This window comes from Meleagris gallopavo, chromosome 5 (genome assembly GCF_905368555.1).
Source record: "Meleagris gallopavo chromosome 5, MGAL_WU_HG_1.1, whole genome shotgun sequence".
NCBI classification, from domain to species: domain Eukaryota; kingdom Metazoa; phylum Chordata; class Aves; order Galliformes; family Phasianidae; genus Meleagris; species Meleagris gallopavo.
In genome coordinates this window covers 33,088,470-33,160,558 of record NC_139408.1, presented here as the reverse complement: position 1 = coordinate 33,160,558, position 72,089 = coordinate 33,088,470, and the positions used below count along the sequence as shown (strand labels likewise).

The following is a 72,089-nucleotide window of genomic DNA, read 5'->3' as shown; positions in this document are numbered from 1 at the left end:
TAAACTGCTTCACAAGAAGTAACTCCTTTCACAGGTAATTTTCTAATGCATCTTTACGATCCTAATGACAGAAAATGTCACTAGGTTAATGTTAAAATGTTAAAAAAACATTTTATTTGTAATTTTTATCTATGTTGCCATGTGAAATGCTGAAGCAAAAATATCTTAGGCTAATAATACTTTTGATATTAAACTTCCTGATATTATGTACTTAATGTCTATCATATTTGTATTTTCCTTGAATTTTCTTCATCCTTGTACTGTTTGAAACTTAACCATAGTCACAAATACACAACGAAGCTGTGATTTTCTTGAATTTTTACACAAGTTCCAAAAACTTTTTTAAATCTGTATTTGTATTTATATATTTTTTTGAAAATATTTCTCTGTAAATTTTATTGTGAATTTTTAAGCATCTTAACAGAGTGCTGAATGTGCAATTCCTCAGCTGACACCATAGTCTACAAGACATTACCATTACCACTCAGAAGAACTAGTCGTGGCTTGTTCTTTTTTTTTTTAGTAATTTAATACTATTCGATAATGAACTATGCATTTACCTGCTGCAAATCAAAACAAAAAATCTTCATTTCAGGTACAGAACCTCTCAGAAAAGTAGCAAATGTTTTAAAGATTGGCTGCATGCTAAAAATATCAGATAAATAAAGAATTTCATACATCACATAAATAAATCAGCAACAAGATATACTTTAGCACGCAAGTTAACTGGTTGGGATTTTGCCTTCTATTTTTATTGTGTTGTTACTAAGTAAACAGAAATTTCAGGCTTATGCCATAAGTATAGAAACTTGGTCATTTTGGATAACTACATGAAAGACAGTGTGCATGTACATGGAGATATATTTTTACACTAACTTTTTGTAATAAGGTCCAAGTTTTCTATCTTTTTTTTTTATATGAGAGTATGCGTGTATAATTCTGGATAAGTGGAGGATTGAGTGATGTAATTGTGGAAAGTTGGCAGCAGAGTTTTAGTTTTGCTGTGATGGTAGCTCTCCATGTGGACTCTACAAGAAGTGCTAGGAAGGTGGGTATAGCTGGTAACACCCTTACACCTGTGTACTGCAGATTTACACACACACACAGAAAAAAAAAAAAAAAAAAAAAAAAAAAAACCTTTTGTATTTTCTGCCCATACTATTGGAGGAAAGCAGCACACTGGCATGTGGCAAGGAATGTGACTGAAGAGCTTCAGGCTGTCAGCAAGGAAAATTGAAGAGCAACTCAGCAATGTTTCTTCACCAGAGTGAATATTTTCTGCAGAGAGTCAGGCTGTGTGAGAATGAGAAATAATCTCCTTTGTTGCTTGAATATCCTTTCTGAGGAAGGAATAAGATGGCTCTGTGGGCCATCTCCTCATACAAGTCTTGAAATTCACCAAGATGGGCATATGCTGATTTGCAACAGCTCAAGTCAGAGTTGTGAAGTTCCCTCTGGTTGCAATTAATTCTTCCTTGGCATCCCTATTTCTATCAGTAGCGACAAATTGGCACTAACACTGCAAGTTCGTTTTACACATTCTATTTTTATGAGGCTGCTGGTCAGTAAACATGCATTGCATAGATTCCCATTGCACTTTGAAGGCACCCGGTGGGTGGTATTGAGGAAACATGTCCTGTCCTTAAATGAGAAGTCTCCACCAATGTGAAATCCCTGCACTCACTCGGGATCTTTGCCACATCATGGTGATCATCTTTCCCTATTATTCCCAAGACTGTTCTCCTCCTTTTATCTATTAAATGAATACGTATTCATTGCTATTAAATATACTCCCTCAAAAAACAAAAAATTTTGAAAGTGCAGAGTCTCCAGCTGTCTATTTTTGTTCTACATTTTCTCTGTTACTTAAAGTGACTGGTGACAAATCATTATCAATTTCCTAGACAATATACAATTTAGACTAAATATTATCTTGTTATCAAGATACTCGGAAATATTCTTGTAACTTTTTGTCTTCTAAATAAAGCAAAAGAAAGATTAAAATAGAAATTATCACAGTTAAAATATGCTGACAGAAAAAAAAGTGTTTTAAAATAGCAGTAAATATAGAGCTTTTACAATAGCTGTGAATGATACTGCAAGTCAAATAGTTCTTTAAAATTCCCACTGCAGATTTCCACAAAAAATAGATGTTATTCTAAAATCTAAACCTTTTTTATATTTTCTTTGAAGTCAAATATCAAAATAAAACACAAACATCCGAGCTATTCATATAGAGTGGAAAAAAGCATTGCCCTGTAGTAGCTTATATTCTTTTTCTGTTACATTTTGTCTTATTGCAAAATTTTCTTCAACTGGCTGAAAGAACATTAACTGCTAGATAGGCGTCACACTGATGTCTCCATGCTGCAGCTTACAGCCGTGAATTTGCTACGATCTGTTTAATCATCAGTGTATTGATTTTCCTCAGCTTTCCTTCATTTTAGCCCCATAGCAGGCTTCTGTAATTTCCTTTGGACAAAGTGTAACCAAACTGTGCTAAGTGATGTTGATTTGCAGGCAAAAGTAAGGGGGTAAATATAAATTAACAAGCTATAAACATTTTACAAGTGGGGAGTCAATAAAAACAGTGTCTGAGGTTTTTTAAAAAAATGATTTGAAGCAGATTGTTAACAAAGGTGTCCAAAGAAACTGACACGAGTCTGAGAATAATTTTTGCGCTTTGTGATTAAGAATTGATCAGCCTAAAAGCCTCTGATGCAACTGAATCACCCATAAGCTGCTGGCCTGAAAAGGCTCAGCAGGGGCTGGTATTTGTTTGCTCAACTCCCATGATTCCAAGTAGATAATTGGGCTGTGAAGTTCGTGGCAGAATCTGAATTTTCTTTCTTGCTTCCCAGCTGGCTGAGCACTGGTTTATAGACTTCTGTGTACAAATTTAGCCAGCAGCAAACCTCACATCCTTAATGTAAAAGGTGTTTTGTTGTGTTTTCCAGGTGCTGAGTGGAAAGCCTACACTCCAGAAGCTCATTAAAAGGGCCAAGTTACAGTACAGGTTTATTTCTGTCACAGCGTTTCAGAAAACAGTGACAAGGATTAATATGTTTCTTTGGTACTAGAAAAAGCCTGATACGATCCCTTGTGAATTTGATCATCTGTTTCACTGCCTGTAAAGATTCAATCTCCTATTATATCCTGAAGTTACAGCTGTAAGCCAGGCCTGATAAGAATTCAGACAGCACTGTGAGAGCCTTCGCAAAACTAATTGTTTTATTAAGCAGCAGCTTGTTTATTTGCAATTTATTTCATACATCACTCAGAGAACCGATTTTTTTTTAAAATAATAGTGTGTGATAAATATGCTGTACATTATCCGTGACAGGCACTATATTGTATAAATATGTACTAGTAATGGAGTATAAAAATCTCTCAAACTGTTACTTCTACTCTGTTGCTGCTTAAGAATAGCTATTTTTGAACACTTATGGAATTCCTTCCAAGGCTTTTCATAATTCTGACAGTAAACTCAGATCTACAGATTGTCTAAAAAGTCATCTCCATCTGAAGATAGAGCCTGACGGCATAATTGCGTGCTCTGGCCTGAGCTGGGAAAACATCGTGATGTGAGTGCTCACAGCCCTGCACAGCCCCTCCTAGCAGGTAACCCTGCTCAGGGGCAGAGATGTGCCCTCTCCTGAAGTGTGGGCTGCAGAGTAAGCACCTGGCACCTACTGACATAGGGAGGTTCACACTCACATCAGAGCCCCCCAAACACACCAAGGCAGACCATGTGGGGGTTATGCAGCTCTGTTGTTATCCCTGGTATCGTTCTGACCAGACCTAGAGACACCAGTAAGAATTACAAGATACTGTTTTAAACTGCAAGCTAGAACAGATGGGCTTCACTGCATATTTATGAACTACCAGTATAATGGGATCATTCCTAGGAGTAGGCGGGAGAAGGCTGAAAGTCCACTTCCATTTTCTTAGGATTTATGTGACGAAAAAATAATTGAAGCTTGATTGGTGTTCAAGCTGAACCCGGGTCTTGCTTCTCTACTTGCTCACGTGTAGTAAAATACATTCATGTGACTTGTCCCATGGTTTCATGGGAAAACTCACATGAACAAATATTCAGTCGGTGGTACTTGGAGTGGAGCTTTCGATTTTTCTCTTTTTGTGATGTGTATGTGTGATTCTCATACCATGTTTCAATATACCATAATTCAAAGCCCACACCATTGTATAGGGAAGTATTTGAGGGCTGAGCTTAATCAAAGAAAGAGACATAAAATATATTCATTTTACTGCACATGTTAGAAATTAGACAATAAAATCACGTTATTCTTAACAGTAGTTCTTATTCCTAATTCCTTAAGTGCCACACCAGCATTTTAACCTGTAACTGATTGTGTATGATTGTCTGTACAATACATAGTTATACAGAACCTTGTTTGCAGCTGGCAATTTATTGCCCTCCTGCATTACAACAAAGAAACCCAAAATGGTAGCCAAAGAGAAAACTGCCAGTCAAAACACTCTTGCACTCTTATTCACACTGTTGCTTTCTACCTCCACACTCCATTTTTCTCTAACAACAAATTTAACTTATGAATGAGAAAGGTTAAAGAAAAAATATTTAGTTGCCAAAAACATGGCAAAAATATTATAAAAAGATCTGTTACTGTTAAACACTGTATGTCCTTAGAAAAATGCTAGGAACCACAAGAGCTACACTTTTATCTAAGAGGTAGCATATGTGCCATATAATACATATGTTGCAATCACAGCAACTTATTTTGCATGAACAGCAGCAAACTCTGAAAAAAAAAAAAAAATTGTCCAGTGCTCAAATGAAAGCTGTCATCATGCCTTCATTTTAAATATGCATTCAAAGGAAATCAGTTTTGTATACCTTCCCTGACAGATCTTTTTGGACAACAGTACCTGTTAGCATAAGAAGAAAAGAAGCACAATTATATTTTTCTATTATAAGATGCTTTGAACAGTTCTACAATGTCATCATTTTTATGTGGAATGAACTATGTTGAATTAAAATAATTATTCTTGCTCACGTGCTCTTATTCCATTCTTCCTACGATCACTGAAAATGAGGTTTCACATTTGCTCCATAACAGATACTAAACTGGTATACCCTTTAAATATTTGTTATCCAATCATTAACAATTTGTACAATCTCATCATCCACAGAAAATAAATATGAATATTTTCTAGAAGATTCTGGAAATATTAGGCTACATAGTTATGAACTGGGTATTAAGCATTCAGTGTTCCCTTTTCTGTATGATTGTAAGCATTGATCAACACAATAATGAATCTATTTTAACTTCATCCTCATAGAATTTGCCCCTGTTCTCACTGGGGCATTATTGTACTTGCACTTTATATTCATGTAACAAAAATCAGCATCTCTATCCTAGGCTGCTACTCATCTTGCTAACAGACCAAAGCCCCTGTGCCATGCCATTTTTCAAAACAAGGGGTAGCTTCATACCTGAAGAGCAATAGTTCACAGAGCCACACTTTCTGGGAAGATCATGAAGTCTCGAATCACTATTTTCATACACAACTACATGAAGTAATCTCAGAAACTTAACACGTATGAAAACCAGACAGACTTTTCTCCATATTCCTCCTATTAGAAGGCTGTATCCTAAGTCTTTATGCTGCCAGCAATGATGGCAGATAGCCCAGCTATCAGCCTTTGCAGGTTACATTCTCTTCAGACCTTAGACAAGAATGATTGATATCAGCTTTTTGGAGAGGTCTTCTTCAAATAGCACAGTGACAGTGATCAGAACATTTTAAGATTTCATTTATTAAACAACACACTGATGTGAGTTTGTGTACTATAAAAATGGGCTACAAATGAATCTAGAAAGGACAAACTGCATTTCAAAGCATCAATTCTATGCAACATACAAAATAACTTCAAATTAACCTGCACTACAAGATAAATGTCTTTTGCTAGCTAGATATGTTGGTACAGTTGTAATTATGCCAAAATTCATTATTGTTCTTATCATTTTAAATCCAATCTAAATCTTCAAAAGACATGGTGGCATTCAGTTCGAAAAAGGCTGACCTAAACTCTTACATTCTCAAATTAGCAGTGTCTTCAAATCTATCTAGAAGCTCATGAGTACTTTTGATTCAAAAGTCAATTGAACCGCCAAGTAGTCTCACATAGTTGAAAGCAACAATGAAATCCTCTGCTGACTAGCATCAGTGAGAAAAACTGATGCTATTCACAGCCATGTTCTCATATTTGAAGAAAATGTAAATCAAAAGAGGATTTCTGTAAATTTGTTCCTAGACTGCATTGCTAATCATGCTTTATTGATTTGGAGACTTTTCTGGCATTGATATGTTGAGTACTTATGTCTTTTCTTCTGAGTTGTTATACAGAGTAGATACTCCTGAAGCTTCTGACATGATGCACAGTGTAAATGCTCCTAAAATTCTAGGTTATCTTCTTTTTCTATTTTACTGGAAAGAACTGGGTAATCACAGCAAAGCAACAAGGACACCTTTTCCAAAAGGGTAGTTTATTGTCCAAACTGGGGGAAAGATAAAGATTTCCAAAGAAGTAAAACCCTCTAGGAATATGACATGGATAACCGCAACATAATTTCAAGGAAAGACAAGTATATGATTCCTCATAAGGGATTTTAAATAAACAAAACAATAATAATTAAAAATAAAGTAAAAGAACTTTCCCTCTTCAAATAAGAAATTGGCACGACTGTTAAAAGATTTTGCAGTTTAACACACTTTTACTTCTGACTGATCCCTTATCTTCATGCCATTTCCTCCCTGACTCTTTGCCAACATTGTTCAGTCCTCACAGAATCTCATCCAGAGGGACACACGAAATGTACAGTCAGGCTAGCCATGGGGGAAGTACTCGGTGACACAGAGCCCTACTCTGTGATCCTTTAAAGCTCTTGGGAATGCAAGTGTTACTTCTGGCAAACAGATGAAGAGTTCTCCACAGACGGGCTACGCAGCTGCTCTTTAGCCACATCTTTGTGTGTGAAATACAATCTCCAGAGCTTTCATAGAGCCTAGCTGCTGAGTTTACCTATTCAAGCTGGGCAGTGGAGTGAGACTAAGGTTTTATTCAGTGCTTAAATATGAAAATGACTGTAATATGTGTGATGGACGAGGACTTGTAGAACAGCAACTCCAATAGATCTGAGTATTTGCACACATACAGATTCTATTCAAAGCATCTGTAGGCTATAGAATGTTATCAGAAGACTAATATATCCCAATCAGACAGGATTTATTTATAGAGAACGCTCTTTTCGCAGTGTTAGATGCCTCATTAACTTGATTCAGCTTGCACACAGCAAAAAATATTCCCTCCCTCTTCAGATTTTTGATATGGAATTATAATTTCTTGTTTCATTTGTTAAAATCCTTTTGCTATAAGGACATTTCAGAAATGTTTTATTGCACATGACTTTTTAAAATGCCAGAGTATTCATTTTGACCAAAATGCTTTCCTTTTGCTGATTTCCTCTTAAGAGAAACATCAAGGAGGACTGTCCTATTTCTTCTTTTCATTTGCCTCTTCCAGAAACCATTAATAGCCAACATTTGATCCTCCTACAGAAAAGTTCATGGTAGCAAAATTGAAAGACTGGGTTATACATCATGCTATGAACAGATTATAACTTTGATATATCACTGCTATTGTCACTATAATATTGCAGGAAATTATAAGTAATAATTTTAAGTACTATCTACGTTTAAGTGCAAACTCATTCTTGGAAGGTTTATGGAATCCATGGTTTTACAGAATTTGGAGACTTTAAACTCAGTATTTCGAGTTAGTGTGTGGAAGTTTAGAAGTGTTATCAACAGAAACTGACATCAAGAGAAATAGGCAAAGGAGTATAACTTCATTTTTGTTAGTTTACTATTTTTTCTCTTAGTTTCATAGAGCAACAGACTCCCAAATCTCTTCCTCACTTGTTTCAACTCCACAGTTCACTGTCATTACTGATTACAGTTACAGATGGAGCAAATGGAAAACATCCAGAAAAATATATTTTGTGAATATATTGAATTCACTGAATTGCAGTCATACACTTGCCCAGAAGAGAGTATCCTTAATGACTGGAGTGCAATAGGGATTAGGATCAGTTTGCTTCTGTAGGTTTGTTAATCAAACTCTTCTATCTTAAAATCTTTAAGATCAATGCAGCCTTCTGTTTTAGCATCTCTTACACATATACACACTCAAAAACTACATGTGTTCAAACTATTGGCACTGCAAGTCCAATTCTCTTTTCTTAACCATTCTATTTTTTCAGTTTCTGAATATAGAGAACTGTCCTTTAGGGATAGATTTCTTTTTGAACACCATATGGAATATGTGAAAATAATTCTTTCCATCACAGGTATAATTGTTGCAATGCTGCTTAAAGGAAGATCCCATTCTCTAAGTATCTGTGCAAAACATTTTTATTTTAAAAATACAGTAAAATATTAAGTCACTTTAATGTCAAGAGTCATCTAAAGACTTGTTACCTAGATGAAATAGCAAAATGTTGTAATTTGGATGCAAACTATTATGACATTATGGTGGCTTCTTAAAAACAAAAATGAAAATCACATAAGTTTTGAATCTTATACTGTAATTTTTTTAAATAAACTTTATTTTAAAAACAGTAGATCTTGAAAATACAATCTGAATCAATGTAATCCAAAGGAAAAGTAAATATCTCTTGCACTATTCCTCCCTCTCCCTCCCTCTCTCCCTCTCATTGTCTCTCCAGTTCTCTATCTCTAAAAATGTGTCATATTTTTAGGCAATCTCATGATTTCTGCACCCACGACAAGGCTTTTGAACATTTCAAGTATGTGCATAATGTTCTGGAATCCAAAGAACTTAGAAACACGATGAAATTATTACAAAGTAATCAGTTATCGAGTGTGATCTGATCTGTGGTAAACACGCTTCTGAGAAGTCCCATAGCTCACATATAAGGACAATGAGATATATTGAATTAGAATTACAGCAAGAATATAGGATCAAACATTTAAACCAGAAGAGCTGATGCATTGCCACCCAATAAACATGTTAATTTTATTGCAAAGTGTTTCTGCTCAAGCTTTTTAAGTTACAGAGTGGAGAAATTTACATATCCATTGCAAGTAGTATTCAACACCAAATGGATTAGAAAGGAAATTGATCTGTTGACTTCTCTACAATATCATTCTTGGTTCTCCATAACCCAAGATGATAGGGATTTCATAGGCTGTAAATGCCCTAGTCCTACACAGAATGTGCGGACCATAGATCAATCTCTCTCTAGGAAATATGAAAATGTTTAAGATATTTTTTCAGCTACACAGATGTGTTATATTCTCTGTAAGAATGCTTCTTTCATATGTTAGCAATACATCCGTACTGCATTTCTATTTGTATTTCCTTCTTGGGTGACTTAATAATAATGATGAGCCTGTGCAACTTTCTCAGTGATGAACAAACCTGCCATTAAAAAGACTGTTTAACCTAAAAGATATAACAAGGATAAAAACAGCAGCAGTTTGTGAATGAGCCTGAGTTTCCATGGAGGTATTATAGATCTTGCTTGTGTCTTAATTAGCTTTTCTGGTGTTAAAAGTGCATTCTGGCTAATCTGACAGTCTACTGATGGTTCAGTCTTATAAAATAAGCATGGATTCCTCTTTCTTCCTGTATATATGCTGAAATGATCTGGATGATCATAAAGCTGGAACCTACAGTCAGCTGATGTAGCTACATACAGCACTCATCCAAACAAAATTTACTCAAATACAAGGTCTTGGAAAGTGAGACTAATAACAATAGCACTCCCATATAAGGGAAGAAACCACTAGGCTTTTGATATGTGTATTTGCAACATATACTTTTAAATACTAGCCAACCTCCTCGCAGTCAAGAACTCCAGTTATCCTCAGTTTGCAAACAGTACTTTCCCACTTCTCTCTTGGATTTGATTCACTTCTTTATTGTCATGTCTCAACTTCAGGTTCTGATGCTTGACCCCATCATATGTTGCCAGACTTCCTGATAGTTGCATCAGCAGCTTAGACTGCCCCAGGTTTGGATAGACCCTTCCCTAGTGCTTTCTCTTTGAACAGACTTAAGAATTTTTATCAGAAACTGTATGCCCTTGCCTTCTCATAGATGATATACATGTTCTGTATTAAACAACAGTAAGTCAGGCTTAGTTTCTTCCATGCAATAGAACACTACAAAAATAGCCAGAAAATGTTACAAGGTGTTCTCTGTGTAGCAAACTAGTGCTGTTGCTGGGGGAACTAACTTTCATTTATGGTATTTTACTTTTTCTCTGAATACTAATCCAACATCCTCATATGATATATTGTTGTCTTCACATTTTCTAGGGAGGTTCTCAGTTATCTGTGTTCTTATTGCCAGAACTTCAGGCCTTTGAATCATATGAAACTATAATTTCTTTTGATCCAATGTGTATTGAAATTATGGTAACTTTATTTATCTGCAAATACTAGAACAACTAACATGTCAAATAGCATCTGATAGGTAACTATAGATGGCCTGCTACCTCTGTTTTAACCAGATTTAGCAAATTTAATTTGCTAAATTCAGTGACAAAACTAATCATGTTAACTGAAGTTATTTTAAAAACAGGTTCAGATAATGCAGACTAAAACTGTGTTCCTTTATTAGATATGTTAGGCTACTGTGAAATTGTTTCTCCTGCCTCAAATAAGTGCCCAGTAATATTCCAAGAGTTTTGAACAACATGCACCAAAGATATTCAGATATTCGCGCAACAATGTGGGAGTCCAGATAGGTAGACAGATAGACGGACCTCAGAGAATTTTTTGTTGATGTGGTGGCATTCATGGACTATAAAAGCAACCCCCGCACAGACTGAAATGAGTCAGGCTGATTATAAAATGCATGGGATGCAGCCTCCTACATTTGACTCTAAATTCCCATTCATTTTACTAAAAAAAAAAAAATCTTCATTTGCTCAATCTGATTTGAAGATTGATAAGAACTTCTGTGGTCAGTGCGAGCAACAGCAAAGCATGCTAAAGCCTTTAGAACTTACAGATTATTGACTTAGATTGTAAAAGGTATTTTTTAACTACCACAGTGGGAATTAATTTTAAAAGAAAGACATGAGTTAATGTGTCTAAGCAGCAGAAAGAGATTAGAGTGACAGAATGGCTCTATGAGGAAAGACGTAAAGGATTGCTTTCACAGAAAATCTGAAAGGAAGAACACTTTGGGGGCAATGGAATGTGAAACGGTAAAAAGCTGATCAGAGCTGGAGGAAAAATTCATGAAGCTGGGGCTCTCTGGGTCATGAACTGCGTGGAAATGCAACCTGATTTGTATGCAAAGATTCCCTATATGATTTGTCAGGTTGCCATTAGAACTTCTCAGTAGCCATTCTTTATCCTGGGAAAAAAATGAATATATTTAAAACTGTACTAAATTCAGATAGAACTGCAGGATTAAATCAGGCTGCACTTCAAGACATGAAGTTTGAGAGAAAAGTACATCATTCCCTTCAACTCAGGCTGCTGAGAAAGTGAAGCAATATCAAAAGCATAATAAAGCATAATACCAGAATATTTTAGGTACTAGCAAGGCAAAAATTAAATCATCCTCTGCTTACCTCCCATATCCAGCATGATTCAATGAATTCTGAGTCGGACTCTTTAGCACTGAAGTCAAGGTGCCACTTCCAACTGCACAACTTCCACTGCTCCTCTCTCACAGTCAATCTCACATCTCACTTATAGTCACTCTCACCTACATGCATTCCAGGACTCTGGTATAGTACAAAAGGCAGTGTAGCATTAAAGGCTGTGCAGTATTAAAGGCAGTAATAGTTGAAAAAGCAACTAGCAAAAATGATAACTGCTTTGAGAGATGTACTTCTGTAGTCCTTAGTCAAATCTTATTTCAGATTCTGTTTTGTCTCATTTCCATTTAATTATGATTTGGATTTTATCCCTCTAAATCTGTACTTCATTATTACCACAGCATATCTGGGCTTTTTTGAATGGCACTAATTGGCATTCTTGTTGGCAGTCTCAACAAAGAGGCCAAAGACTGAAAGCACATGGAGAATGAATTGTCACCTTCATAGAAACAGACCTCAAACAGAGCACAGACATGGTGGAGACACAGCATTTGTGGTCACTGCTCATGCTGAACCTGCTCACTGGAGGCCAGGTGGAGATGCCAGCACCCTGTCAGCCCAACTCCTCTTCAAGGATCCTCACAAACAGCTGCCTGCAGGACCAGAGGGTGGATGTACAGCAGACTTCACCCTCAGTTGATGATCTTGTCATCTTTAAAAGTAGAAAAATTCAAATATATAATTAAAATATAAATGTCCAAATACCTGCTATTTTCAGATTCTGATGAGTATAAATTGAACGTATTCCCATTGATATTGAAATGTAAATGTAAAACATAAATCCAAAAGGTAAAAAAAAAATTGGCCAGCCTCAAAAAAGATAACGTTTTCATCTATGCAGAAGATAATGATACAATATTCAAGTTTTCCACTCTAAAGGTAATATTTTTTGTCTAAGTCAACATACTTTACCATTTTTTAACTTTTCTCATCACATTTTTGACAGCAGGTTTTCCAATTTTGACAGCTTTTAAAAAGTAATTTTAACAGACGAGTGATTTCTCCTCTCAGCAAAGTCAGATTATGTGAAATGTCAATGTAAAAACTATATACTGTGACACATAATCATTTTTCATTGAATTTACTTATTAATTTTACTTGCTATTACTAATAAAATCTAAGTGCTTAGCTAATTGTATTGCTTATTTAATTTTTAAAAGGAATGTATTTTAAAATTGCATTTTTTTTCTGACTACAAAATTTCACAGAGGCAGCTATAATTTGTCACCCTTCCAATTTAATTGGAATAGAAAAATTACTATCACAATTGATATTCCCAGCTGAGAGGCCAAAGACTGAATCAGCAGGAAGAGGTTAAACCAGTCTTTCACCCATAAGGGTGAGCTGCTTTCATTCAAAGGTTGGGACCTATCTGCAGGATTCTACAGATTTTTAGACATGATGAGTGTACTCCACAGAAAGCTGGAGACTCTTGTTACCTGCGCTGTTACCTGGTCACCCTCAGTAAAAGTAAGCTCAGCAAAGAGTAGCAAGAATCAGAAAAGGAATGAACAGCTCAGAGTTTCCACTTCTAAGCCAAGCTCAGTTCAAGTGCCTCATCAATGACTTTGGACCTGAAGGTACCTCAAAAGCACTCCAGTGGTTGTAAATAAAAATTTTATACTGCTGTTGCTCAGTGAGTTTTATTAATAATTATCTGCATCTGAAATTCAAATTCAAAGGGATTTCTTATTCTGTAAGTCTAAAGGAAGGAAGAGGAAGAGGAAGAGGAAGAGGAAGAGGAAGAGGAAGAGGAAGAGGAAGAGGAAGAGGAAGAGGAAGAGGAAGAGGAAGAGGAAGAGGAAGAGGAAGAGGAAGAGGAAGAGGAAGAGGAAGAGCAAAAAAATGACCACTCTCAAGACTGGTACTGTAAGTAGATCCCGTTTTCAAAGATTTTTGTTGCAAGTCCAAAACCATTCACTACAGTACACCTGCAACAAAGATTGGAATGCATCCTCAGCATACTTCTTTCCTTGTTCGTCTCACTTGATTTAGGAAAACTTTTTAGCACCCAAGAGAAAATACTGAGATGACAGAAAATGAAGATTTTCCCCCTTTATTAGTCCTTACACAGACAAATAAGCTTACCAAGTGAAGAGTATATCTGCTAGGAGGAAAAAGATTCAGAGCAGGCCTTGTGTTGATTATCAGTTCAGCTTAACTGTCATTACAATCTATCTGGCATTCCATTTTGTTCCACCCCCTTCATATGTCACTGGGCCAAAAGCATGCCTGTGTTTGAAATCGCTAAAAAACTTACCATGATGTAGGCTGCTCCTTCACAGCATTAACGTAAAACGGTTCTAAATTGAGCAATGTTCAATTATCCCTGAGTACAGATGACTTAGTTCTTCGTTAACTTAATTGTTTTCCAGTAAAAGTGAAATGTGCTGTATGCAAATTAAGTAATACCAAGTGTCAGGACTTAAAAGAAATGTTCATTTAGCTTCAGAAAAGGAGTTTTTTGCTGCAAATTATGTTCATTTATTTTATAAGAAATTGTGTTTGTCTTAATTTGTTCCGAACACAATACAATTGTGAGACACAGTGCCTGCTGGCAAAGCTGGAATTGCTGTCAGCAGGAAATGGCAAACTAATGATAAATGGTGGTAAAATATTTATGTTATAGTTTACTGGGAAAAGGAATGCCATTTTCTATTTCATTCCAGCTTGAGACAGTACACAATAACATAGCTGTTTTCCAAAATAAGCAGATAGGTTTCTAAATGCTGTAGTGTCCTATCTTGTAGCCATCAGCTGGAAAAAAAAAAAAAAAAAAAAAAAAAAAACAAATAAAAATAGAGCCTTTTATTAGCTCCAGTTTAAGAAATTTTAACTGGGAGTACATAGTGCAGTAATTAGTAGCATCTCACATTCGATGTCATTGGACACTGGTCTGATAGATCAAACACCCTTGTATGTGGCCTACTTACTTCACTGCTCACTCATAATTTTCAATAACAGCGCTGTTCTCATTGGGGAAAGGTGGTCCAGAGCCACTAGAGTACTCTGCAGGATGGTGATGTTCAAGTACAACACTGTGTTTATGTACTCCCCAAAGTGTATCAAAGCTCAGATCCACAGAAATAAAAGAAAAGTCAAACAAAACAAGCATTAGACTGCGTAAAATAAGGTATGGACAAGGCAAACAGGTGAGGCATTGTTTAGGTGGCTAAGGTAGATCAATATCTATGCTTACAAGCCAGGAATTCTGCCTGCTTTCCTCTGGCACTGTGCAGATCATCTTACGGGCTGCAGACAGACTGTCGCCTAAACTCAACTGACAGACAACCTATTTCACCCTTGCAAAAAATCATACCCATCTTCATTCTTGTGGTTTACGAGGGAGAAAGAAAAGCCTCCATGCCCACATGAAGTCACACTGAAGTGCAGGCATGAAGCAACACTGCAGCTAAGAATTTTTTGTGCATGTGTGTTATATGATGAAAGCCGCTGAATTTTCTATTTCTTCAATTACCAACCACAAGTGCACTCATTTTGCCTGGGCTGGCTTATCTAAGCACACCGCAGTAGTCTTTTAGAGTTTAAAAAAGATTAATATGGCAAGCTGTTATTGTTCCCTCCTTGCTCTTCACATGATCTGCTTTTTTATCAGAGATGTTTTGTGATTTCTGACAGAGAGACATCAAGATGCTCTCTGAATGCACTTCCTGACAATAGGGCAAATAAAGGCTCTATCCCTTTCAAAAATATTTTTTAATTTCAAGCAGGTTAAATTAAAGTACAGTGAGTTCAAAGAGCCACTTGACTCCTTCACTTGACCACTTGACTTCCTCACTTGAAGATCACCAGCCAGATTACTCAGACCACAGCTAACTGGAAGCAAAAATGGAGTTTTCTAGGAAGTATCTGAACTCCAGCAACAGAACTTCTTATGAGAAAACCTGCCTGAGATAAGCTGCAAATCATGCCAGCTTCAGTTCATGAAAGAGAATTCAGCCACCCTATGTCTATTAGGTCTTAGATACACTGTATTAAGACCTGAGAAAGGGGATGTAAGTCGAGAAAAGATCTGTTGAGAACTTTAGATAAAACATTGTTCTTGCTTTTATTAAACACGTTAGTTACATTCTGTTCATTTTTTAAATTGAAAATCTCACTCATTCTTCTTTTCCTCATTTCTGAATGGATTAGCTATGAAAATACAGCCATAACTTCAAAATAATGTACATTCTCCTATTTTAACAAGATAAAATGCTTTAATCTCCAGGGTGTAAAAGGTCACCTTTATAGGCTGACGCATATCACGTCCCTGAGCAATGAGAACAAGTGTGCTTTTCCTCAGTGCAACCACCTTAGTTACTCTTACACTGCAACCATTTTCCTGCCTTGCCTTCTTTATGGTAGAGAAAATGTAATTTACCTGTCAGATTGAAATGTTTGATATAAATCTTTAGCCTTTCTTTCAAACAAGTATTTCTGAAACATTATATTATAAACAACTGGCATGTCTAATTAAACAACTGGTTTATTTTCAGCAGAACAAGGAGGTATGATTATATTAATTGAATAGTGGGACCTGTGACCAAATTTAAAGAAAACATTTTCAGCTGAATAAGGAAATATGATTATCTTAATTCAAAGCAAAGCATGTGACTGGAATGGAAACAAAATATTTGTCTCTGTCTTTACAATTATTAAAAAATATTTTTATTGTAAATCCTGAATACATGCAATTTATTAAATGTGCCTTCAGATCGGAACTCTTGCTCTCAATGTCAAGCAGGCTAAGAGATTAAAAGGAGTAAAATAAAAGTACTAGAGCAATTAATTTTGATGATGAAGAGTGTTTTAACTAAACAGCAATTTTAACATATTTACCAGTATTTTTAATTAAAATGCTGTAATTCTTAAAATACATTATTGCAAATTTTTTTCAACTTATTTAGGTTGTTTGACATAACAAAAAGTAAGACATGTACACTATAAATATTTGTGACAAAAAATTGAATTATCAGTGAAAGAACAAACTTTTACAGGAAACAGACATTGAGTTATCGTCCTAATTACCCATGTTTAGATTTGTTTGTTTAAGTAAACATATGAAATATTTTTGATCCAGATGTGCCAATTTCCGTACTGTCATTTACCTTGCAGAGATCGTAGAATTTTTGCTTTTATCACATTCCCTTGAGTACTTTCATGTTTTCGTTAAAAAGCAGTAGTTGAAAAAACATGTCAGATGCTAAGCACAAAATCCACAATGCAGCAACATGGAAAAAAATGTAACAACTGTTTTGGAAGAAATGTCTTTAAGTCAACTTACATGCAATCTTAAATGACTTGACGATAAATGTTTATTAGCTTTAAAGCTACATCATTACGAGACTTCAAGTGCTAAATAAAACACTTGCTGATTTATCTGGTGTATAACCAAACAACAAAAATTGACAGGCATGGTTTTTACAAATAATTATAGGTAAAGTTTTATTGGTATTTGGGATAGTTATTCCAGTGCTAGCTAGAACCAACAACAAAAGGTAACTAATATCCCTAGGCAAATTGTGATCACTGAAGAAGTGATTTTTATCTTACTTGGCTTAAAATGAAGATTGTACTAACAAGCATAAAACATATTATTGTCTGGGACTAGGGTGATTCTCTTCTTATTAAGAAAGCTTCATATTTTAGTCCTGATGTAACTAATGAGAATCCTTAGGGATTTAAGCTCAGTATGTTATACTACTTCGTTCTATCATTATCCGACAAATCTAATAGTTTGTAGGATGCTCATTAAGAATATTTCCAGGCACAATTATATTGGACATAAGCATTGCTTAAGTAGCCTAAAAACATTAATAAATGTAAAAAAAATGTGTGTCACAGTGTTTTTTATAGCAGTGTTTCTGTCAGATGTGAGCAGAAGACTACTTCCCTCTTATTTATTTATCCGTACACAAGCAACTGCAAGATTCATCATTCTGCAGAGGATATAAAGAAATCAGAAGTAAGCATTCACATTTTCTTATCTATCCTGTGAAGCCTGTTCTAGAGAAATGAGAGCAGTCTTTATTTTGTGTTGCTCTACAAGACTGAGCATACTGTCCCCACTAAACAGATAAATGTCCTCACTAAAGAGATAAATGAAAATGACTAGTTTACAGGAAATGAAGGAGACAACAAGACAATTCAACTTGTAACTTTCTAATGTTTCTTTGCAGAGTATCTTCATAGTTCTGAAGCCCTTCTAAGAAATTGGTAAAATGTTTAGCTGATCCGATGTACATATTTAAATAATCATTCTTTCTTACCTCTATCATTATCATCTCAGTACTTTGCTCCTTCCCCCATCTTTGTTTCAGCATTTCCCTCTCTCTTTCTTTATGTATCCTCAGATGAATTTTGCAGTTGTTCCTCAATCAAGCTCTACCTGTTTCTTCTTTGAGAAAAGAAATGGCTTCTATTAACACCCGTGATTCCCAGGCTACATGTGGTATTGACAAGAAAAGTCAGCCGCTGGCCTCCTCTGTACTTCTGTCTGAAGTGTGATACTGAAAATCACTGATCATATGGCAATATGAATTTTCTTCAGTCATTTCTGCAGTTCAGCAAATTGTGGCTGCTCTTTCTACTATTAAGAAACTGTAGTTTAAACTGTTGTTTGCTACAGACTGTGTCTCTGTATCTTCCTGACAGTCAAAGTCACTAACCCCAAATAGTCCTGGTACTCAACTGAGCTATACACACGTTCATCTTGGATAACTGTCCATGCTCTGTCCCTAAACTCCACTCTCTGGAAAGATAAACTGGAATGACTGATATCAAGAAGATCTTCCAAATGAAAAATTTACTCACAGCAGAGTTTTTTCAAACCTTCAGGACATCGACAGCAAATTTTGGTCTTTTTTTCTGACTTGTTTTTTCAGTTTGTATCAAAAAAGTTCCAGAAAAGCCACTATATCTGTTTGTCATATTGTATCCGCAATCCTCGGTAGTATTCTAAGCATCTCATATTTAAAAGAGAAAGCAGCACCTGAACATCTCCATCCTGCACTCAATTAATAGCTCCACTTTGCATTCTCTTCCCTCTTTCTCCCTGCAAATCAGTACAGTGGCTTAATCCAAGCAGTTCTCTTTCTTTGACCTTTATTCTCCAAATATGCTGTTAGAAATATTTTAATATCTCAATTGTCTTTCATTGCATCAATTATAACCCACATCTTCTGGGCTTCTATTCCATACGCTCAAGCCCCTTCACATTAGAGCATTTCAAGCCATCTTTTCCACCATCTGTTGAGAATGTTTCCCTTCTTTGCATTCCTTCACTCTGACTTCCCATATAAAATTAAAGCCACATACCCTCTTCTTTGAGATTTTTCTTAGCAACATCACACCTGTAACCATAATCTCATGCTATGCCTCTCCCTAGTCACACTTCAGATAGACTCCACTGTCAGGCCTTATTCTTAGTATGTCTTTAACCTTGCTTATTTACACAGACTGGGACAATACACCAAAATATGTAGCTTCAAAAGTCAAATGTTTAATAAAGACTGAGATGCTGTGATTTCCAAGAAACATAAAGTACATTTGTTGTAACCTGCACTTTAAAATACAAGATCTTCATTCTGTTAGAATACCTCTAACTTATAATTCATACGCATCACTTCTGAAGATATCCAGCACACACAAATAAAAAGAATCCATCCCTTCAGGGCTTGTGCTGAGTCATTGTGTGTGTGAAGAGCAAGCAAGAAAATAAGCTCATAAAGACAGAATAATTTCTTAACTCTCTTTAATTCAGGGTGGATATATTCAGATCTATGAACTAACAAAACTTGAGCTTGGATCTTTAACTCAGCTCTCAGCTTTCTGCTTGAGTTCTCAAGTTTTATGCTATCCCTTAGAAATCTTGTTTCTGAAAGAACATCTGATCTTTCTGAAATTATACAAGTTGAATATAAAGCAAGTTTCTTTATTTTACGATTCTATTCATGTTAGTAGAACATGTTTATTTTAGTCTTCAATTGCACAGAGTGTAAAATGTCCTCTGCTATAAATTTTCTTGTCAAAGTTCAGTTTTTCCTTTTTCCTCAGACTTCTAGTCCCATAAATGGCTTATTTTAGAAAAAAAGGGATTTACCAGCGGTTTATTACTACTGTGTTCACTGTCTCCTTTGTACTATGTTTTCAGCTAAACAAATGTAGTACTTTTGAAAACATTCTGCACTGATTTCTGAAGATAATGATGTCTATAATAATTCTGTGGCCACTAAAAAAGCCTACTGGACATATGATTATCTAGTCAATGACAAATGCTGAACCTCATCAAACAAGAACAAGAACAAGAAAAAATACATATTTCCCCATGTTTTTGAATGGAGTACTAGCCATTATTTTTATAGATGTAGATGTGTATGTGGATGTTGATGTAGATGTACAAACAACAATAACTGCACTGATAGAGTCCTAAAGGAATTCTGCGCTTCTTAATAATCTTAAAGAACATTTATTGCCAGAAGTGAACATAAATGCAGACAGCATATATCCTGTAGCAGAGACTGCCTATGAAATTCCTCAACTTCCAATTTCCTAGAGCCCAAATTTTTCTTAGTGCAATAGAAGACATCTGTCTTCCACATTTCTTGTTAGTTAGAGAGCTGTTGGCATGACTCAGGACTATTCAAATCATTTGGTCTGAAGAATTTCTAGAAAAAAAAATCATGTATATATTAGTTCAAATTTAAATATGAATATCAGTTTGACTGCATTTGTTACCAGTCAGATTTTATTTGACTTTTTTTCCTCCTCTAAATATGTCTTTCCATTGAAGCCAAAATGCTTCATAAAAATGTGTCAGTTTTAACAAAGTTTTCAATGGGAATGTTCTAAGCATCCTGGCTTGTCTATTTAGTCATTTCCTAATGAGTGAGTGAAAAACAAAGGAAGGAATGATAAGAGAAATATGTCCAAAGAAAATCTGTCTTTTTTTGGCCTCAAAACATCTATACGTAATTTTATGACATAAAAAAAATGTTCCAGTGAATTTTATTTTATCTCCAGTGGAGAACAAGAAGATATCTCAAACCATACACATTTTCACAGACTGGGAAGTAACATGTTGCTCTTGGTTTAGCTGTAGGTATGACATTTTGTGTGCACTTGCACACATAAAGAAATGCAGTAAATCCGTAGTAAGGAATACTTAGGAAAATATTTTTAGCTTGTTTTCACTAGTAGTTACAAAAGGAAGTTCCATTTGACTGTGATTTCTATATCTACAATTTGTTACATATGTTCTGTTGGTTTATATAAATCAACTCTTTAGAGAAAAAAGCAGCTCTTACAAATACAGCATATCAACTCTACATATACAAAAGACTCAGGTGCATAATCAACTACATTTAAACAAAATGTTAGATATATTGAATGTATATGTATTCAATGTACACATGTATATATGTATATCAGGTATCAGATATCATATTAAAATTCATTTTAGCTTTATCTTTATACTGGTTTCTACAAACACTTTTTATTTAGAGAGTAAAAAATTCAATTTTTAATTTGGAGTTCTGAATTTTCTGTTTCTGGATGGGAAGATGGAACACAGAAAATTCATAAGGCACTACATGAAATCCCCTATGTTCATTCAGTAGGTGCAGAGGTGATATCAATTTGCCATGGTCATCCAAACTTCCAAGAAATTCAGCATATTGTGGCTGATCTTCCTGCTTCTAACAGCTATTTGCTGCAAACTGTGTCCATATTTCTTCACAATTATCAGAAACAAAACATCTAAGGCATATCTCTGCCAAAGTCATTTCCCAGGATTTTAGGATTAACTCAACTTAGAATTTATAGTAGTGGGTCAAAAACTAGAATTAATACATGTCAGAGGTTGAAAACAAATGCCACAAGTTTCTTTAGTAATTCTAATATGTTAAATAAAAAACCCGTGTAATTCATGGAATACAAAATATTTCTTGTTACAAAAGGAGACAAAAAACTTCGGTGGCACACTATTCAAACATGGGAAAAACAAACTTCACAGTTGATATCTGGCTACTGGTTTTACCTTCAAAATCACAAGCGGTATGTTACAACACATGAAAATGAATCAATACAGCATCAGAGATAAACTGACATAATAAACCATCCTGAAAAATAAGAGTACAAATACAGTCACATAACTTGCATAACTAATAAAACAATGTAAATTGTAAATTGCCAAAATTTGTGAATTTTGGAATGGTCTGCATACTACAAATTTTTCCCTGAATCAATTTCAAGGTTAAGAGTAGTTGAGAATATTACTATCTGTTTGCAAATCAGTTGAGAACAGAAAAAAAATGCAAAATTTAATGCATCACTTATTCTTTCTACTTTAATTGGTTCACTTTAGTTGATAGTACAAGAGACATTTTCTAATAGCTTTTCATAGTGCAGTGATGTCTGGTATGCATGCAGCAAAGGAAGGAAGGCCACGTCTTTTCTTTTTCCCCCTTTCAATCATGTATATTCTTCAGATTATCCACACTGTTTTCATGATGGTATATGTATCACCTATAAAATATCTGTGAAGCACAATATGTGCTAAATATTAGTCAAGGATCGCTTCCTCTCAAAGTGATTATTGATCCACTGCTAAAACAGCTCATAAAAACAACCATTTTGGAAAAGACTTACATCTTTCTATTCCTACTCTATTACATACTTTAAAGTTATATTTAGTCAAAAATTCAATATTGGCAAATATTTTTTATCTAATTACAAATAGCTATGAAATCTAGGAATAAAGTCTTAGTGGTATTTTTTATATTTCTATATGAAGGAAAGATAATGTCCAGAACTGGCTTTTAAAACTATTAATGAGCCCTGGCAATGTGAAAAAGAGATGGATTAGGTAGATGTAATGAGATATGATTAAAGGGTGTAGGCACTGAAGGGTGTTGGAGAAATTCTTTTCAGAGAGTATAATTAGTCTCTGATAAAAGTACTTGGTAGATGAGATTTTTTTAAGACAAAAGGTTAAGATAAACACATACCATATGACAAACCTGTTTAATTTATTTTTTCCTTTGGTTCTTTGCATAATCAATAATCCGTTGAAGTTTTATGCATAAACATTTGTTGAATAGTTGATGAAACTTCACGTGACAATTAAAGGGGTTTTAATTGCAGTAAAATAGAAGTCAAAGAAAGTGTTGAAAGGTCCTATTGCATTTCAATTATACTTTTCTCTCTTGATTTATGGAACAGATAATAACATGCAACCTTTTTCTGAAACTAAACAAACAAATGAACTTTTTATAATGCAAGCTTTCTTGAAGTTGCTTAGCAACTTTAAGAGCACTTTTTATTAAATTAGAAGCTACTTCCTTAATTTAGGCTCTAAAATAAACAGCGGACTAAAGAAGTCTACCCCAGATACTTTCATGTAAGTCCTGGATAGAGATGCTGTTTTTGTCTATGTGGCCAATACTTTGTACACTGGTAGACTGAAATACCAGGACTTTGGTATTCTATATTTAAGTGTGAACCTTTGGTCTACAACTGAACTCTGAAATAAACAAAATTTTATTCCAGTTAGACCACTTGGATGAATGGCGAATGAGTACAGTAGGTACTTACTGATCCAGGAGAAAGGTTCACCATTAAGGATCTTTCTGAGTGCACTTACAATCATAAATCTTTATAAGGAACTTGTCTTAAGAATCATGAAAACCATGAAGTGCTGCCCTCAAGCAAGTGAGGATTTCTCACAGGCAAGCCAGCACATCATGATCTCCAGTCTCTATTTCCAAGAACAGCAATTATAGATTTCCCTCTTGCTTCCCTCCCCTTATCATATGCTATCATTTCTCTGACTGTTCATTGCAACAGAACAACATTCAGGATTTGAAGCATTACTGTAGTGCTCTTCTACTCATGTTGCCATGAGGAGTAGGTTTAGAAAAAGCCAACATTGCAAGCTCTGATCTGACGCACATCTTCCCAACTGTCTCCTCTGATAGCTGATTTGGGCTTATGGACCAAGAGAGAACCTACCCCAAGCTACTTCTCCACTTTCAATCACTGTAAAGAAACTCATTTAACAGTAGCACTACTGAAATTCAAAATACTAAGCCTGAGATCGGCTTTTGCTTCAAAATTGCATGTTAATTACACTATCTGTTTCAGGTGTTACGAAAGTATAAATGAGTCTTTCCCATCCTCAGAAATACTCCAGCTTAAAGGTCACACGAGAAGCAATCTTTCTTCCTCTGTCTGGGTACAGGAGCATCCACTGTTTTATATTACATATTTACTGTTGAGTACAGCACATGATACTGGTGTCCTTACATGGAATCGGCAGTCCCACTGCTAATGCAAAAATGCTTTTAGACGAAGCAGACTCTAAACCAACAGCTGAAATATTCAAATGTAGTTGTATAGAGTACATAAACCAATTCCATTTAGGTGTCTAATCCATGTAGAGAATATCTGAAATCCCCACAAGGTACTGAATTTAAGTGACTTGTAGAAGCTGTCTCAAATGGCTTTTAAACAAACAAGAAAAAAAAAAGAAATAGGCAAGGAATTCCTGTCCCTAAAAGGCCAAAAAACTATCCTCACAAGAGGATTATTTTCATGAAGCTACATGTGGCTAATGCGTGCAACACTTTTGTGCTATCTCAGCAATGGATTGAGAAATTTAAATGAAAGAGATCAAGTCATTTTGCAGATGACTTGAGTAGTTTATATAGATCCTACCAGTCCATTACTAAATACATAAGGAAACACATGATTTGTTATTTCTCCAAACATCAACAAAGCTTTTTATTTGAACTGAAATGAGGATCCCGCTCTAGGTGCTTCAAAGTCGTTCTTAATTAATAGTCAAAAGAAGATTGAAAAACTCAATTTCTAATCAGTAATGTGTTACTTCTGAAGTGTAAATCACTTTTGTCAACATTTCTTAATACTTTTTCAGCTTCAAATCAGATGATGATAAAATTTGAAATGAGTACCCCAAGATAATGAGCCTATTTTTATGATATTCTGAGAAAGTACAAATGGAAGATACTGTTAGCCATCCAGTTTCTATTCACAGAAGGACATTATTTTCATTGTCCAATGACACTATTTCATAGTTTTGAGGCAATTCAATTCAGGCGGAGATGTACAGCAAAAGCCATGACTTCTTCAGCATCTATGTGAAAACAAGGCAACAAGCACTTTTCTGTTTTGCTTGTAAGTTCATAAATATATGAAAAAAATTTTTAGCCATTGTTAATGAACGTAGATTCGCATGTTGGAAAATAGAGCCTGCATTCATGACCAGCACTGTTTTCGGTTGTCTGCTGTTTGGGTGCTACAAACTGGTCTGTACCATCTTTTGGGTAGGAACTATGTAGGCTGGAAATCAGTAGTACTGCCCTGCTCTATAAAACAGTTCTACCTGCCTTTACTGCTGTTAAGTTATCTTTTCTCTTTTACAATAATGGTTCTGTTGCCTATGCTGATGTTGCTCTTCTACTTGAATCAGGAACACGAACTTGTGACTTTTCCTAGCCATCCACTTTCTTGCAGTTTCTGCAGTCCTCACACAGCGTGATGACATAGCCTCCAAAGCAGCAAGCCTTGAAGGCACAGTACAAAAAAACTTCACAATGGGAAAGAAAGGAGTTTGTGTATAGGTACTCTACATTTCTCTGGACATATTTAAGCTAATAGAAATGGTTGCAGTGTTTGAATAACAGAATTTACACTATCTGAAATGAAAGGCAGTATAGAAAAGATGAGCATCAGGAATGTACTAAAAATTTGACTAAAGAATATGAGTCCTACTTGGGGAGAAAAATTTGTGAACAAAAACCTGTTAGCCTTAAATGTTTTACATATTTCTGCAAAGAGGAGATGAAATCTATGATTTAATTTCTCTACACTGGAAGATTATGACTAATATTTTCTACTATAGAATTGCCAGTGTATGTGGTTTAGTGCTCCCTACAATTGTCATATAGAGTTACCCTTTTTTTTTTTCTTTTTTTTTTTTAATGTGAACTCAAAAGATCTCTCTTCTGGTGTGTTCTCACTTTTTTCTTTTTTCTTTTCTTTTTTTTTTTTTCCCCTCCTTCCCTCTCCCTGAAAGATAAAATAGGCCTTGTGAGTATCACTCTCCTTCAGGAAGCTCCCTGCAATCTATTGGAGTTTAAGGAAACAAGGTACTCAGAAGGAAAGTTGTCAGGAATTAGATCAGGCAGTGAAAAAACAAAAACAAACAAAACAACAACAAAAAAATTGATCTGAGAAACTACAAGACATGTATGCAGTTCTTTTATATCATGGAAATATGTACCCGTTCCCCACTAGTGGGGAAGGGAATTGAAATAACTGTTTGAAAAAATAAGGAAAATTGCTTCTCACCTCCAGCTTAAAACAATAGCGAGATTAGGCACTCATCATTCTGAGCTGAACCTTTAGGAAAATATTGGTCCCCTTTTCACCTCTCAGACTGTCAGAAAATTCTTTGGATGTTCTGTTTCAGAAAACCTCACAAATAATGGATAGTTCCTTTCAGAAACTGCCAGTAACACCCCATTCTTCCCAGATTTTCAGAGCTCACAGTAGTGGCTGCACAGATGAAGCCATCACAAGCTAGAGACATCAGCAGCACAGAACACTCTGTTATTTATTTAGACTCTGAAAAAGAGCCTTCTTGCTTATTTTCTTAAAATAATTAAAATGCATCATTTAAGTTTCTATTTGTTCAGGGGAAAAAAAAAAAAAGCGTGGGAGCATAAATGTTTTGGCTCTGAGATGACAGTAAATATATCTTCATATCATGTTTTTAATTTACCATCTTAATGTATCCATCCTTCCTAAACCCTTTCCATCCCCCATTAATTCCTGAAATGTTTAAAAGAGCCCTGGAGCCTACAGCCTCTCTCTCCTCTCTTTGCAGCAGAAGATCAAATGTATTACTTTCCCTCTTTGCATGTCTGATGATGGGATAGAAATATTGCTTTGGCCGAGATTTGCGGGCCTGCGTCTACAGTAACACACCGGGGGCGTGTGCCAGAAGCCCCGCTGCAGGAGCCGCAGGGGCTAAGCGGGGTGCGGCAGCGGCAGACCCTGTGCTGTTCACGGAGCGGCAGCCGCGCTGCACGTCTCCCGCGGCCTGAGGTCACTCCACACCAATTCGGAGTCCTTTTTCTTTCTTTCTTATTTTTAATTGTTTTTATGGCTTGGGAGTTGGATTTGTTGGTGGTGGTTTTTTTGGGTGGGTTTTTGTTTTGGAATTTATTGGTTGGTTTGTTGCTTGGGAAGTCTTTCGTTTGTGTTTGTTTGTTTGTTTGTTTGTTAATTAGGTTTGGTTTGGGTTTTTTGGGGTTTTTTTGTGTGTTTTTTTTTTTTTAATAATCAATTAGAGCAAACATTAACCCAATTTCCTGCACTGGTAACTGTCTGTAGTGGGGAAGGAGTTCCTTGGACTAAATCAGAGCAACATACATATACATAGACATATACATACAAATTTAAATCTTCCTTCCCTTTCAAAGAGCAGAAATGTCCTTGGCGCCGAGCAGAGAAGCAAGCTCGATATTAATTTAAGGAGGGTAACTCCAGCACTGCTGGTGATGTTCATTTGCAATTCCGACACACCGGCTATTGTGTGCAGGGAACTAATCCTGCCTCGCCTTGGAAACAGAGCTTCCACTTAGCTCGCTGTACTCCTCAGATTTCCTTTATAAGGGAGCCGTTGTTTTGCTGGGATTTTATGATTAATAATAATATCACAACGAGACCCGAACGCTCCCGGCACGCTCGTGGAGCTTTCCTCCTATCGTTCTCCTCCTGGCCTTTTCTCTGCTGAACTTTTGGTCTCCTGCCCCGCTTCTACCACGCATGTTTCCATTTTCCTCCCTATTTTCGGCCATGAGCACCGGGTGTCGATCTCCGAACGCAGGGGGAGACTTGATTCAGTCGCAGCCATGTGCTGAAGGGGAGCGGCGGGGCCGTGGCTCCACTGTCCCCCCCATTTCCCGAAGGGGGCAGCGAGGACTCCGTGCGCTGAGTCCAATGCCCCAAAGCCGTGCTCCCGTGAAACCGACCCGCCCTGCAGCTCCGTCAAGCACGGCAGCATCCCACATTTACCCCGACAAGGACCCGCAGCCCCGGGCAGTGACAGAGCCCGTTTGGCCGCGAATTGAGCCGCATTTCAAGCTTTTATTGCCACCGTGACGATGTAGTGAGCGGGGGAAGGCCGCGGCGTGGAGTACCGAAGCTCGGCAAGGGGAGACGTGGGGCGATGCCGGGCCCTCCGACCCCGGTCCGGGGTTCCGGCGCTCCGGCGACGCCTCGGCCTCCGCCCACGGCCTGGAACGAATGGGCTCCCCGTTCCCGGGGAGGTGACGGACCCTTGTTGCTCTCCAGACAGACACTACCTACTCCTGTCTCTCCTTCCCAATCCCCACCGCCTTCCCTCCTCCCCTCTCCATTTTTCCTTTTGGTTCTAACGAAAAAAAAAAAAAAAAAAAAACGCTCGGTGCCAGCGCGCTGCGCTGTTCTGCCATCCTCCATCACGGAGCCTGCTCTCGGCCAGATCCCACTCTGTCTGTCAGGGTTCCCTCTACTCCCACAAATCTCCGATCATAGGCAGAGCATAGTCCAGGCACGGCCCCGGCCCCCGGCCCCATGTCTCGGCCATCCCAGTGCTCGGGAAAGTCGCTCGGAGATTCGGGCAACACAAGAACAGAGAAAAGGGGTCGCCTCTTCGGGACCCCGTCCCTCGGGTTCCACACCGAGGGAATCTATCGATTTACGGACACGCTTCTCCAGCCGTGAGAAAAGCCCTGGCCACTTCTATGCGTGGACTTGTGGCATCAGCCGCCGCCAGCAGTTTCGATGCCAAAGAGCAATTCTGTTGAGATGCTTAAGGGCGCCTGGCGGTAGGCGTACACTATAGGGAATGCCGCACGGCGGTGGAGAGGGGAAGAACCAGGTCCCAGGGGCAAGATTTCAGCGCTCCTGAGAAAGACACAGTGCATCGCCACATTTTCTTTCTTTCGTTCGTTTTTCTCCAGAAGAAGATAAGGGCATCTGTTTAACTCTTTTATTAGGCGTTGGAAGAGAGGGTGAAGCCTTTTGCTGACGGCTCATGATTCACACGGTCTGTAGGTTTCCGGCTATCGGTTGTTCGCAGGACGTGCGTGAGGCATTTTACAAACCAGCAACGAGGCTCAAAGCCGTGAGTCACAGTGCTCAGCAAGCACCAGGCTCAGTCCCGCGTGTCTGTGTGTTTGTGCTCCCACTGTCAGAGAGCGGGGCTTTATGTTCCTCACATGTTAGATCTGCAATTTCGTGTGGATTCCTACACTGCCTAACGACCCATCCCACGGAGGTGTCTGAAAGCTCTTCGAATGAGCTCCCATCTCTCCCCGGCTCTGAAGTGACGCACCTACCCACGGTGCAGGGTGCATCACTCGAGACAGATTTACAGTTCAGCCCTCCCGGCAGACAGGAGAAGAGATCTGCGTGGAATATAAATTCAAGAATGTAATTCTTTCTCAAACAAATAATCTGCTCCCTTTCAAATATAATTAATGTTTTGATAGTGCATTTCTTGTGAGAGAGAGATACAAAAACAGAGGCAACCTCTTGGATCTCTGTTTGTATATTTGCAACAGGAATTTACAGTACCTATCTTGTGAATGTGACAGATAGAGTGTTTTAAACATCGAGAAGGTTTATTTATTAGCACAACTACAGCAGGAAACTGATAGGTCTCTGCTTTCCCCCGTGCCCGTTTTGCGCGTGTTTTAGTTGTGGAGGAAATGGCACTGCGGTAGGTTGCGGTAGGACGGCACTAATCCCGTGGCGGGACAGGGATGTTTCCCAGCCCTCTGACGAGTCCTGCCCCACGGGCTGGCAGCGCACCTCTCGCCTTTGTCATCCGTTCCTCTCCCCCCTCCCCGCTGCTTCCGCGGCCCCTTTCGCCCGCAGAGCAAGGGGAGACCCTCGTGCCTCAAGAGCAGCACATCTCCTCTCGACAGCCGGCCCCGTCCGCACCGGTTCGTGCTTCGAGTCGTACTGCCTGAACAAAGCCGCGCTGGGAATGCGCAGGACGTCAGATGCGTGTTAAATACTGATATATGACCTCATGGCTCATTAGTTATAGATCCGCTACCCAATCCTGCGACTGAGAGATCTTTTTTTCTATCTCTTTCTGTCTTTCCTTCTCCCTCTTTTCTTTCTAACGCTGCTCTCAGAGGAGTGTACCAGAGGTGATTTTGCTGTGCTTTGGGACACGAAGTGCACAGTATTAGCTCCTAATGCCCAACTGCGTTGGTAAATTAATTCAGTTTAATTCTACATTTTAAATCAAAATGTTACAAACGCTGGAGATCGGCGTGAAATCAAAGCTGCCTGTATAGTCCTATCCTATGGGCCATGAAGGGCTAGATTGCACTTCCACTGGTACCAAAGATAGATTTCCCATCCGTATCACTGGACATTGCATTGGATCTCGCTTATGTTTATAGTCCAGAAATTAGTGTGTTTTGGCTTGTCATCTGATGTCACATTATATTCGAAAATTCTAATATTAAATGGAACCACGTTATGGAGAAATTTTGGAAAAACTTCTGAAACGTTCAGGTTTTCAGCTGGGGTGGTCTTGCCCCGTTTCTCTTAACGTGGTGTTGTCAGAGAACACATCCAAAAATGAGTTTTCCAAAAGAGAAACAAATATGCAGGTTTGAAGGTCTTCAGCAACAATTAATGTAAATAATGCAAGTCACTAAATAACCACCTAATTCCATAGAATTAATCACTTAACTTAAACGAGTAGGGTTTCCAGTTGCAAAATACTGCCAGGCCCTGTCGTTGTTAAGGCACAGATCTAGCACTTCTTCTGAAGGCAAACTTCAGTTTCTCTCTGGAATGTATAGATTCTACATAGGTTAGCACCAGTCAGTATTAGCTTCCCACATAGCAGTAAGATAACTTGGAATTGGAGCATATAAAGTTGCACTCGTTTTAATTTTCTGGTAGGTGTTCTCTGGATTTACCTGGTCTAGAATGTCCTGACATTCTGGCAGATACGTGGGCATTGTGGCAGATAACTCCGTTCAATACACTGTTAACAGCCTCAGCCACCAAGATCCAATTAATTCGATGTTTGCCTCCAGTGATCTGTGAAAAAACATACGGGCAAAGGAACAAAGAGAGGAAATATTTACCACAGTGATCTGATAATATCTAGGAAAATGTCAAATACCCACATTTAAATTCATTTCTTGAAAATAATACGAAGAGAACAGAAGGAACTTCGGTATCTTTGGGATGTGCAACTGGTCTCTTTTTTTTTTTTTTTTTTTTTTCTTTTTTTTTTTTTTTTTTCCGCCAAAGGCTGACATAAGGGACGGTCGCACTTACGTTCAGAAAATATTGTTATTTTTCTTAATGGGGAAAATTGGACTCCCGCGACTTAGATCTGTGGTATTTAGAAGTGGGATGGAAATTGGACTGACACCACTTTGCACTTTAACAATCGGATTTCGTCAGGGTACAAGTTGTTTGTTTAACCCGACAGCTCCGTGCACCCCGTCGCACGCTTTTACACACTCATTAAAACGATTATTCACGACCTGTCGAGTGTTTTCTCGTTCATTCACAGGAAAGACTTAGCGCTCCGAGATTCGAGCGCGTACGGTCAGCTTTAGCACGGACCAAGGGGAGAGATTACTTATCTCTGCGATCATCTGATGCGAGGCCGCCTTATCTCTGCAGGTTGCAAAGCAGCAGTTGCTGGAGGGGGGAAGGGGGGGAATCAGAAACAACTAAACTTGCCGAAAGTACGAGGGAGAAGCCAAGGGCTCTCCGCTGAGCGGCACCGCGGGCCGATCCTGTTCCCACTGCCCAACTTGCACTCCGGACGGCTACGGGAGGCGGTCCCCCCCCCGTCCTGCTCACACCGCCCGTACCTCCCGCCGGCGGGACGGTCGCGCCAACGCTGCCGAAGCGGAGGAGGAAAAACGGTGAAGAAACGGAGCCCTCCTCGGTCGCCACAGAAAATGCCCAGCTCGAGGGGAAAGAGCTAAAATATAGGGCTAAGTATCATCCTCCTGCGAACCGGATAGTCCACAGAGACCGGGGTGATTGCTTTTGAATAGATTTAATCACTAAGCAAACTCAAATATCTCCTTCTTTGGAGAGCTCTTTGGAATGCCGAGCCTTCCTTTTTCTTTTTTTTTTTTTTTTTTTTTTTTTTTTTTTTTCCTGATTCCTATACTCAGATCACCTCCGAATCTTAAATTCCATCTCTAAGAAAAGCTCAGGGGCACCACAATACTGAATGCCTCGTGGTTACAAAGACAGACCAGGGCCTGGAGCAAGAAGCGCACACTGGTTCCTGCTCAGTCTCTACGAATCCAGAAAAACATGTTTTATTTGGAAAATATCTCAACAGAATGCCCCTTTATTTAAATGAACCGACCCCGAATACAACAAGGGATTTTAATCTGAAACGGGTTCCTAATTGCTCTAAAGGCAAGCACGTATAAGTAATTTGTTAAACTTATTGGATTGCAATAATCCACTATCAGGTTAGCTAAGAATGGATCTGTCAAGTGTGTTTCCCAGCCTAAGCTCTTTCTTTCAAACCAATCTGGTATAATAATTAGCAGACAAAGAAGTCGAAATATATAAGCAAATAGCTCAGGTTCCGCATAAATAAACAGAGTGATCAATTGCGCTGCTCGATTATTGATGAGAAGATCATCGATTTGACTGCTCCAGCCTGCAATCAGAGAGATCTGTATTTAATTATCAGTACTTCTACCTTCACTCATTTAATAACAAAAATAGAGCTCACACAGCCTACCCTTCCGCCTAAATGCAAATGATACTGATGACATAACTGAAGGCAACTTACGCTTCCCAGAAAACAAACAACTTTGCTCACATAGAACAAGCAGCGAGCGGGGGAAGCGGCGCTGCCTCCCCAACGAGTGCCAGGGGACGTTTCAGACGCAGATCGGGCAAAGATACCCATGCATATGTGTTCACACACATATGTGTAGCCGTATAGATATACGGGAAGAGATTCATTGATAAACAGCACTGCGATTTATATTTGCGTAATTCACACTGTTTTCCAACAGACCCCTGCGAGCGAGCGCACTCAATTTGCTAACAAAAAGCGCACTGGTACTGTTCCTGACCGTCGCGATTCTCTCCTCCACATGTGCGATTTAGACACCCAGAAGGAGATTTCCTTATCACTGGAATGTTTGGAAATCGCCACCTCTGAGCTGTGGCGTGATAAAATTTGTGGTTAAGAGATGTGCGTTTAACAGCTTGAATAATGGTCCCAGCTTCCTTTCCTTGGGATCTGTGTACAGCCAGATCCCACGGCCCCGTGGAGGCCACACCCGTGCGGGACTGACTGCGCTCGGTGTGCGAGGATCACGGAACGGGGGAAAACTGAAATGCTCGTAGGGCAGCAGCGGGATTTTTGCTTCAAAAAAGCAGTCCGGGAACCGATGAATATTGCCCGTGTTTAAGACTCAGAGGTAACGCAGCCTTTGGGAAAACGCAGTTTATTTTTATTCTAAAAATAAAGTTTTGCTTATTTCTGTGAGAACGCAACTACTTTGTTTTATTCCTCCTTTTTAGACTGTCTGCCACGGTTGCGAAAGAATGCCGCTGTTCTATCCCTAGGTAGGCGACTTCGGGAAGATCAGTTGGCAGCTCTCTGCTCTCGGATGCGCTGAATTTATCAGAGTATCTCATCCTAAATGTTTTCAGCCAGCTCGGTTCTGGGTGGGAGCCGGGCGACGAGGGGCGGAGAGAGGCTGCGAACCCTTAAGAACAGCGCGGAGCTACGGCTTCAACTGGAGGGACCTCGAGACTCGGGGGAGGCCCCGGCGGGGCCCGTCCCGGAGGCTGCGGCTCTTTCCACGTGCATCCCTGAGAGAGATTCCCTTGCAAAAGCTATTAGGGAGGGTTCTGCATTCTCCTCCGCGGAAATAGACCCCAGAGAACCTGGGCTGCTTCGGCTTGAGGGCAGGGAGTTGAGGGTTGTTAGGCTTTTTCTGTTTTGGGTTTTTTTTTGGGGGGGGGGCGGGTGGGGGGCGGAGGACGGAGGAGGTTGTTTGATTTATCCCCGGAGCTCGGAATTGAGCGTCTCCACGCAGGGGACTCTCATCCCGGATTGCAGCTCAGGCAGATCCCCGCAGGCGTCTGTATGGGAGCGATGCTCACCCCGGCGCGTGGTGGCAATGGCTGCTCTCAGAGCTACCCTCGCTGAGGCTCTCCCAGATCATAGACACTTGGAAGGTTCCTTATAGACAGTGGTCTGCCACGGACGCTCCGTGTCCATTCCCTAGCTGAGAAGAGCAAATCCTCTCGTCCCGAGTGTAACTCGCGAACCTGGGCTATCGTCTGCTACATAATGTTGGAGAAGAAGTTGATGTATTTATTTGATCTATTCATTTATCTATCTATTTATTTATTTATGTTGGAGGGTTGTTTTATTTCCTTTGTTTTGGGGTGTTGGGATTTGGGGACTTGAATTGACTTAGGGGATTTTTTTTTTTTTTTTTTTTTTCCGTTTCAGATGTTTTATTTTGGCCCAGCGGGTTTCCCTACACTGTTTCTGGATGGAAACATCCTGGATCAGGTCACGGGAAAAGGATTTAACTGCATTTCCCTCCCGCACCATCTCTCTCTGCAACTCCCACGACGCATGAGCTAAGGGCACTTCCCACCGTTCCTCCTTCCCGAAGCGGAAGGAGCCCAACTCTCTCACAGCCCAACACCGCCAGCACAGCGCTGTTCTCCCTGCGGACAGCGGGTGCAACGCAAGGCCCCGCGCACTGCTACGCGGCGACCCGGCTCCGCGGTTCCCCGGCGGCGACCGCTGCGGGGCCTGGCGCGGCGCTCTCCCGCTATGCAAGAGCGCCCCCAGCCGCGGGCCCGCAGCGCCGCACAGCGCCACCCCCGGACCTCAGCGCCCGCAGCCGCGCTGGGTCGGCGGCCACGGGACCCCGCTGTCCCCGCGGCGCGGCGCGGGCCGTGGGATGCAAACGGATCCCTGCGGGAACTGCGGGGCTGAGTGCACGCCCTGGGCTCTGTGAAGCTGCCGCCTGCGTACGCTGACTGCCCGAGGTTAATCGGGAAAGGAGCAGGGGAGGTAAAATCCTCTGCCGAGAGGAGCGAGGAGGCCGAGGGAGTGGACAAAGTTCTGTCGGCCAACGAAGCAGAGACAAGCGGGGACAGGTGGGGACAAGAAAGGACACGAAGGGCCTCGTCCCCGCGGACACATCGGTGACTTAAACCCATGAGTCCAACTTCTGCGTCTGTCCCGAGATATCGGTCGGCTCGCGAAATACCCTCAGAGCAGCAGAGGAATTCGGGCAGCGGGCAGACAAAGCCGCGATTCCTCGGAGGTTTCCGGGCCCTGCCCCGGTCCCCGGGCTGCCGCGGCGCTCCGCAGGTGAACCTGCGCCCATCGGGGGCGGCTCTGTGCGCGGCTCCGTGCGGGGCCCTCCCGGCACTTCTGGCGTTCCCGAAACTATTCGCACAACGCCCGCAAGGTGAAGGAAGCCCACCGCTTTTTCTCTAACGATGTGTTCCGATCCCAACCAAGCCATTCCTTCTGGAGCCCGCCCGGTCCGCGTATCGCCCGCCCCTCTCTCCACGCACAGCGCGCACCGAGCGTGGCTCGGGCTCGGCGCTACGAGCGGAGATCCGCACTCACCGCAGCCGACGGAGAGCCCTTCCCCGCGCCTCCCGCAGCTTCTCCGGCGGCTCCGAGAGCGGACGCAGCCCCGCTCCGGGCGGGTGGTGGTTCCTCCGGCGTCGGTGCGAGCGGAGCAGCGACAAAGCGTTAATAAAGGAACTAAAACCTGGAGAGAGAGCGGAAGAACTGCTAAAGTGGCGAAGAAAGTTCCAACTTACCGATGGGAGCGAGGGGGAGGGGAGGCGGGGGAAGGAAACACTTCGAAGAGAGACCAAAAAGAAAAGAAAAGAAAATCCCGGCGTTAGACACACGCTTTGCGGTGTGAGAGGTGCTCGGGAACCCTGCCCGAGGACGAGAACAGGGGGCAGCGCCGTTCCGCCACCTCCCGGCTTCCCGAGCCCAGGGGGAAGCTGGGCCACACAGAGCGGTGCGGGGCGGGAAGGCGGCGGTGGGGTCCCGGCTGCGGAGCGCTGCGCCGAGGGCAGGTTCTCCGGTGAGGCAGCAGCGTGCGGGAACTCCGCCCTCTGGGCACAGCCGCACAGCCCAGCGAGCAGCCGCAGCCAGCCCCGAGCCCGCTGCTGCTGCTCTTCACCTTCACCTCCCGCTCCCCCGCTCCCGCCACGCCTGACCCCGTCACCCAGGCGCTGCGCTGGGCGGGGGGCGGGGGGCGGCACTGCGAAGTGTGGGGCAAAGCCCGCCGAGGGGTGCTGCGGGGTGCGCGGGTGTGCGTGTGCGCATCCCTAGTTGTCTGTCGCCCTCCTTGAGTTCTGCACTGTGCAATAGGTACGTGTCTGCACCTTCCCTGGGACTGCTGTGCTGTTGAGAGCTATGCAGTATATCCTAAATGGCGGTGCAGATCTCTCAGTGAGCTTTCAGAAGGGAAAATATCACCAATTAAAAAATAGAAAGTCTTTTCTAAAGAAGTTATCATTTCTCAGTGCACTTTTTCAAGCAGAACTCCAGTATGTTCAGGCCAAACGCAACTGGGTTCAGTGGGAGTTTTGCCTGAGTGCTGCTGCAGAGCCCACGTTAACACGAGCGACGCGGGGGTGTCCACCTGAACCTCAGCTCCTGCCAGCAAACCCTGAGCAGTATCTGAAGCAGTTCTAAAGGGCGCGGTGACGTCCCCTCTGCAACTCTTTATTTTTTTTCCTTTCCCCCCCCCCCCCCCAAGCACAGAATTTAAAAAAAAAAAAAAATCACTCCCTCAAACAGTGGTTTTGTGCCACTTAAGGCAGAATATATTATACACATACACTCTTCGATTTCTTGAGAACGCTTTCATAAGATAAAGGACACTATTTTACTGAGACATTTTTTTTTTAGTCTGTCAAAAATATAGTCGGCAAAATACCCTATTTTGGATTCGAGATATTATTTATTATCTCTCACACGCGTTTGCGAACACAATCTTAAAACCGTAATTGCAGGTTTCTTGATGAGCAGTTTTCTTCTGCTACGGTCTACGCAAGCAAAGTTAATCGCCTCAACCACCATCTCGGAAAATAAAAACACACAGTCCACACAGACCGAATGGCACAAATAGGGAAACGCGGAGAAACGGCGCTGAGACACTGCAACGCTCTGCAAAGCACATCACAAAAATCCTGAGAGCTCTGCCCGAGGGTTTGGCACGTAACACCCCATGGAAATAAGGATCAGATAACAGAATCATCGCTAGATATGAAATGAAATGAAATGAAATGAAATAAAATAAAATAAAATAAAATAAAATAAAATAAAATAAACCTCACATTCTCTACCAAAAGATTCTGCATAAAGAAGAGTCCCAAAGACACTCTCAGCCAACAGAAGAGTTTCTATGTCTGGAAACAGGCAAAGGTGAAGGCGTATTTTGGGCCTTAGCGGCGCTGCTACACCCCGTGACAACCTCAGCATTTTTTCCTTCTGAAGACAGTCTCAGTGCTGACCGTAAGTGCACAGAGACGTGCATACTTTGCAGCTCCGGCACCAGCCTTTCCCCCGTATATGGGAGGGAGGGAGAGGTGCACCTGAAGCTCTCGGGAAGCATTCGGCTGCACTAAGCCCAGCGCAGAGCGCTCAGAGCCCACTGAGATGAACCCTGCGGAGCCATCCACTGGAGTCCCCTTCCCGGGAATTATTATGCATCACGCTTATTTAATTAATGCTATTATCCAGCCCCAAACTGCCATGGCTCTGAGATTGTGCCTTCCTCCAACCACACTCTTCTTGTCCCCTTTTTAGCACACTCTCAGCAGATTTTTTTACACTGCAATCTAAATAATACTTTAAGTATGTGCTATTGAGTTACCTGCAGTATACAACCGATTGGAAGTGGTAAATAATAAATCATTCTCTTTGTCAGCTGCAGCAGATGCCATTCTTTTAATTTGCTTAGGCACAAACGTACAGAGCGGGGTCCCGAGGCTCCAGGAGTTTCAGTCACACCTATTTCACTGTATTATTTCTGATGGCCTCGTTGCAAAGCAGTTTTTTTTTTTTTTTTTTTTTTCCCCTACAGTTTTTGCTATCTCCTTTTTTTAATGACAATGGAGGGAAGGCGGGGGGGAAGGGCTCTTCCAAGTGGAGGTATCACCTTTTCCTCCCCAAACAAAGTGGCCCTTCTCTCGCGGCGGTGATTAATTTGGAATTGCAGAGGTGAGAGTGGATCAGAGGATACCAGAGTTTTCTCCGCGGTCCCCCACACAGCGCGGGGCCGGGCATCCCAGCTCCCAGCAGAGTCCTTCGCTCCTCTCGCTTCCGTGCACATTTGCCTGCATCTGTTTATTCATCACCAATTTTATTCATCTCCTTCCTCCTTTTATTCTTTTAAATATTCTCATTGCGAGAATTCAGATTTCCTTTTGCTTCTTCATTCACTCTCAGATTTTTTTTCCCTTTTTCTTTCTCATTCCTGCCTCCTTCAGCTCAGCTCTTTCAAGTGCCCGCGTTACCATCTCCGAGCCCCGCATTATTTCCCGGGGCCCATTGTAGCGTCTGCCGCTCAGCGTTACGAGCCCAGAGCTGCCCCAACACCGCAAATGAACAGCTCCGTTCTCCGCTGCGGGAGCCAATTAGCTGCTAAACCTTCTGCACAACTTTTCTAATTATTTTCAACAGTTATGGCTTTCATAGGGCTCCCTAAACTGACCAAGAAAGGATTAAATACTCCTTAAAATCAGTCATCACGTTGCCTCCTAAAATTAATGGTTTGGTTTTCTGTACTCGGGTTAGTTTGCTCGGATTTGTGCCAGCACTGTCCTCAGCAGGCATAGTGCAAAAGCAGGCCAGTCCTGGACTTTGAATTTGAACATATCCATCCCCCCTCCCTCCCCCCCCATACATTTCAATCGCTGCCCCAGCACCGCATCCTGCAGGCCCCCATCCGGCTCAACACGGCCTGCCCGGCCCGGCCCGTTGGCTCACTCCTGCCCGGCCACCGGCGGACGCGAGTCAGGGGCGGAGGAGGTGGTTCGAGCTCCCCATACAATCCTGTGCAAAACGTCCAGCCCAAGGTTAGCAGCATTGAAAGTCTGTAAGTACAGAGCACAGACACTTCCGGAACTGCGGAGCTTTCAGATAAGGATTGCATTTAATACACGTACGCAGCATAGCTTGCCAAATTTGATCAAGTCATTATAGGAAAGCTAATATGTATATATATATATACACACATTCATAGTTCATATAGCTTCACTTATCATACAGTCGGAATAATGCCTTTCCGATGGATAATTCTTTCAGATCATACCAAAGATTGAAAAAAGCAAACAAAAAAAAAAAAAAAACAAAAACAAAACAAAAACAAAACAAAAACAAAAAAACCCATGTACGAAATAAACCATGTACCTGTACTTTTTCCTAGCGCATTACATATATATGTGTGAATATATATGTACATATCTACATACATTCGCAGTGTTAAGCGCGCTCAGTGTCAGACCGCTCAGCACGACCCCCGCCTTGCACTGCCATGCTCAGGCCCTGCACTTCGCGTGTGGCCGTGGGGTATCGCTAAAACCCACTCCTTTTTGTCCCCAAACATTTTGGTTAAACACGAGGTGATGTGGGGGTTGGAGAAGGAGCTTGTGAAAAATGGAAGGCCGCTGGGCTAGGCAGCGTGCTGACCTCCCCGTAACTTTAAAGCCTCAGGAATTTTAATTTTAGTTAATAAAAGAGACAAAAAAACTATCAAGTATATATGAATTTAGCCTATTTTTTTTTTTTTTTATTTCTGTGTGTTCATAGTAAACATTTTTGTAAGTGACAAACACGGGCATATGACCACAGTATCACAATCAAGAAATTTTAAGACAACATTAACAATCACTCAAATTTATGCGGCATTTGCGCAACACAGGTTACATATTTGCAAGGTTTACCTATAAGTACAATAGGTATTAACATTTCACTACATTTAGGAAAAAAAAAAAAAAAAAAAAAAAAAAAGGTGACCTGTTAGTGACCACATACATCAAAATATACACAACACAAACTGAAGGCAATCAGTAATTTTGTCCCCTTCGGAATCATTGGAACGGGCAGTGCTGCGAACTGAAAGAATGCGGCTGTTTTTAAATTACTCCGTACACTGAGTGCATTTTCTAAAACCCAATCTTTGGTCTAAAAGTAAACAAACAAACAAACAGGAAAAAATAATAATAATAAAAAAGAATTTAAAAAGAAGAAGAAGAAGAAGAATGAGAAGAAGAAATCCCAAAAAAAAAAAAAAAAAAAAAAAAAGTAGTTAGGTAAAGAAAAAGATAAAATTATAAATGGCCAAAACGTAGTTTTTGGGCATCTCTCAGTATGAATCTGCTTAAATACAAATTACACTTTCTTTTTTATAGTTTTCATAAATCTCGTGGCTTTTTTCAAGGTCTGCACCCACCGACATATCCATGATAACTTATAATACTGCAAACATGGAGAATCTGGCGGCTTTAGAGATGGACTTCTCGTGTTAGAATAGGAATCGCGAAAGCAGTCACTATTAGATACACATTCTACTAGAAATTTGTCTTCCAAACTCCATAGTCTACAATGTAATCTCCCCACATTGCACCTCGCTGACACTCCTCACCCTGGTGGCATAATAAACAACCCTAAAGACTGAACAAACGTACAGAAAATGGGGGACTTAATAAAAAATACCTGGGCTTTTTTGATTTTCTTTTTTTCTTTTTTTTTTTTTTCTTTTTTTTCTCTTTTCAATCATCATTTACAACGCGAACGTGTGTAAAATGTTCACTTACAGTCTGATCCCATGGACGTTAATGTATTAAAGGGTTGGAAGAAGACCCCTGATTTTGATGTGTGAAATAATCGGAGAGTCCTCCGGACAGTCCCGTCGTGAAACTCGGCAAAGAGGGTCTTAGGGACTCGCACGGCAGGGTGGAGGGTGCCTGCGGCGATGTGGACGAAGAGGCGGCCCTGGCCGTCATTGAAGTGCTGCTCTGAGAAGTCATTGAGGGGTGAGGGACGTGGGGGAAAAAGTAACTCGTCTGTCCCGCCAGGAGGTTCACGGAGCAGGGGTTTAGGGAGTAGGTGCCGGAGCAGGGGACCGACAAGCCACACGGCACCGAGGCAGCCAGGGCGGCGGCCGTGAGGTGGTGAGTGGCGTAGGGGATCTCCCCGTTGACGAGTCTATCGACGCTCAACCCGTTGGACGTGGAAAAGGAGTGATTGTTCCCCAAGGAGTTCTGAGTCAACACCGAGCTGTAGGGCATGGGGTGGCTGGGGTAAGCGGACGCAGTCCCGTTGTAGCTCAGCGTGCTGCTGGCCCGAGGGTGGTGCAGGGACAGAAAGGGGGACATGGGCCAGTAGAGGGACCCCGCCCGGTCCATGAAGGTGAGGCCGGTGGAGGTGAGGCGGGCGCCGCGCTTGAAGGCCAGCTTGGCCCGCGAAGTGGTGGAGCGCCGGCGCAGCTTGCCGGTGGTGCCTCCGATGAAGACGTCGTCGCTGGACGGGTCCAGCATCCAGTAGTTCCCTTTGCCCGGGTCGTCGTAGTGGCGGGGCACTTTGACGAAGCACTTATTGAGAGAGAGGTTGTGGCGGATGGAGTTCTGCCAGCCCTGCTTGTTCTCCCGGTAGTATGGGAAGTTCTTCATGATGAACTCGTAGATGCCGTTGAGCGTCAGGCGCTTCTCGGGGCTCTGCCGGATAGCCATCATGATGAGCGCGTTGTAGCTGAACGGTGGCTTCTCGTACTTGCCGTTCTTTTTCTCTCCCTCTTTGCCGCCCTCCCCGTCCTTGCCCCCCTCGGCCGCCCCCTTCTTCTCCTCGGCCGCCTTCTCCTTCTCCTCCAGCTCCGCCGCCGCCGAGCCCGCCTCGCCCTTCCCCGCCAGCGCCTCGGCCTTGGCCGCCTCCAGGGCGCCGGCGGCGGGCGGCGGCAGCAGCAACGGCGCCTTCTCTTCGTCCTCGTCTTCGGCCGCGGCGGCTCGCTGGGGCTGTTGCGGCGGCGGCGGGTGGTGGTGGTGGTGGTGGTGGTGGTGGTGCGGATGGTGGCTGTTGTGGTGGCTGTGGCCGCTGTGGTTGTCGCTCTGCACGGCTTCGGGCACCAGGCTGTTGATGCTGAAAGAGGACTTGGGCAGCATTTTCACTTCCTTCCTATCTCCCATGTCCAACATCACACGCTGCGCCGAGGGGGCGGCTGGCGGCGACCGGGGCCGGGCGGGTGGGGGCCGGGCGGGCGGCGGCACCACCGGCGGCGGCGGCGGCGCGGCGGGAGCGCAGCGTCAGGCGCTGGCACGGCATGTAGCACGGGCGGGGGACGGCGGCAGCGGTCACCGAGCGGAGAGAGCAGGAACGAAGGGGAAAAAAAGAGGAGGAAAAAGGAGTAAAAGAGCCCTCTAAAAACCAAATAACAACAACAAAAAAAAAAACCAACACCGCACGCACACGCATACAAAAAAAAAAAAAAAAAAAGCTACTTCATGGTGCCGGTTCCCCCGGTAAACCGGTATAGGGGGGAGGACGCGCCGCGGGTCGGAGAGGAGCCGGCTATACGGAGCGCCCCGGCCGCAATTAATTTCAGAGCTGCAGACACGCACCGTGGCTGTAAAAAATTTTTTGGTTTAACCTTTCCCACCGGGCGCCCAATCAGAGGCGGCGGCGTGCCGGAGCGTCCTGCCTCTCGCCGGCCAATGGCTGCGCGCCGCCACGCCCACACCCCCCCGAGGCCCCGCCCCCATCGCCGCCGCGGCTCCCGCGGCGCAGGGATACCGGTGCGGGGCGCATCACCGGCCGTGCCCCTCCGCGCAACGGCACTAATCCCCCCGTTCCCAACCAACGGCGCTTGGCTCCGGGGTTCCGCTCGGTAACTCCTCCGGTGGAGCAAAGTTGCCCCGTTCCTCCGTGCCACCGGGGCAGGAGGAGGACGGGAGCCGGGGGGGCGCGCAATCCGCGCGGTGCCGGAGCGGAGGTACTACTTGGCGGATCCCGACGGCGCCCGTCGGCAGTGTGTTCCCAGGTCCCGCCGCGCTGTTGTTATTTATTTAACCAACGGGGAGCAACGAAACTCAGCCGGAGGGGTCGGGACGGAGGGGCAGAAGCTGCAGCCGGGGCCGGGCCGGGGCCGTGTGGTGGAAGGGCTCGGGCCCGATGTGGCGACGGCAGCACCGGGCGGGTAGAGGCCTCTGGCCGAGGCCTGCGGAGCAGCCGCACCGCCGAACGAATTAAGCGCCCCCGTACCACTCCGAGTCCCGCGGGCTCCGGCGCAGCGCCCCGCGCAGCGCCTCCGTCGGCCCCGGCGGGGCTCAGTGTGGGCCGCAGGATAGGGAACGGAGGCTCCGTTCCGGCGGTAGCGTTGGTTCAGGGACTCACGGAGCGGGTTCGGCGCTGCTCGACCGCATCACGGCGTTACCGCTGTGAGTAGTGGCAGAAATGAGAATCGGCCCCGAAACAAAGCGAGATGAGCCCCGCGGCTTCCTCGCGCTGAAAGGAGAAGGGGAAATGTGAGTGATAGAGTATTGATCACGTTTAAAATTAACGCTGTGCCACACAACGTACAGCCGATGCCTGTCGCTGCGTTCAAGTACCCAAAGTTTATGTTTGTCCCGCTGGAGAAATGGTTCCGTTGAAATGACACCCGCGGCCCTGCCCCAGCAGTGTGTCCCGGGAAACCCAGTGCAGATTCCAGTGCAACCACCACGGCTCTGTGCCTTTTCTGTATGCGTTTGTGGGTATGTGCGTGTGTGCGAGAACGGCTGTGAGAAAGAGAGTAAATCCCCACAACAATTGCCGTTGATGGGCAATAAACAATTGCAGTTGGGCATGGCACGAACTATGTGCGTTGGATTAACCTCGCTTGACCTCACCACAATTGTATTTATTTATCCAATTCCGAAACAGGTTGCTACTGACCGAAAGGAAGTAGAAGTCAATGATCAAGTCCCTTCGTTTTTTATTTATTTTTTATTTTTTAGAAATACTGTTGTTAAAAAAAAAAAAAAATCATGACAATTTGTATTTATTTTCTTGCGCAACACTGAAGCCAATAGATGGGAACTCCTGAGGAAGAGCGCAATGTGGAGGATGTGACTGAGCTCTGCAGTGCTAAGGGTAAGAGGAAAGGTAAGCTCTGTGCATATTGTTATGGTTCTGATGGGCATTAACCAATATATGTCAGTGCGGTGCAGCAAGATCCTATTGGGGTGGCTGGGCCCTGTGCGTTTTCCTACTCGGTCTAGCATGTAATGATTCGGTGTAACCGGATTCTTGAGAAAGGACAGGTTACGTAAACATTTACTGCTGTGGAGTAACTATACTATTTGTACTCTGATATGCAGGAAGGAAAGTGTTGATTAACACAGAAGAAAAAAAAAAAAGCGAAATTAGCTGATTGCATGCTCATAAGTGCAAGCTGTCATTGAACTGCTTTTAAAATAGACACAGCTGGGTGTTTGTGTTGAAAAATTTCTTGTGTTTTTGCTAATACTGAAATAAGCATGATTTTGTATACCAAACATTTTCAGATCATTAAAATTTGTAATCTGCGCTGGTTTTAAACACAAAGAAAAGAAACGGATTCATTTCGCTGTAAAATTTGCTGATATTATATTAACTCAATCAGGTCTGTACAAACGGGGTATTGTGCCTTATCAAATCCCTTTGATCCATTTAATACACAAAGTGCCAAACGTGTGTATTGTTTGTTAACATTGAGCGTTTTATTCAAATCCCAGCTCTGCAGCGAACCGGAGCAGCTCTCGTTTAATGTAACACTGACATCGCCTGCTGAAATTTTAATGCTCTGAGGTGTTCCTTAGGTCAAAGCTGAGTCTGCTTAGCTCTGCATTCAGGCATGAGAATGTAGCAGAGAAGGAAAGAAAACCTTCGTCCTTTTGCATCTCTGAGCAAAGGTCCAATACGGACAGCAATGTGTTTTTACAGCCTTTGATGATCTGGGCTTAATATTCGGTCGTATATCACAGCAGCAGAATAAAGTACTGTGAAGAAATTTAGGATTTAATGATGTATTTTTTTTTTTTTTTAGCGCCATGTATATACAGTTCTACCAAAAAAGGTAATGTTGTGTTCAATATGTAGTGCGTATTGTTCCAAGTACGTGAGATTAATTCGCTGTTTATAGGACAGAAAAGGATATGTAGGAAAAGCACGTCAATTATTTCTACTGGACTTTCGAGTCTGATTTTTTTGTCTTTTCTTTTCTTTTTTTTTTTTTTTTTTTTTTTTGAGGGGGGGGAACCCAACCCAACCCAAACAAAACAAAACAAAACTCCTGAAAATTCTCCATGTATAAAAGCGGTACTATTGGCTTTGGACAGTCGAAGTCCTGCTCTAACGCCAGTTCTTCTGTTAGCTCTGACCTAGCCGCAGCTCCCGGCCATTTCAGCGGTAGCTTTGTATATGGTGGCCCTGAATAAGTGACTGGTTTGACCCTCTCAGCTCCGTCTGCATTCGAATTCCTGTGAGAGGGTCCAGAAATTTAGCACTTTCTAGCATGAAAATTTCGGTGGAGTGCCTGGCGAAACAGCTTGAGCAGAGAAGGGAATGCACGGCCCCAGCCCGGCGGGGAACGGCCAGTGCGAGGAGGGGCAGCTCTGTGCTCCCCACGCTCAGGGACCCGTGGCGTTATGGGGCCGAGAGAGTCCCGCTCCGGGGTGGAGGTGGGGACCCCCGGCTCAAGTACCATCCAAAGAGTTGCCGTGATGTTTGAATACAGATTCTCTTACTGAAAATGTTTCGCCGCAGATTCTTCCCTGCGTGTTTTTTAAAAATTAAAGGCCGAAGGAAAAGTGTACCACTGTCAACTCGATGGTGCAGATATGCTGTGGCCCCCCCACCCCCCGCGGCTCCAGCCTCCAGTCCCCCTTCACACGAATACAGCGGCTCTGCACTCCCAGGCTCTTCCAAGGGGTTAAGCTGCTAAAATGTCCTGACAGCTTAAGGAATGAATGAGGGTTTTTTCAGCCATGAAGAAAGAGTATTTAATAACCACGCTTCGATGGCATCATGTGTTCACGAAACGAGTCGGGACACCTTAGATTAACAACCTCTAATATCACGTTGGGTACAGTAAATGCCTGGATGTACGCATTTATAACTCTATCTCCCGGATTCTAAGCTTGTCTTATTTATTCCAGGTTACCTGGGCAATTAAGGTAAGAGCAGCTCAGCAGACAGCGATATCCCGCTGCTCGGGCAGGGCGAGTGGGGTCGGAACGCAGCGCTAACAAAGGCGAGAGGTGGTCATACAGATTGAAGAGGAGTGAATGGGACTGGAGGTGGAGGAATGAATGGAGGCAAAGAGGGAGAGGAAGAAGTATTCAGCGGTCCACCCTTATATCCGCGTTTGTATATTTAAGTTTAGGTGTCTGTCTCTAACCGACTTTCAGTTAATCCCTAACAGCTGGTCGTGGTGCTAACGTTTAGTGATTAGAAGGTACTCTATTTAGCATGCTGTATCCTTCTTGCCTGGGTTTTGGTTACAGGTTATACGATTAGCATTGCGAGAACAGTAGTGAACTAAACTTCCCAGTGAGAGGTCTTCACACCAGGGAAGTGTTACTTTGCGGCAGCAGCCCTGCCTCGTCAGTCATTAGGAAGCTGCAGGTTGTCAGAGCCTTCTCTTGCGCGCACACACGCGCAGGCACACACGCGCACACACACAAAACCACAGCACTAAAACTAAATTAAGAAGCCGATGATTAAGACAAGCGTCTACGAGGCCTGTCATTTCAGCATCCTTCCATCATAACATTATGGCACCGAGAAATTTGCTTTAAAACCCTGGAAAAAATGTCTATGGGAGAGTCTGGTATTTGAGATAGCGTAAATGTTAACATCGAGTGTAGGCTGGGAGCTGCCGCGGATGCAAGATGGTATTCCACTGAGGACACGGGTGCTGCAGGGACCTCTGGGCTGTTGCACACTGGGGTGAGTATCGCTCCATTCTATTGAAGCAGGTATGCAGGCACTGCGCGAATCGAAGTGGACCGCGTTTGAAATCCGCAGCTCCGTTCCTTGCGGAGACTTCGGGGAACTCCTCCTAAAGATAGATCTATAATGAAAAGTCCCTGCCTGATGACTAATGGTTATTGGCACTCGGTGCCCCTTTAAGGAGAGCGGCACATATTGTGCAGAAGACCTTGCCAGCACCCTTTAAATACAAACATTTTAAGCCCCCCTCCTATGCATCCCCACCCCTGTTGTTTTCGGGCTCGTTGTGTTGTAGCTCCTCTTCTCCCCCCTCCTTTAAGCTCTCTCGTCTTCCCTCCCCCACCCCATTCAGAACTAATTGCTCAGTTGCTGAAATGTTTCAAGAAGAGCTAAATTTCCCCATCCGATGATCTTTTGAGAAGCGGCACTGTACCATAAAGACCAGCCAGCGGGGTACTGCTGGAGGAGAGGTAGCGTTCACACAGTGACGCTCGGCACTAGGTGTAAAGGGTCCCCCTCACGCTGAACTTCAAGAGGTGTCTCGCACGGGCAGGGCTTGGAACAACGAGGAAATGGAAAGCGATTGCTGTAGGGGACAGAAACCTTCGGTGGTGCCGTAAGCGCCGGGACAGAACGGTGACAGAAGGGGACCCCGAGAGCATCGCAGTGCGCCTTTCCTCCTGCGGCTGCAGCGGGGTGGGAAGGGACGAATTTCTTCGCCTTTGTTACACGCGAAAGGTTTTATTTATTTATTCCTACACCTTTAGAATCCCATCCACGGAAAGCCTATCTGTAGACGTCGAGCTTCCGTTAGAATTTGTCTGTTCTTTTGCCACTGCCAGAATTTTTCAAAACAGAATGTTCTGACACTCGCTGCCAACCCGAAGGCTCGGAGGTGCTTTTTTGCAAAACCCGAGGTGTCTCCCTTCTGTTACACAGCGGTGTGTTTGAGTGTCACCTCCGTCTGTGTAATGCGTATCCTCGCGAAACAAACAAACAAAAACCTCTAAGGGTCAGAATGGAAATTAAAATATCCCTGAAGAATTACTCACAGAGTTATGATGATAATAAAATATGGGGGACAATGGTCCATTTAAAAGTCGTATATGGTTCTCGAGGTTTCAATACATCATTTTATTTTCTTCTGTTTGCTGGTAAAATATTCTTGGCTAATGCGGTGCTTTTTATTTTATTTATTTATTTATTTTGTCGAAGTTTTGTGGTTGGATTCAAGAATCGGGAAAAATGAGCAGGGTTTTGATAGACTTGGAGCTGCTCTTTGACACCCAGAATATTTTCGTAGTGCCCCTCTAAAGCCCCTAAGCCTCTTATAAATGCAATATTGAGCAAACGATACACGTATCTGGGTCTGCAGTTTTTCGGTAAAGGTAAAAAAAATTTCCTCCCGCCCTCCCCCCCTTCTCCCCAACCCTGCCCCCCTCCCCCAGCACTGTCAGACCCGTCCCTCCCCGGGCATTATTCCCCAGGCGCTCGGAGCAGTCAGCGAGCAGATGCCCACCCACTCTACCTGGCCTCCCTGCTCCGCGCATCCATCGCAGCCCTCGGTTTAGCGGGATCCGAGCTCGGCGCGATGAGCCGCGGGTCCCATTTTTAGGGCCTACAAAAGCACGATGTCCTCCCCTCTCCCCATCATACCCCCCCTGAATCCCCGTGTAACCACAGCAAAATGCTGGAGGTAGCACAAAAGCCATACAAACTGTATGTACAAAAACTGTACACCCGCGTAGGCAAGGCGCCTGACGAGCCCCGGAGTAAAACCACTTTGCCCTTTCTCCGTGCTCGGAGCTCATGCGGGAGGAGGCGGTGCGCGGCGCGGAGTTGTGCGCGGGTGCGGAGCTGCGCTCGATGCGGGACCCGCAGTCGGGACGGGCGAGGGGCGAGCGTCGCTGCTTCCGCAGTGCCCCGGTCGCAGGGGACGGCTCTCGCTGTGGGGTGTTCTGAGCACTTTATTTGGCGGGGTGGTCTCCGTGTTTTCTTTTTTCTTTTTTTCTCGGAGGGAGGGGAGAGAGATGGTAAGGGGCTCGTTGGATGATTATAACTGCTACCACTCATAAATAAGTTTCTTGGGGAAGGACTGATAGCGTACCCTTGATAACTGTGGGTGTGTTCATACATTATTTTCATATGATATGTCTTTTAGACAGAGCTTGTTTTCCTCCTCCCTCTCTCCCCAGCCCACCCTCCACCCCCTGCTTTTTTTTTTTTCTGGAGTTTGTTTCGCTTTTAAAGCAGCAGCACAAACAAACAAACACACAAAACCGACTGGCAACAAGTTAAATCTCGTCCGCGTCCCTCCCACCGCGCGCGGACCGTGCCTCGCTACAGTCTGGGGTGGTGGTTTTGCCTCAGCAGTAATCTGACCGAGAAGCGGCTGCTTCGGTACACCGACTTCTGAGCTGTGACATTATGGAGAGAAAAGATGTTGAAAGAAGCACTTCTTCCGGGATGCACCATCTCCTTTGTGTGTTTGCTCCTCTCCGTCTTTCAGATGGGGCGCTCCATAGGCTTGCACACACACACACACACACACACACGCACACGCACACATGTACGCACTGAAGCTCTGTTTCCCCGGGGAATTTTCAGAAAACAATGTTTATTAGAAATGATCTATGAACTCCACCTGAACAATGAAATCATGCCGTAGCTCGGAAAACTCCAACAAATAAACATTTTGCACAAGTGACAGGATGGCATTGCACTTTATTTGCCTGCTCGTTGCAAAACGTCAATAACAAAAGTGGCTCATAGCCCTTGTCCACGTTGGGCTGGACAGAACCATACCCCTTTAGGAACAGACTGGGTTTGTTTTCCCTTCCAAGGCGACTACAAACTAGTTTTGCAGTTGTATTAAGTACCGAATCCACAAGAAAACATTTTCTCCTTGAGGGTCCTGCTCAATGTCTCACTGAGGCTTTAGCAAGAGCCCCTTACGAGAGCCGCCTGCATCCCACACCTCAGCTTCTCCCTGCTTTCAGTGCAAAGAACTGCAGACAGACCGTGTTTGCCTGCGCTTAGCGTACCTAGCAGATACCTCTTCACGCAACCGCACAGTTCGCAAATGATAGTTTAACTTTCTCTGTTGTGGTGGGCACGTGTTTTGTCATCTGAAATTAACTTGTGAAAGCCTTTGTATCATTTTTTGATTTGTGTTTGGCGACAACGCAGATCATATCTTACTGCGTTGATGGTTGGTACAATTGCTAAATTAAAGGCATGTTTTCGGCTTTGAGAAACAGCAACAAAAAAACAGCCCTCTGAGAGCTCATCCTCTACAAAACAACCCAAAGAGCACCGTAATAACATAGCGCAATATTTTCTGCTTGTGCGGTGCCACTGTCACTCGATATCTCTATTGTCTCTGCCTAGGGATACTCAAGGAACTCTCATACTCTTTACCTATGACCATCACCTAAAGGAAAATACGAACAGAATACGGACAATCGCTCCAACTGCTTGGAGGAATGCAATTGGAGTCATATTTATTTTTTTCTGTGTCCTTACCTGTTCTCCCATGTAAACACTAGGAACTGAACTCGTCTTGACGTGCTTTGGTGCCTGAGCCACATGGAGCGCGACGAACCACTACGATAAAGAGAGCGAACCCCGTTGTGCGCGGTGCGGTGTCGTCCCCTCTGCTGGGGCTCCGCTTCCCCTCGGAGGGCGTCCCGCCGCGCCCAGCGCTGAGCCCCGCGCTTCCCCGGCCATCCGGATTTACGTGTAAAGCCTTTAGCGCGTTGGGGCTGAAATTATGATTTTCCACGTTTCCAAATGGACGGGGCTCTATTTATAAATGTTACACGAGGTTTCGTTACTTTAGGAACAACAAAACAGGAACAGAGCTGTAATTTTCAAGAAAATAGGATTTCAAAATACAGAAATAAAAAAGTAGAGAAGGCGACGTATAATTCAATCAAATTACAGACAATTGCTTTAAAATTCAGAATAGTAGCGATCCATTATGTCTCTGTTTTATTAGTGACAAGTACAATTACTCTAAAATAAAGAACACTGGTGAATATATAATTGGCTGTAATCACGTTAGTGTTGGAATAAAAATGACGGGGACATTTAACACTTTGACAACAAAATGCTCAGAAACAACTTATTTATTCAAACAGTTTTTATTTGCGTCCACGTGAGGCAGAAGCACGCTTTTGCTTACGATAAATCAATGTAGTTTTTTTTTCCACTTTCAATATACATATAACTAAAGAAAGATTATTAATTATTTTGTTATCTGCGGCTTAATGAAGTCTCCCGAGCGCGGCTGTATTGCCGCTGATCGCTCGGTACCCAGAGAACGCCATCTACAGGAAAAGGGCTTCAGACTGAGCACAAATCTATTCACTATTGGTTAAGAAAAAAAAAATCAGAGTTAATATTCCTCTCTAAATCCGGCTCCGATGTTACCCACCGCACCCATCACAATATTTGCTTTGTAATTGCTTTTCGCCATTCAGTTTGTTGTAGTTTGACACAACGTAGGAATCTGTTACGAGGCCTTTTCTCTGAGATGTAGCATTGCAGAAATACACTGAACTCCACGAAGAAGCACTTTTTCTCTCCCTAAAGCAGCTCCTTTCTCTCGGGAATGACATGATCGTCCCTAAACAGCCCAGGCGCTCTATCCCTTCAAACGAAATGTGGAAGATGCCTGCAAAAGAAACCCGAAAACAAAATCACTTGATTGAAGGCATTTTGTGCAACAATTGGGTAGTGGAATAAGACACGACATTTCTTTATCTTTACTTTCACGTATTTCCCTTTGGATAACGCCTATAAATACTCTAGGCACGCTCTCCTCTGTTCGTGTAAAACATCCTTTGCCCCATTGCGGAGTCCCTAAAAGTGCAGCTCAGCTGTGCTGTTCATTTCTGAGCCTTTGACGGAACCTCATCGAAGTAGAAAGATTGCCCCTTAATATTTCTGTCAGATAACTGTAGACCCGTAGAGACAGCGTATATCCTCCGTGGTGCGAATCCAGCACCCCAGTCAAGCCATAGAAAATAAGAGAAAATAGAGAAAATAGAGGAAACTTTCCAGACTCATCAATCCGCATTTATTTTCTCTTTTTCTCACGGATTTGTTTCAATCTCGAACGAATATTTCTTCTATTTCTTTATTCCTTTATTTACTTCTTACCTCCCACTAGGAGGTAAAGGTGCTCCTTTGGGTATGTGTGTCTACTCGGAGCAGGATCCCACCCTCTCCCCGCTCCGTGCCGCCGCAGCGCCCTGTTGGTGTCGGCCCCGAGCGTTCCCCGCCCGCGGCTCCCTCAGCACTCCTCTGCCTTCTCCCTCCTTAACCCGGGGCACAAATCCGGACGGGCTCAGAGAATTTCAGGTGTGCATTAATCTGTGCAACGCGGCACCAAAAGCAGCGGTTAGCTGACATAACTGCTGAGAAAAACTACCAACGGCGCACCCTCGATGTAATGTGTTAGTTTGAAAACCGAGGACAAAAGCCGGGAAACTTTATTATTGTTATTCATGCTCCTACTGGGATCAGACTCAAAGTTTATGCCTGAGGTTTTCTTCTATCTTCTCGCCTCGGGGCACTGACAGCGAATGTCCCAAATCGAGAGTCTGTGCTACATTCCCACTTTTAAACCTCGCTTAATGCCAGGAGGAGAGCTCCTCACCTCCCCCCCACCCTCTCGGCTTGCCGCTCCCGCAGAGCAGAGGGGCCCCGCTGTCCCTCCCCTCGGGCCGGGCTCTGCCGTTTCTAGGGTGCCTCGCACCAAACCGCAGATGTCAGCCTTCCCCCTACGTGTTCGGGCTGTTAATGCGGGCACTTCACACAACAGAAATGTTCATCTCTGGAGCCTTTCCCGGGGCCAGCCGCGGATTTCGTCCTTCGCGGGCGGTCCTGAAGCCGCCGGCGTGGGAGACGGGGGCTCCCTCGCTGCACGGCATCCACCCTGTCCCGGGATGCCGCCTGTAGCCGACTGCTGCCCAGCTCCGCAAATCCTCGCGGGTGCGCGGTACCACGCTCCCAGTTCGATACCTCCCTTGATTTTTTCGTCGTAATTAACACCGACCCTTGTCCCACCGTCACCGAGGGAGGCCGGGCAAGGGTCTCAGAAAGCCTCATTGCCCCTGAACCCCCGGGGCTAATCCTTCGCACTCCGCTGAAGGGGTCCCCGCGGTTCCCTCGGGTTGGGCCGGGCCGGGACAGAAGCGCAGCCGCCCTCCCGCTGGCGGAACGGAGAGCGATGCGAACGGCGCTGGCGACATCTAGCGGCCCCCGGCCGGCAGTGCAGCCGAGCCCGGCAGCCAGGCTCAGGAACGGGGACGAAGCTCTGCCTGCGCCAGGGGCTGTTCTCGTGCCCGAGGGGCTCGCCCTGCTACCTTCTGCCCGCCTGAGGAAAGTTGATGCCGGCTACCCGGTCTCTTGCATAGGAGCTGCATGGGAGCTGCAGAGAGGGCTTTAAGTGCATATGCTGAAAGAGGCCTAAGGAAAATAGTTTCAGTGAGCTCGGCTTAGCCCGGCCGTCACACTCCCTGCGAGGAACTGAGGGTGTTTGCACCTAGATGAGGCCCGGCTCAGCCCGGCGCCAGGGCACAGCACAGCGCAGAGGTGGCAGGTGAGTCCGACCCAACAGTGGGGAGTGCCTCCGCTTTCTGCGGGAGGGGACAGTTCTGAAGATGTATTTCAACCCCTCTGTTAAGCAACAAGGTTTTTTTTTTTTTTTTTACGCCTCAGACAATGGAGGGGGCCGGTTAAGGTGTTCAAATGGAAGAACTTATTTCTCACACGGCAAAAGCAGGAGAGGCCCGGCCTGTAGGAGTGCCTCCCTGAGCGGAAGAGGGGAGAGTGTGCTGGGGCCCGAAGTGAACCATTCTGCCCCGTTCATGAGGACGCTAGGTGCAAAGTGATGCACGCCTCCGATTACAGGACACTCGAACCCAACAACAAACGATGGAAATGCACTTAGTGCTCTTTACTATCTTTGCTTAACGCTCTTTTATTTCCCCAGAAGATCCTTTCTAGCCCCTGCAGCTGACCACATCATTTGTCCACCTGCACACACACATCTTGGAGGCTGCCGAAGCGAATCCGGGCCGAACGGCTCCGTCCCGACGGCTCCGTGAAGCGACGGCGGCCCCGACGTTCCCTCTGTTCACTGCCCTGTGCGGAGCTCTCAGCAGCGCCACAGTGACAGCGGTTGTTCCTCGAACGGAGCAGGGCTGACCTGCAGTTCTCCTCCACAACGCCGACAGCTCCTCAGTTCTATCTCCTTTGCAGGGAGGGAGAATCTGCAATTATGAGCTCGCCTCGTCCCCTCTCACTCACATTCTCTTGTTTGAGACATTCGCTGAGGAACTTTATTTGGATTGTGAGTGAAATCAAACAGGGAGGGGAAAGAATACAAAGCACAAACCAACACCCCAGCGAACCCCTCCATTTGTTATTTACAATACTAATTGTCATGTTTCATTCCGGCTGTCTGCTGAGCTCGGGGAAATAACTGACTGCACCGAAGACAAAGCCGAAGCAGCTGTATTTGAATCTATCAAACCCTACCAAACGTGCTCCTGCTTCACAGCTCTCGGGGCTGTTGCGAGGCGCATTGGCCCCAGAGCCGACAAGACCGAGATGTGCGCGGCGGCACAGGGACCTTGCTCTGGTCGGGGGAAGCACAGAGATTCCTTTAGCAAGAAGGCAGGGGCTCCTCCTCCCTCCTGTTCAGAGCTCTATATGCCTGCTTGGCCCGGGAAGGGCACACCCGACGGCCCCGCTCCGCCCCTGCGGCCCTGCATGGGCTGCTCCGCCTTACACCTCCTGGCGGTGCCTGAAAACAGCACTTTGGTACACCGCGGTCCGGCGGCAGTGGGGCGCTGCCATCCACGCCTCCGTGGAGCTCCGAGCGTGTCCCGGCCCTCCCCACTTTCCCCTCGCCCCTCCAGCGCACGGCCCTTCCCCAGTGCCGCCAGCGGCTTTTGGTGTGCGGTGTCCTTCAGGAAATGGAAGCAGGGAAATGAAAAGTAATGTGATCAATTATTATTTTTATAGCGTCTTTATGGACGGGTGGAAGTAATAACTGTTATTTGCTTTGTCGAAGCATTTATTTCACACTTGGTCTATTTCCTTGCAGCTGGAGAATCAACGTGGGAAAAATAAGCACAAATAAATTAAAGTAACAAAAATGCATTTTTAGCAAAAAGGCTATCTTTCTCCTGTTTAATTTTCCCGGGTGCGTTTCTCCCACCTGATATTAACTCAAGCCAACAAGAGGGCCCAGGCAGGTTGCTCCCAGCCCATCAGATAGGCAAGGAGCAAAACAATCATTTGTCTATCTGGACCTTCATAACACACTACTTAGTTTTCTTTTTGGGAATAGGGAACAACATTTGGGTAGGAATCCGAGAGGGGCTCTCATAGGCGCTGCTGCTGCTGCTCCTGGCCCCTTGGCTCCCCTATCTCCCTCCACCCATTTGCTGGATGTCAACTCCTTTCCTTGTTGATGGGGTCAGGAAAGGACAGTGGAGAGGGGAATTTTAAAAAGTACACTTCTTTTCTGTGTCAGGGATTTCAAGCCTGATGCCAAGCACTTGAGCACTGGGCACCCCCACATTGGTGCTGCACAGACTACTGGGTCCCTGGCTCTGCCCTTCACTTTTCCCAAGCTAATTGAGCTGGGTTGGCAGGAGTCTCTCTCAAGATGGTCCAGTATGGGACAAAGAAGGCAGAGGCTTTTTCTTTAGAGACACAGTTCTGGGGCTCATTTGGCATAGGGTGTAAGGAGAAGCTCCAAAAACGCTGCTTGGCACTTACATAAAATGCTTCCCATTTGTAAGCCAGCTAATTTTCCTGTTAGCTGCCTGAGATTACAGCCCTATCTTCTAGACAAAGGCAGACAAGTTAAACCTCTATAAAGTTTATAACGACAAATTACTTCTTTTCTTTCTCTCTCTCTTGCTCTCTCCTTTTTTTTTTCTTTTTTCCTTCAAGTGAACTATTTTAGTTGAGGTAGACAGATTACTTTTTATAATAATAAACCATCTGAAAGCTACTGGGAAGTTTCCAACACATAAAAAGTGGCAATCTTGTTTAAACTCTGGGAAATATAATTGTCTGCCCTTCCTTTCTGTTTTGCATTCTTGAAGTGTACCATTTGAGGCATAATATACGTTTTGAAATCCCATATATGCATCTTTACAATAGTAATGGCTTTCCACAAGCTCTGTGGGAGGTGACATTTCAGCAAGACACTTCCCCTTGACTTTGTTTATTCCAGCAGCTTAAATTCTACCTCTGGTGATAGCTGTTAACTTGGCAATGTGAAAAGTGCTACATGATGTGTACTGTGCTCAGTCAGCTCATCAGAAGCTCACCAATTATGACTGCAGAGCCCATTCTTCCTGCCACAGCATGCCACCCACCATGTGTGCCTGGGACAGCCGATCTTCGCATGTGCATATATCTGAAAGTATGCACACACTTACACAGAGCCCAAACAAAGCAGGCACAATGGGGCCGGTGCTTCTTAGAAGCCCTTTTTGTTTCTTGCACAGTTTGTACAGGGGCTGTTGTATCACCTCCGGCTCCCTGCCTGACTTGGAAATGTTGAGAGAGTAGCTTGTGTAGTGTCACTCTGCGCAGAGATCCACTTTGTACATAACGGGTAGTTGAGATGCCTGTGTTTGGGCAGGGGACCACAGTGAAATAGGAGGCTACTTCTTTCAAAATTATCCATCTAACCTGTGGCTTGGTCCTCACCCACATTTGGGAGTAGCCTATGGGCTTATATCATTGAAGTACACCGTGGACTGGGCGCTTCCACATTATGAAAAGAAGAACTTTGTTAACAAATGCCTTTGAAAGCCTGCTTCCCCAGGATAAAACCTGATCTCTCTTTAAGGTCTCTTAATGACATCAGAGAGGCAAGATTTAATTCGAGACAGAATTTTTCTATTTGTCAAGCATGGAGTGGTGCTTAAGCTTCAAAAATAATGCTACCTTTGAGCATTAATTTTTGTTTGGAATATCCCTCTGAACTTGCAAAATCCAGATTGGGCTTTTTTTGTTAAATTGCAATCTGCAATTCTCCAAATGCATATTTTTCTTATTTTCGAAGCAACTATTTACAAAGCAATTTAGTGCCAGACTCTGTCACCTTTCACTGTAGTCTCTTTGCGTCAGCTAAAATAGAAGTAACTGTTCAAGTAAGCAGAGTAACACTAGTGAAAAAAAACCAGAATAAATAATCAGAGAATCAAGCCCTTTGAATAGCAAATGAGTCCATAAATAGTCCCATTGATTTCAGTAGTATTTCATGGCATAAGTAGCTACATTAATGGAAGCAGCATATAGGACTCTTAGTGCATGGGCAGACAAAAAAAAAAAAAAAGAACTTAAATTTATTTTGAAAAAATTATTTCACAGAGCACTATTTAGTTGACATATTGTTTGCTTATTGCATGATTTACCAGAGGCAAAACCACATGAACTGACTACAGCAAAGGCTCCTGGTAGCTGCTAAGACAATCCAAGGTACCTGGTGACAAGAGCACTATGACCCTTTCTTAACACACAGAAAAGAAGCAAATTCACTTCGGTGGAATGCTTTCCACTGTGTATTACAAATGCTTCTTTCAGCATGGGAGGAAACATTTTAATTGCCCCATTTTTAGAGGTATATGGGCACCGAAGAAATATGGAATGTCATAGTGTGGTCTCCTCTAGTTCTGTTGCTCTGGAGGACTTGAAAAAATACTTCAGCTTGTTTTTCCTTGAAATCTACTTGAAAAAAAAACCTAAGTAAAGTCCAATTATGCTTTCTTAATTATGTTTCTCTTGTGAGTTGGACTTGATGATCATTATGGGTTCCTTCTAACTCAAGATATTCTATAATTGTTTGAAAAGTATTAAAAAAAAAAAAAAAAAAAGTGTTCCCTGGAATGATTCTGTGGCATCTTTACACCTGAATATGAGAATCGTGTTGATCCTGACAGCAGTGAAGCAGCCACCTAACTTTGAGTTTTCTGGAGTCAAGAAGGCTACTGTTGGGATCTAATTGCTTTGCTGTGGACCCAGTATTGTACACGATTTTGGGTGATTTGATTCCCCTTACAGAACTGGGACAAGGTGAGGAACAGCAGGTGAAGCAACTGTGGTGATCAAAAGAGTATCACAGTGACAGCATTGGCATTGGGTCCCCGTACCATCCTGCCTGCACTGCACTGCAGTCAGCATGCCCAGGGGTGCAGGTGGTTTATTTCAAGTATTTAACAGGGAACTCTGGACATATACAGTACTGAAAACTTTTGTAATTACAGTTATTCTGATGAAGCCACTTCAATTCTGTCCTTGCCTTCCTCTCATTGCCTTCCTTTGTGCCTCTTCTTACTGTATCACATAGTAACTATAAAAAATGCTTTGTACAAAACACAAACTCCCTGTTCTGAGTATTGCTCTACTATCAGCAGGAACAGCATTTCCAGTAAGCTGCTGGGCATTTGCCTCTATGAATAGCTGCTTCTTTGCTCATGCTAGATTGTAAAAAGCTCATATGTATCTTTTGAGTGCACATTTTTCATTAAGAACCTCCAGAGCATAAAAGGAGTGGGTCATGAAAGGAGGAAAAAAAGAGATCTTTTGCTTTCTTGCAAACAGTTCTCTGCTGCGTTTCCTGTTATGACCAAGCTGTAGCTATTTTCTGTTGTGTGTGGAACATTTGTATTCTTAGGAAGTTTTTAAAGGAAGGACTTTGAATAAAGTCTTACAGCAGTGATTTTTCAATACTACCTGAAATAGTCTGCCATTTTTTCTCTTTCCATGTAACAGTGAAATGACACAAAATGAATAAAATGTCTCTTTTTTAGCAGGTTAGAAGATGGTTGTGTCTCAGCCCAGCTACGTTGCCCTCGCTGTTATCTCATGACTGAGGGGAAAAGGGGCTGCCTGGGCCTCCAAGTCTGGGGGAAGGACATTCTTTTCCCATTCACAGTGTATGTTGAAACAGTAGATAGAATAGGATAGCTATCTGTAGTTGATTTCCCCAACTGTTTGGGTTAGGAATAAGGTCTTGCTGTTACAGGCTTCTACTGATTTACTGCTGACCTCAAAACAGAGAGAAAAAAGATAGTACCAGTCCAGGGGCCCAGTAGCCCAATATTTGCTCATTACTCAAAAACCTACCTCTGCAATATCAGTGTAACTTGATCTCACTGCATCAATAACATAGCATCTGGCTTTATGAGCTTGACAGTAGTGGCATGAGAAGGAGTGAAAATTGACAGCAAGTAGACAGAATACTACTGGGACCACTATGGGGTCCATCACACAGTCATCTTATCCTTATGCCACTAAAAAAAATAAATTTGCCAGATTATCTGTAACAGGGAAATCAACAGGGATTTAAAGGTAACGTTTTTTACCCATTTGTTGTGAATGAGTTTTTCCTCTTCAGCCATTAAAATTATGTATTTGTACAGGGAGATATAAAAGAAGATGAGTGAAAATAAAATCACATGAGAACTGGAAAATATTTGTTTTCTCTGTGTGCATGCCTTGTGCTAAGTGGTATGAGGTGCTGTATCTCCTCAGATGTTATCACATTGACTGCAGTATCAAGTAGCTCTGTATCCCCTTCAGACTCCTCTGCAAAATTTTGTACTGTGATCCCTTAGCTGGCTGATTTCAGTCTATACAATCTAAAATGAGAACACATTTTATTTCAGATAATGAGTTTATTTTATGTTCCTATTGGTGTTCGAAACTGTAACAAGGAGTTTGTATTTTGGCTTCTGTTGTCTTAATAGAAATAATAATGCAAATTGCTTTGTGACCAGCAGAACTAATGAATTGACCTCTTGAGGATTTATATTTGATCTTATTACAGCCTTTCCTGTGCCACATCATGGCAGATTCATCCATTTATGCTGAGCTTGAGCTTTATGCCAACTCCCTTAGACTTCCTTTCCCAGTCTGCTCAGCTGTCTTTCACTTCTGCAGATATCAGCTAGGCAGAAGACACTGTGTATTCTCAGTAGTTCAGAGATACATTTGCTCTGATGTGCCAGAAGAATACTTGCTAAATGGACAGCAAGAAAGAGGTCAATGTTAAAAACAAAAACAAATAACTACTGAGCTATGACTGATGTTCTATTCCAAGTGAGATATCAATCTGAGTCTGTACTGTCCATCCAGTCACTTCTTTTTAAGGTTTGGATCTCCTAATCTTTGGTAGAAATTGACCAACAGTTTTGGAAATTATGAGGAGTGAGAAACAGACAGATAAAGAATAAAGCTGAGGGAACTGGGCTCATTTAGCTTGGAGAAGAGAAGGCCCAGGGAGCTTTTGGGTCAATCTCACTGCAGCCTTCCAGTACTTGGGGGGACCTGATAAACAAGAGAGCGACAGACTTTTTACACAGTCTGGTAAGTGATAGGACAAGGGGGAATGGCTTTAAACTAAGAGAGGGGAGATATAAGTTAGATATTAGGAAGAAATTCTTTATTTAGGGAGTGGTGAGATGCTGGAACAAGTTGCCCAGAGAAAGTGTGGGATGCCCCATCCCTGGAGGTGTTCAAGTCCAGGTTGGATGGAGCCCTGTAAACTTGATGTACTGGGTTGTAAACCTGCCTATGGCAGGGGGTTGGAACTGGATGGTATTTAGAGTCCCTTCCAACCCAAGTCATTCTATGATCATATGAATCAGATCAGGATCAATACACTATCTATGAGGGCTAATTTTCAAATGTATGTAAATATTCCAAGGAAATCATCTCTCAGAATAAATTTTATGGAACTCATATTCCTAATTCATATATGTACTTTAAAAATTCAACTAAAAACATTTTTGATAGGGCTGGAATGAGAGAAAAACACATCTTTTAAAGGCACGATAACAAAATATGCTAGCTATGAGTCCATCCTGGCTGAGAAAAGAACATTTGAATCATGGCACTGACACTGAAATGCTTTCTTTATTTTAAATTTGCGTCTGGCTCAGAACTTTGCATGCTTGCTGCGTGATTTTGACTATCTGTTAGCGCATTCAAGCTGTATCATAAATAGCAGTATTGAAAACATATGCCACAGGGGAAAGAAATCTGTAATAATACCAGCTGCCATTATATGATAATGAGTTTCAGTCACTACTAACCTGGATAAGTGTTTTTCATAGGGAAACAAGTGGCAATTTTACAAAAGAAAATTTTGTACAAAACTTTCAAGATTTTTAAGCCAGCTCTAGAAAAAAAAATAATATGCTTTGATCAATGGTAAAAATCAACTGGGAATAATTTTGAAGCTGAATACATCTAGTTTGATTAAACAAGCAGTAATAGCAATATGGCAGCAGTTTTCACATATGTAGGTGGATCGTCCTTTTAAGGCAGCATTTTTAGGGTACATATTCATAAGAAAAAAAATAAAATACAGGCAAATTTAAACTGAATGTTTAAAACACTTCTAATGGCTAGAATATAATGGCTAGACAGCAATGTCATTTGAAAAACAACAATACAGATTTTATTATCTGAGAAATCCAAGAAAACTCTGGCTGAATTATCAAATATATCTATGAAAGATAAGAACCAAACTAATATAGCTTTGGAGTGAGATACATTAGAGGATCTTATTAGTAATTCACAGTTTTAATTTTGATGATTCATTGTCTGAATCTCATGATGAGATTACTTTCCTCTTTTGGAAATAGATAGCAGATAAACTAACTGTGTCTGTAGGGGCAAATAAGCAGCCAGGTTAGTGTTTGCATTTTATAGCCACTGAGTGTTTTGCTATTAGGACAACAGACTGTATGTTCTTTCAAAATCTCTATTTAAAGTAGGTTGTATTCTAGCTGGTGACTATTATGTCCTGAAGTGGTGATTATCTCCAAAGGAAATCTGCAAGAGCTCAACTACCTCAGGAATCTTTTGTCAAGGACAAAGTCCATACGCACACCCACACAACTCTGTATATGTACAGAAATCTCCCTTAATGTAGAATTATAATTAGAGATTGTATTTTGGTATAACTGAAAGTGAATTATTTCTCTTTAGAAGGATACGAGTTCAGTTGCAGGATATATGAGCAAACACAACAAAAACAAAGCTTCGGATTTCTAAACATTCAATATATTAAATAAATCCACACATCTAAATTCAGAGATGTTTGCAGGATACATGAAATGAAAAAGTGTCAGCTCATAAAATAAAGAACAAGACTTTAGAATCAGATTTAATTTAACTCAAAAAGGGTAAATGAGGTGTTAAGTCTTAACTGACTTTTCAAAGTAAAAATGTATTTGTACCGTGAGAGATTTCATTGGAAAATAGACTAAAGCAAACAGGATGCATATATAATTTTTGGCCAGAATTATCATAGAATCATAGAATCATAGAATCATAGAATCATAGAATGGCTTGGTTTGAAAAGGACGACAATGATCATTTGGTTTCAACCACCCTGCTATGTGCAGGGTTGCCAACCACCAGACCAGGCTGCCTGGAGTCACATCCAGCCTGGCCTTGAGTGCCTCCAGGGATGGGGCTTCCACAACCTCCTTGGGCAACCTGTTCCAGTGCATCACCACCCTCTGTGTGACGAACTTCCTCCTAATATCTAACCTAAACCTCTCCTATCTCAGTTTAAAACTATTCCCCCTTGTCCTATCGCTATCCACCCTCATAAACAGCTGTTCCTGCTCCTGTTTATATGTTCCTGTTTATATGTAGATAGCTTGGCACAATGTCACATAACTAGTTGCACAGAAGGAACTGTCTTCGTTAGCGTCCCTTGGATTTCTGTTCCTGCCTTTAACAGGGACAAAACTTTCATAAATCATATTTGCTAATGCTCCAGAATTCACAGATAAGATATTTTTGATTGAAATTTGGCCTCTGGCATGTGAGGAAATAAGCAGAGCTGATAGGTTTGATCAAGCACAGCCTTCTTTCTGTGTTGCACAGGTGACCCTGATAGGCCAGTACAGGATTAAAAACAATTTGCTGCAAGGCTTTTTGGTCTTGAGGAACCAGCAGGGCTGATATATGGAGCAGGTGAAACCTTTTCTTTTCAGATGCCCTAGGCTGCTGTATTAAGGTGATTGGGAGATATAGGCATAGCTAGGGATTTCTACATAGTGCCTAGTCCAAGTGGAAAGGCCTTTTTCCTGAGATAAAGCTTAAGCTGATGTTTGATAGATTCATGTCAATCAGTCACAGCACAGATACTATGCTGTTGGCAAACGTAACACAACAATATTCAGCTAACATATATTTCTTTCAGGAATTAGTTTACTTGGCATCATTTAGAGCAGTTCCAACACATCTTTAACCTCTTCTAAGATATAGGATTGTATTGTTCTGTCTTGCTGAACTTACCTATGGCAAAACAGAGATTCTTAGGCCTCTGCATGCAATACAGAGAGCTGTTTCTTACTGAATTTTTTTTTTTTTTTCATCACAGATAAGGGTAAATCAACATTTTCAAATAAAAATGAAAGTACCAGTTTTATTAGAATTTCTCTCTAACACTTGTGTCATGGTCCAAGAAAATCAACCCGAGTTAATAGGAGGAATAATTGACCAAAGAATAGCAGTTTCTTTAATCAAGGTAACATGATGATTAAATCAAAAGATTTAGATCTGTGGATATCATCAATGGTCTTTTGTCTGTTAATAACAATATGTCTCAATGAATTTTAAAAAGGCAGTTACTAGAGGGTAAAATATCTACATCTAGATGGAGAAAGGTCAGAACAGCATCATTTGCAATTAAATCTATTAACTGTACTGTGGACAGTTTTTCAAGAGATTTAGGCTATAATATGTTACTGAAGCACTGCAATAGTTACAAAGAAAGATGCTCAAATCTTGCAGTTTAACATTTATGTACACTCTCTTTGGACTCTTTATAATTCTAAATGAGATTCAGACTCTAATATTTTAATTTAAACAAATGACAACAAAAACAGAACAACAAAGTGTTGCTAATGAAAGGCTTGGTTTGCGTTAGAAACACTGACAGAAATATGTCACTTTACTAAAGCTTGAGAGACATCAGAACTTCCTATTCCTGTGCTGTAGCCATAGGGAAAGTGAGCATAGTTCTACAGTTTTTATGCATAACAAATCTCTTTTGGACAAGAAGACATGAAAGCTTGTAGGAAACTTATTAATTCAGGAACAGTAGCCAGTGTGTGAAAGCAAGAGGAAGCATACGCTGAGTGTTAGCATGGTCTGCTAGAGGGTAATGCTTTCAGAACTCAAGCTGTATCTTTGCATCAAACACTATTGCACAGTGCAAATATATTTCATATATATTAGTGCATTAAAAGGTGTAGTAAAGCACTATTCACACATACAAAGGACATGAGAAAGTATAATCCTTCTTTTTCCTGAGCCTGGAGGGAATGCAGATTGCCATTTTCTTTGGCAATATTTAGTGGCCTTAACTCTTAAATTCTCCCTTCACTTGACCTTCTCAGCATTCTTCTGGACAGATTGCCCAACAGTGAGATAAATAGGTTCATGTAACGCTATGTGATGAACTGGCTTGATGGTAAAGCTCAAACAGCTGTAGTAAATGGGACTACATCCATCTCATAGCTAGTCAATAATGATGTTCCTCAAGGCCCGTTTCTAGGGCCAGTCCAGTTTGACATTTTTATCAGTGACCTGGAAGCAGAACTGGAATGCATCCTCAGTAATTTTCCTAGTATTGCTAAGCTGGAACTTGCGGCTGACTCCCTGGAGGAATGAGAATCCTTGCAAAAGGAATCTAGACAGATGGGAATATTGGACAATCATCAATAAAAATTCATCAAGGATAAATGCCAAGTTCCGTACCTGGGATTGAATAATGCCAGACATAGGTGCAGACTGGGAGACAAATAACTAGAAAGGGACCTGGGTGTACTGATGACAGCAGGCTTAAAATGAACCAGCAGTGTGCCCATATTTTGCGATGCATTAAACATAATATGACCAATGGGCCTCTACAAGGGCGCTTGAAAGCATCCAGAGGAGATCAGCAAAGCTGGTAACAGGGTTCAAAGTCTGAGGAATTCAGACAGTTGGACTTGATGATCTTTTGTAGTTGATTGATTAACTCTGAAAACATTTTATCAGTGCTCTGTAGAAAACTAGGTATAAAGCACTTCGATATCCTGTAGACATAAATCTTAGGTTTGAGAGACAGTACACATTCATCAGCTGGAAATGTGACACTGTACTCTTACTTCTACATTGGGAAAGTCTGTATGGATAATATGAATAGCAGGGGGGCAATAATGACCAACAGCAGCCAATTAACAGCAAACCAACAAACATTTTAGCTGCATGAAAACCAAGACTAAAAAATGAAGTCCAGCTACCATGGCCTGAATGTAGCCACATTCAGCCATAGAAAACCTATGGCTATCTGTGTAATTCATACAGAGTGAGACTGAGCAGGAGAGGTGGAAGGAAGAATGGCTGTCCACACAAGTGCTCAGAGACACTCTAAGAATATGTTAAACAGTGTAATCTATCATCCACTGCTTTTGAGCTTTTAGTCACCAATAGGCAGAACGGGAGAGGAGAGGTGAGAAATATTATGGTATAAATAAAGCACAAGTGAACATAAAAATAAAGTATGTATAAAATATTTAAAGCATCTATTGAATTATTTATCTCTAACTGTGAAATCTTTACACTTGCTTTGTTAATTACCAGTCCTTTAAACTCAATTACAGTTTCCAGCTATTTTGATCTTTTAATATATTTTAGCCCTCAGTAATTCTTGCTCTTCTTTACCAGAATCTGTCATTTTCATTTTTAAGTGCTCATATACTGTTAAACTTTTTTCCTATTCTGAACATTTCTGGTGTATCTATTTCTCTACTTTTTATAGAACCATTTCCTCTAAAATCAACTGCTCTTCTATAGGTCTTTCTGACTGCAGCACATTTGTTGAAATTTCAAGTACATCTTCTAGAATATACTGATAATTTTAACTTTTTTTTTAATGTGAAGGGATCCTAGCTTATCACAAATTGCCATAAATTCAAAAGTACAATGTGCTGTAGACAAGTTAGAAGTATCCAATATGTACTCTTTCATTTTTCCGATCATCTCTATTTAGTTCTGTTAGCACTTTCTCTGAACAGAAAGTAGTCCATTTAGAAATGATTGGATCATCTGTTTTACCCTCAACCAGGTGACATTCATTCACCCATTGATAGTCCTTTTTTCCCATCCAGATGTCACCAAGAAATAATTTTTCTATTAAAAAAAAAAAAAAAACACAACTAAAATCACCAACAAAAGAAGATTAATGGGAAATAAACAATTGTAACTAAATATTTCATAATGTAACATCTTCAATTTTCAATAATATCAGAGCTTAAAAAGAAAGGAAGAGAAGGAAGAACACTAAAAAAATTACATACAAGTAAATTACTGCAGCCATTTCCATGGGGAAAACGTGCATTCTCAGGTTATAGCTCTACATCAAAGAGTCTAATATAGACCAATAATTTCTACATAGTTACAATTGCAATCAGTCTTCTATTTTGAGGTATATTTTTACTCTTTATTCATTCCAGAGACAATTTTTATTCATTTTTATTTTTTCATAACAGTAAAGTTAGCCCTTCAGACAGTGAAGACTCACCTCATCCTAGCTCTTTAGAAGGAAATTTAATGAATCTAAAAAAAAAAAAGAAGAAGAAGAAGAAAACTTCTTTAAGAATGTGAAATGGGCAATGTGTATAGGTGTTTGGTTTGGATGCGAATTATCTCTTCAGCCCTTGCCAGTGTTTCTCTGCGAGGAAACCAATCCCCTATTCAATGCTGTTTTTCTTTTCTGTGTCAGTTCATGGCCTAGTTGATGCCTTTCATGGTGTTGTTAATGGCAATATGATATAGCTTAGCATAACAAAATGTCATACTTTGTTTTTGGAAAATGCTGAACTTTGTAACACATTGTTATTACAAACAGGACCAAAATTTTTGTGCTGTGCTTATCTTTTGAATGGAAGGGTAAGCTCAATCTAGTCTGATGGTTCTGTTTTCTTGTCCTTTCTCCAAGGGAAATAACTCTGTGCATTACAATGTTTTGAATCATAGACAATAAACACTCATGTAATAAAAACTCACTGTACAATGATGCTAGGGAACTGATCTGCAAGAAGATGGATTTGATAGTGATGAACATGGAGTCATTCCTTAGAATCATTTTCTTGAGGTACGTGTTGAAAAAATTCTGTTTCTTGTACACAGTAGTATAAAAAACCCATTGTCTCAGACAGGGACATGTTCCAGGATTATTCAGTTATCTTTGAGGCACACCAAATACTCCACGTACATCGAAAACATAAAATCCACTGCAGGAAATAGGTTTTAGAAAGTCAAGAATGAAGACTTCTGTCTTTGACCAGTTAGACTTTTCATACAGTGAATGAGGAGGAAGAGTTGGGCACCTCAGCAGAGTGTACCATGATTCATAACGTGCAAAATAATTTAAGACCATGGACTCTCCCATGCAGCACTATGTAACAAATGTTGAAAAATGGGAGTAGCAACAGTTGTGAATATATCCTGCTATTTATATGGACTTAGGACAAACCAGTGTATGCTTGTAGATGTAAGTCATACACACAATGGATCCAACGCATCCTTCATACTAGATAATCTTTAAAGTCAAACCTAAGACCTATGATTCTGTGACAATATTATAGATCCACTGTGACTGCAATGCAATCTGTCATCAAGAAAATGTCCAATTGTTTCTAAGAAATGAAAACAAAAATTCATGTTCACATGCTTTTCACAAGAGAAGAAGGAGCTGAGTGCAGGAAAATCTTTAATATACAGGATATCAAACAATTCTAGTGCTGGCTGATAGGTTCTTGGAGACTGGAGATTGGATTGCTGTCTTAGGATGATATTTTTCCCAAATTAACAGAACGTTTGCCTTTCTGTGGCTTTCTAAATTAGCATGTTCTCTTACAGAATATACTAATTCACAAATGGATTAGAAGCTAAACCTTTATCTTATGGAGCAATTCTAACATAAAAACAATGATTTTGTTTTTCCAAACAAGGGCTTGTTATTTTATTGTTAAGAACAATTTCCATTCTTACAATTTACTAAAACAATATATTAGACAAGTGAAACAGTATAACTGTTTTGTTCTTGATATTAATAGTTGTCTGGCTTAATTTAAGTCAGTCATGTGCAGGAATCTGATCTATTACACATGAGCCCCCAAACCAGACGGCATAAAATACTCAGAAGCATCTTAATTTTTGTGTTTTACATAAATATTGATGTGTCTGTGACCTTACAGCACACTGGTTACATTAGAGCCGAGTGTCAGGATCTGCAGAACTGTATTAAAGAGAGATGGAGTAATTCTTTGGAGGCACTGGAATCAGTTTTGAAATTTCTTGTTCACTGTAGATGAAATTCTTAAATTCGTTATACAGGAATGAGTAATTTTTAGATAAGTGTATTAAGTCTCCCAAGTGATTTGCATGTATTATCAAATGAAAAGTCCTCTGAAATATTGAAACTTTAGATGAGAAAAGTGAAATTCTATTAAGAAAGAAAGAACCTTTGCATTTACAGCATATTCTGAGAGCATATCAGAGTAAAAATTTAATGCAATGCAGCAATGCTCATCTTACTTTAAAGGTAATTATATAGAAAAAAGGCATTTAAAATGTATAAGTAGAGGCTTTTTTGCACTCATACAGCATATAATTAACAAAGTTCTTTAAACCTATTCATAAAAGAAAGTAATAAACCACTTGTAAATAATGGCAGTCTCATATTCTTTACAGTTAAATGTCAATAATCTGAATGTCTTTTTTATGCTCAGTTATAAAACTACATTTTTGACATATTAAGTAGAAACAGGTATTACTAGTGTGACATTTCAATTTTCTAGAGATTTAGACATATTAATATAAAAAGGATACAAAATGAAGAACTGTAGCTGGAGAAAACTGCAATGCTTATAAATTAAATCAATACTCTGCCTGCAGAACACAAAGCGATAGCAGAAAAATGAAGTTGCAGAACATTTCATAGCAAAATTAAAAGGTGTGGGTGTTGAGACCTTAAAATACTAAACTGTAGGTGCAGAACAAGAGAACAAGAGAACTGCAAAGGGAAGTACCAGATCTTGTAGTATCTTATGAATCAATGAACAATGATTTGTTGTGCAGCAATTACTGAATCTCACAAGATTCATTTGAAAAACAAATCTATTTTTCTTCAAAGCTCAGATGTTGCACATTGTTTTAGAAGTGAGCACTTCCCAGAAATGACAAATGGAAAAATATGGAGAGATTAAAAAAAATATAGAGTAATAAGCGAAAAGTGTATACGTCGTAAGTGATTTTGGACTTTTTGGTTTGATTTAATGATCTTCTACCTCAGCTTATTCCTTGAGAGCTTGTACTGTACAGCAGGTCCCTCCTCTGACATGTGCTACCTTGAACAGTCAGAGTGCAGGATACTTCCAACACATTTTTACTTTTGAATTTGCTGTGAGTTTGTGGGTTCCCAGTTCGGGGGTATACAGCTGGCTATGAGAAGGGAATTACTAGGTACCAAGTTCTATTACAGCAAAAGAGAGATGGAGTTGAACTGAAGATTACCAACCTAGAATGTGCTCAGGTTAAATTCATTAGGGTTGGATTTTTTTCCTTTGATCTGACTACATATTTTTCAATTGTTCTGTTTAATAACTTCTAAGATTTCTTCTGTTTACCACTGACTATCAAAAGACATAGCACTTTGCCAGTTTGTAGCAAGAAGTTAGAAAAAACAGCACTTCCGTGAAATTGAGGTTGAGTTTTCATTCCTATTATTCAGAGACTGCATTTGAGAAGACAGTTTATGTAGCACCAAACTGGATTTTCAGATTGGTTAGTTTTTCTGAAAAGAAGCCAAATACGCATATTCTCATTAGAATGATTAAAACACTGTAAAACATGTCTGTTTTTTGTTTTAATTATGTAAGATGTAAGTCTGTTGTCTGCATGAGGGAAATGTTTAATGACAAAAATATACTATTATAGGTATAGTTGTTCAAAGGTCTTTTTTCTTTGTTGGAACCTTCAGAATTTACTCTTTATCTAGGAGGTACTGTTGTCTGAACAGTCCTCTGTATTCTATTTAGGATACGGTATGTTTCTATATTTATTTAGCTTAATCTATTTATCCATCTATATCTGTAAAAACATAGGTAGATCACTAGGAAATTAATGCCTCCTAGTTATATCCATGGTTATGACAGCAAATACAAAGAGTAGAATAACACTATTTGGTAGAGAAAATACTGAGCTAGAAAACACTCCTTTTCAACACAGTCACCACCATTAGCTTTGCGTTTTCTCTAGCAATGAACAAGAACATGCGTACTATACTTGTAAAAATTTGCATGGCCACCCAGAACATGGCTTATCCTTCATGTCACTGTCATGACTGCTGAAATGCATCATACACTTCCTTACTGTGCTCGCATCCACTGTTTGGTCTTCATAAACATTCACAAACATCAATGGATGTCAATGGGTGCAACTTTTTCCACATGGAGGAATTCAGTAAGGCACCTTTGCTTCATCTGCACTTCCACGTCAGACACCATTTTGTCAGACTGCCCTTCTGTTGCCCTCTATTGCACAGCAACAAAATATAACAGAATATTCATGAAAAATTTCAACCTCTACTGCCATATCACCAGCATCCACATCTAACACCATGGACAAATATAATAAAATAGAAGGCATTACTTTTGGAGCAGAGACATACATATGCACATGTATATTTTTCAAAGGTACATTAGGAAATATTGGCATAGTTATGGAATTTTTTCTCTAGTTTGTTTTTATTTTATAATGAAAGAATTCACTGTCTGTTCTTGTCTCAGTGTAGCAATCATTTTTGAAAGTCAAGGGACTAATTACCTTTACTGCTGCACTTCTTCCAAGAACTGAACCAGATCAGATCAGAAAGCTCTTCTGGTTACTCTTCTATTGGCTAAGAAGGGAGACTAGATTAAGTGAAGATATATCCAAAATATAGAGCAAGTGGACACTGTGAGATGTCCTTAGATCATGATTTTTCATGTACTCAGTTTAGTGCCCTGACTGGATGTCACCATCTTTCCCTCCTGCCTACATATTCACTTGTGCTCTCCAAACAAATCCAGGAGCAAGAGGAGCACCAATGAACCCCAGAGGGGAGAGCTTTCTGCAGTAGAGTGCTGGTTCAACCACATTTCACTGTTTAGACACAGCCTAAACTCATGTTAGGAACCTCACTTGAAGTCTTAAAATTAGGTGGAATCAATTTAGTCTTCTAACACAGAAATGAAAGTGACATGTGCTGCTAGGCTGGTTTTATTTTGGGGTGTTACACAGTTGCTCTTGCTGTATACACACCTCAAGAGAATGTTCCACAGGCACAATATCCTCCCTAAAAGGAGAGAAGTAAATTGCCTTTATGCCTGTATATAGCTCAAGTTCACAATATTACTCCTTCATATCATTCAAATGTGTCATTGCCTGTGCTGAGAGGGTGGAAAGTGAGCAGTCGGGTGGCAACTGTGGTCTGGCAAGAAATCATTTAAGAAAACATTTAACTAAGGTTTTTGAAACTTAAAATTCCAGATCAATATGGAATCAGCACTAGAAAATTCTTCCCTGTGGCAAAATCTGCTGGTACATCTGAGCCCTTTTTTGATTCATTTCCATTCTGGAATGAAAAAAAAACACCCCCTGAAACAAATGAACAAATTTCATTTTGATGCCAAAGTAGAATCATTGCAATGTGGGGAGAATCAGAAAAAAAAATCTAGTCTGAGGTAATTTAGACTTCTCTAGCACCCAGCTATATCAAACTTCCTAAATAAAGTTCCCTTGCATTTGCTAATGAAACTACACCAGCATACTTCAGTTAGGAGACTGAAGATGTAACTACTACAAGCATGCAAAAAAATATTGACTAGTGCATTTTTGATTAGTATCTGAAAATATGTGATAAGGAGTGATTAATATGTTTCTATTTTTGGGCTTAATGTTTTTATTTTAATCTAAAAATATCAAGCATATCAAACTGTAATAATTAGTGATCCCATAACAAAAGTGCATTTGTATTTGAAAGACACCCCTACTACTTTCTTACTTAAAACACAATGGCATGATATAGGGTTATTGAACTGGCCACTCAGTGATCATTCTTCTTTTTTCTTCAGTTCCAAATAGTAATTTATTCATGGGTTGAGAATGTTTGTCTGCTTTTTGAACTCTTACTTGACACTGTGAAGTAAGCTGCTATGTTGGTA

At 41.8% G+C, this 72,089-nt stretch overlaps 1 protein-coding gene, 1 long non-coding RNA gene and 1 pseudogene across 2 annotated transcripts; 1 reads left to right on the top strand and 2 right to left on the bottom strand.

The window, feature by feature from the left end:
* Positions 1–32,000: 32,000 nt before the first annotated feature.
* LOC146544306 (uncharacterized) lies at positions 32,001–38,134 on the bottom strand (annotated as a pseudogene).
* Positions 38,135–38,914: 780 nt separating this feature from the next.
* FOXG1 (forkhead box G1) lies at positions 38,915–41,993 on the bottom strand. Its single transcript, XM_031553765.2, has one exon. It carries the CDS (start codon positions 41,991–41,993, stop codon positions 40,638–40,640), a length of 1,356 nt encoding a protein of 451 aa, XP_031409625.2. The 3' UTR covers positions 38,915–40,637.
* Positions 41,994–42,578: 585 nt separating this feature from the next.
* Positions 42,579–47,869, top strand: LOC104911177 (uncharacterized). The gene is made up of 4 exons (XR_014883614.1): positions 42,579–42,835; positions 43,859–43,938; positions 44,861–44,890; positions 45,972–47,869. It is a non-coding gene; the product is annotated as an uncharacterized LOC104911177 (long non-coding RNA).
* Positions 47,870–72,089: the final 24,220 nt, after the last annotated feature.

Bases quoted from the DNA above. Each gene is read 5' to 3' on its own strand.
- FOXG1 (XM_031553765.2), bottom strand. From the start codon at position 41,993: ATGTTGGACATGGGAGATAGGAAGGAAGTGAAAATGCTGCCCAAGTCC.